The sequence below is a fragment of the Cajanus cajan genome, chromosome 5, assembly GCF_000230855.2.
Source record: "Cajanus cajan strain Asha chromosome 5, NIPB_CcT2T_4, whole genome shotgun sequence".
NCBI classification, from domain to species: Eukaryota; Viridiplantae; Streptophyta; class Magnoliopsida; order Fabales; family Fabaceae; genus Cajanus; species Cajanus cajan.
The window spans coordinates 60,486,618-60,541,382 of record NC_138521.1 but is presented as its reverse complement, the minus strand read 5'-3'; the positions used below and the strand labels follow the sequence as shown (position 1 = coordinate 60,541,382).

General features: G+C 30.8%; 5 protein-coding genes across 9 annotated transcripts; 4 read left to right on the top strand and 1 right to left on the bottom strand.

Annotated features, from left to right (window-relative positions):
• Positions 1–5,672: 5,672 nt before the first annotated feature.
• Positions 5,673–9,659, bottom strand: LOC109807505 (furry). Its single transcript, XM_020370040.3, has 2 exons — positions 9,202–9,659; positions 5,673–5,944 (listed from the first exon to the last, which is right to left on the bottom strand). The coding sequence occupies exon 1, from the start codon at positions 9,586–9,588 to the stop codon at positions 9,205–9,207; it is 384 nt and encodes a 127-aa protein (XP_020225629.1). The 5' UTR covers positions 9,589–9,659; the 3' UTR covers positions 5,673–5,944; positions 9,202–9,204.
• Positions 9,660–25,319: 15,660 nt separating this feature from the next.
• On the top strand, positions 25,320–34,016 carry LOC109808369 (Nuclear transport factor 2 (NTF2) family protein with RNA binding (RRM-RBD-RNP motifs) domain-containing protein). 4 transcript variants are annotated; one of them, XM_029273404.2, is made up of 10 exons: positions 25,321–25,506; positions 26,529–26,714; positions 28,127–28,427; positions 28,534–28,766; positions 28,855–29,035; positions 29,285–29,406; positions 29,493–29,555; positions 33,174–33,237; positions 33,365–33,652; positions 33,729–34,016. In XM_029273404.2, the coding sequence occupies exons 2-9, from the start codon at positions 26,529–26,531 to the stop codon at positions 33,601–33,603; spliced, it is 1,389 nt and encodes a 462-aa protein (XP_029129237.1). In that variant the 5' UTR covers positions 25,321–25,506; the 3' UTR covers positions 33,604–33,652; positions 33,729–34,016. The 4 variants fall into 4 exon arrangements, with proteins under 4 accessions (XP_020226946.1, XP_029129237.1, XP_020226945.1 ...); XM_020371357.3 differs by having other exon boundaries at positions 25,320–25,514; positions 33,365–34,016; XM_020371356.3 differs by having other exon boundaries at positions 33,365–34,016.
• Positions 34,017–35,153: 1,137 nt separating this feature from the next.
• Positions 35,154–37,103, top strand: TOM5 (mitochondrial import receptor subunit TOM5-like protein). Its single transcript, XM_020372888.3, has 2 exons — positions 35,154–35,342; positions 36,817–37,103. The coding sequence occupies exons 1-2, from the start codon at positions 35,256–35,258 to the stop codon at positions 36,892–36,894; spliced, it is 165 nt and encodes a 54-aa protein (XP_020228477.1). The 5' UTR covers positions 35,154–35,255; the 3' UTR covers positions 36,895–37,103.
• A 7,105-nt stretch (positions 37,104–44,208) lies between these two features.
• LOC109808469 (uncharacterized) lies at positions 44,209–46,239 on the top strand. Of its 2 annotated transcripts, none has more exons than XM_020371491.3 (3): positions 44,209–44,365; positions 44,478–44,853; positions 45,739–46,239. In XM_020371491.3, the coding sequence occupies exons 1-3, from the start codon at positions 44,360–44,362 to the stop codon at positions 45,873–45,875; spliced, it is 519 nt and encodes a 172-aa protein (XP_020227080.1). In that variant the 5' UTR covers positions 44,209–44,359; the 3' UTR covers positions 45,876–46,239. The 2 variants fall into 2 exon arrangements, with proteins under 2 accessions (XP_020227080.1, XP_020227079.1); XM_020371490.3 differs by having other exon boundaries at positions 44,214–44,365; positions 44,475–44,853.
• A 3,387-nt stretch (positions 46,240–49,626) lies between these two features.
• Positions 49,627–54,555, top strand: GDPD6 (PLC-like phosphodiesterases superfamily protein). The gene is made up of 8 exons (XM_020371164.3): positions 49,627–49,946; positions 51,021–51,199; positions 51,391–51,574; positions 51,853–51,927; positions 52,581–52,690; positions 53,058–53,276; positions 53,862–54,017; positions 54,227–54,555. The coding sequence occupies exons 1-8, from the start codon at positions 49,931–49,933 to the stop codon at positions 54,467–54,469; spliced, it is 1,182 nt and encodes a 393-aa protein (XP_020226753.1). The 5' UTR covers positions 49,627–49,930; the 3' UTR covers positions 54,470–54,555.
• The last annotated feature ends 210 nt before the right edge of the window (positions 54,556–54,765 follow it).

Sequence of the window (54,765 nt, the reverse complement as noted above, 5' to 3'; positions counted from 1 at the left end):
AGTTTTTTTTTTTTACATCCAAGAGGTATAACGTTGTACTAAAAAGTGAAAACCAAAAGCAGTTACATATCCCAATATCTTTTTTATAATAGGTATAGATAATTAAAATTTATAATAAATCAAGTATAAAAATAAATATATGTTTAAATATATAAAATATATTTAAAATTAGTATACATGAATATTTCTAAAAATATAAATTATATTTTAGATTTATGATAAATAATTTTTATTATAACAAAAAAATAATTTTTATTTATTGATAACTTGTTTCAAAATATTAATATTTAATTTATAATAATTATGATAAATAAAAATTAAATTAGATAAGAAGTTAAAAAAAATTATAAACATTCTCATTAAAAAGAAGTCCCTAAAAACATTCTCGTATGAGATCAATGTTCATATTTAATATATAGGAGTTAATTTGGTTAAAATACATTTATTTGATAAAAATGCTTTTCGGAGGTTTATAACTTATTTTCATAAGTTAATTGAAGTGTATTTTATACTTTATAAGTTTTCTTTTTGTCCTTATTAATTTACTTGAAATTTCTTCTTTTATTTTTTAATTTAAAAATTATTTTACCTATCTTATTATTTTCTCAAGCTCATTATAAGTTAATCAAATTAGTTATATTTTTTTTAATAAAAAACCATCACAAAAAATAAATAATAAACAATTGTGTGTGTGCGCTTTTCAAAAACATATTTTAAAAAAATATTATTTTGAAAAGTATTTTCCTAAAATATGTTTGAACAAGACAATACGTTTAGCAAATGTACTTTTCAAAAATATATTTTAAAATATATTATTTTAGAAATTAATTTTTTAAAAGTATGTTTTAACAAGAAAATATCATCATCCTATAGCAAATCAACATGCACTTTCTAAAACCAACGGGGATGTCTTAAAAAAAATTCACGAACTGATTAGTGGATCAAGACAAAAGAAAAAAAAAATCAATGAGAAGTATTTAGATAGTGATGAAATAGCAATGGAGGAGGGGTGAAGGAAGAACAAGTGAACAAGAAAAATAATTTTTTATACAAATTTATTTAAGAAAATTTTGAAATATAAAAAACAGAGAATATATATATATATATATATATATATATATATATATATATATATATATATATATATATATATATGTGTGTGTGTCATTTTCCAATTTATTTACAAATAAAAGCTAAACCAAGCACGCTTATATAAAAGTCCCTTTAAAAAATAAGTAGCTTATTATTTATAAAAAAAAAAATATGAAAAATAAGTTTTTGAAAAAGTTAACTCAAAGAGATTAAGCGCGTTTTTTTTATTTGTTAATATCTCATTTCGAGTCTTACCGGTTGCTATTTACATTTTTTTTATTTTGTTTTGGAAAAACTTTTGATCTCTAATTTATTTTATTGAAATTCTGAATTCACCTATTAAAATATCATCTTTCACCCAAAACTAAATAGTGCTAATTTTTTTCTCTTGAAAAATCTAATAGTATGCACATCCTACCAATTTCTTTTGCATATAAGCATATTTAAATTATTTATTATCCTAAATTTGTTTTAAGTCCTCATTACTTTGGTGTACAAATAATAAGGACTTAATTGTAATAATTAAAATATTAAATACTAAATATTTTAGTGAAATTAGAAGATAATAAATCGTTCATAAAGCATAATAGATATAAAAAATATATATTTAAGTCTAACAAAAATCATTCAAAATATATGTATCATGTTACATTCACAATTTATTACACACTTGAAAATATGTACCAAAAGAAAACGTTTTAAATGTACTCATTCAAGAGTCACTTGCACAAAAACTTGCACATGCATACGGTTGCTGTAGCAAAAGACCCAAATAAATGGACAATGAATTTCTTTAATTACGACTGACCTCGAGATGTATTCAGCGTCATAATTAATGTACTAATTGTCATTTAAAACATGACTAGATCAGTTGATTCATGATTTTACCAAGAAATTAAATTTACTCATCCAGTTGTTGGTTTGTTACTGTTTGATTACTTTGCTACATAGAAATAATATTGATTTTAATCTGGACATCCCTAATTTTTATTGTGTTATTGACTTGATCAAGTTTATATCTTGGATATGATAGTCTGGTAAGATGAAGAATCTCACCTTCTCATTTTTATAAATGGTTGTTGAATCCTATAAAATGTTTGGTGGGATTATAAGAAGTCAAGTTCTTTGGTGAAAAATTACAGAAATGTGGAGATATAGTAGATGTTAGCAAAAATTTAATTGATATACTCATAGACGAATCCACGTTGTTGTGGAGTGTGGGGGCACTTGCCCCCACTACTATTTGACACATACATAATTTTTTATTTTAAAAAATAATATATTTTTAATAAAAATTATATTCTAATAAAATAAATATATATGTTTAAATTATCATATGTATAAAATATAGATTCAGAGAAAATATTTATTTATTTGATGTCTGTCAAACTTTTAAAGGAAATTAATTCTCTTATATGATAAATAATATTTCTTAATAACGAATCAATTTTTTTTAAAAAGTTTAATTATAATACATACACACACACACACACATATATATATATATATATATATATATTAATACTCACATATATAATATAATATATTAAAAAATTAATTTTTGATAAAATAAAATTTGTAGTATGCATGTTTACCTTTGATATTTTTTATTTATTGTATACGTTGGTTAAAAAAATCAAAATAAAAAAACTGAAAGATTTATGTTTCATTTAGAATTTTTATTATAAAATATATTTTAAAATAAATTATCATCTAAAAATATATATTAGATACTAAAACATGTTTATATCATAAATAAATTAAACTTGATTTTTATAAAATTTAACATATTTATTTTTATATTTTTAATAATATTAAATTATTATAAAGTATGTCTTTAGGATTGTAGTTCTATCCAAATATTTAAAAAATGTCTATGATAGATAAATAAGTCATACTTAAGATATATATTTTTAAGAAAAGTTATATTCAAACCTACTAAGTTATAATAAAATCTAGTCTAATTTAATTTATTTTTATCTTTAATTGTAATCATAGATATAAAAACTTGTAAAAAAAATAATTATAATATATATTTATGCCTTTAAAAGTTATACATAAAATTTTTAATACTACAAATATATAAATAAATATTACTCCCACTATCTAAAATTTCTGGATCCGTCACTATATATACCGGATCCTATATGGATGTAGGATAATGACAATGACTTTTGTATATTGGTTGGGTTAACCCTTGTCTACCATCTAATACATTTTCTTTTGGCTGACAAGAAAAAAACAAAACAGCGGATTCTTTTTTTTTTTTTCTTGGTTTAAAAAAAAGTGATTTCTACATTATATGAAATGGACCTGAGATCATGGGTAAGTGTTCTAGTTAATATCTCATTATGTAGTAAGACTGTAAGAGCTGTTCTACGTGAACAATTATGGTTGGATAGGGACAAGACATAATTAACATCAGCTGACATCGTATACATATAATTATTTGACTGACAATGATGCTTTGTTGTTATCATATGCATCCAAAGAAATGTGTCATTAATATTTAATTTGGAAACCTCTCTTTCTAATCTTTCTATCTTTTGGCAAGTTGTATGTATACTCCTTCAAAAAGTTAATAAACTACAGTCTACGAGTGTGCCAATGATAATATAAAAAAAAATTTAAAAAGAAGATCATATTATTTGAGTATCCAATATTTTGCTGACAGGCTTCTGTATATTTAGGGATTAAGTTGAAGCTTGAGACCTTACAAAAATGTTGAACAGCATTGAGTCTGAAAAAAGCAATACATCATTAGTTAGGTAGTTTGTAAGTTGGTATACAGAGTAGTTGTTCAACAAGTAGAGTTGCTCAGAATTCAGGTTCGACACCCCATCTAAATTATTCCGCATCCTAGCATCTCTTCGAGGGAAAAAGATTACGACATATTATCGTAAAATTTTGGAAGATCATGCTGATTCTTCTGTTTAATTCTTTTTGCTAAACCTTTCAATCGTTCCCTCCCTCATATTACTATAATATTTTCTTCAACTACAAGGTATAAAAAATGTGGGCTTGAAAAACAGGTTGATCATTATTTGGGAATTGGGATGTTGTGTCATTGACAGAGATATACCACTTTCATTCCATCGATTTAGATTGTGGCGGAATGGTAATAGAACTTTTCCAAACAATAAATTGTAAAAATACAATAATGAAAATATATTACATTTTTGTAAGCTCTCAAGCCTCAACCAAATCCCTTGAAAATATATTATTCTTTATTCTTAAAACTTGATGTTTTAAAGTTACAGTTGATTCTAATTGAGTCAAATAAAGTAGATAAAATTCAGTTTCTTTTTCGATTCACAAAATCCAAATTTAAAACTTTACATGCCACTTAATACACGCGTTAGTATTTGGGAGTTACATTGTATCTTTAAAAATATAAGTTGAAAATTAAAAATAAATAGATAAACTAACGTGATTATACATTAATATTTAGAAAAGTAATTTAAGGCTTTGATGTCTGGAAAAACTCCGTTCGCTCAAAAAATTTTTAAATGAAATCCAAGTATCTTTCATTTTTGTTTTTTGTTTTTTAGGAAGGAGAGAGCAGAATAAAGAAAGGCAGACTATAATAAAGTTGTTGGAGTTTTGTAAAAATCAAAACTTGTTCCCTATTTTTCTTTCGGATTTGTTCACACTATTTTTTTTCCTTTGTACCTAACGTGTGTTACTATCATCATTTTATATATAAACTAATATCTATTGGATCCATAGGCATTACTACTACATTAATTTCAAAACTTGGTTATGTTATTTCATAGTCCAAAAGCAAATGATGCCCAGCAAAGGAGGCTTATGACCATCACTCTGATACCTGTTAATTGAATTAACCTGGACCAGCCTAGTCAATCCGACTGGAAATCTCACTTCTGGGTTGTTGTTGTTGATAATAATAATAATAATAATAATAATAATAATAATAATGGTTATTAATATTTGGGTTAATTTGGCTTACAGCTCCGAAAATAAAGAAACAAATATCACCAGCTAAATGTCTCAATTTTCCCAACAAAAACAGTAAATCCCGATTAATTTTCCAACATTCTTCCTAACAAATGCTTCATAATCAGCTTCTTCATCCAGTAATTTTAAAGGCTAGTATCTAAGCACTCAACTTCAATAATTTAAAAATAAAAATAAAATAAAAAATAAAAAGACATTTCAAGCTTTTGAGAGTAGAGCTGAATCAAGAACAGTGACTAATTGGGCAAATGTCTATGTCACCTCGTCACCATGACCAAGACACGATATCAACAAACAACGTTTCCAAAAGAATAAAGCTCTTTGTCAAAGACTCGTGAATAGTTTTATGTCTGACATCTCATACACAACAGCCCATCTTAAATTTAACATATTTTGATGAATAGAGGCAACAGACTTAGATACCATATTATAAACCAAAATTGTCAGACCAATAAGGCTTAGTGAAAGGCACGATTTTATAGTCAACAAGAATAGAGCTTTAAGCAAAATATGGATTTCATTTCCATGATGTGGATGCAGCATGGTCGTCTAGTTGACCTAAAAAAATATTTAAATGATATTCAAAAGCTTCACTCATGATCAAAATGAACAGGGAAATATTAGGGAGGGGAAGTATTCAATTTAGCCATTATCAAGTCATTGAATCAATTTACTTTTTGATCCCACATTCACAAACAAGTAAACAAAGTTAAACTTAACTCCAGCCACAGCTACACTTTATTGATATAAAATGTTTACACACCTCTTTAAAATGGACGGTCATTACAGGTCTGTGCCAAAGACTATTCAGACCTTTCCATCGACAAAAAACAGAAAGTTGACTGGGCCAATGTCATCCCACGATAGCACAAACCTGGTGACAAGCAAAGACAAGCGATCAAAGATAGTTTTAAACACAATTATGATAGCAGGGCATATACTAACCACTATAATACTATTACTGCACTATAGTTACAAGTTCGAGTAGCAGAATCCAAGCACTGTAAGAATGATTTCTTTTACTTTCTTTCCATACTAAAAGAAAACAATACTAACAAGAATGACGTCACAAGAAAGCAGAAACGCAACCAGTACCCAAAAATAGGTACCCAAAAATAGGAGTTGTTTTCTTTCTAATATGATAGCAGGTGTATTACTACAATTAACGCACTATAGTTTTCTTTCTTCCTTTTGTGTTTAAACCAGTTATTGATCTGGATTACAGAACAGAGCTACCAATCCAAAAACATTATAGTGGGATAGTGGATAGTAGTATGAATACTACACTGAAGATAATAGGGGGGAAAGAGGTGATTTATACCACCAAAAAAAAAAAATCGTTCTTAATAATCTATATACAATAAGAATCGATATAAGGCATACTTAACAAGTTGAACAAGAAAATAAAAAGAGACTAAATCAGAGAAACAGGTGATCTTCTGGGCTGGATGTGACTGAGATGATGATGCCTTGGCTGAACCAAAGAAAATGAACAGAGACAGTAAAAAGAAACACAGGACAGAATTGCTGAAGAATAAAAGAAGTTGCAGCAAGGGCATATTGCAAGTATGAACTATGAAATGAGTCACAAAGAAGGCACGGATTCAACAGAAGTAAAAGAGCTGCCAGAAAACATTGAGCTGCTGGAAAAGCAAGGCTATCACTGGAACAGGCAATGCTGGCCAATGATGGAAGGTGCAGTGCATAAGAACTGAACAACCTAGTACATCATTCTTCGAAGAATGAAAGGCGCTTCAAACCCTATTTTCATTCTTATGGGAGAAAATAATGAAATTTCATAAACCACCTCAAAATGTTGAACAAAAGGAGAGCAAACCAAGAATTCAATTGAATGTTAACCATGGTAGCTGTGACAGACTGACAGCCACAATTCAAGCTGCTATCACTACTCCACAAAAACATGATGCAACATGCCTTATGTCATGGTCAGACTGCACGCAAAGGACCTTCTCATTTAGTGCATAACACCATATATCTCCCATATCTCTTCCAACATGACCATTCAAATCCCCTCCCAAAAAATATACAATTATCCTACTGAATTTCTTGAACTAACCCATCCAATCTCCCCAAAATTTGATTTTTGTTGTTCCTCTAGGCCTATTTTGGGAGCCTATACACCTACAATCGAATAGTTGTTGTCCAATGACAAATTTTAGAAATGCTATGCTATCATCTGTCTTTTAGCTCCATCTTCAACAGTATGCAGAAGTTATAAGTTCTGAAGTGCCTAATCCCTTAACATTTTCTCCAATCCACTTGGTCTCTTGGAAGCACATATATCATCCTTCTAATCAGAGCATCAACCACTTCCACATATATATCCATATGTTCCATAATCCATGAGCCAAAAGGAATCCTACTCTCATGACCATAGGCTGCCCAACTTTACTCTTTGGCCATTCTTATTTCTTCCAAGTTATAACAACATATATGTTCCTAATTGAGGCCCATTGCTAACACCTTGTTGAGGTGAAAGGGACAGATCATGAACAACCAAATTTTTGGATCATATTGCTTGAAACTTAATGATATGGCTCCCAATTCACTGAAAATCTCTTTTGCATCACTAACAGAAACAGGGTCAGGAAACACAGGATTGATCATTGCAGAAGTATAAATCTCCTTCAATTGCCCTTCCATGGTTCATGCTTGAAGTCTGTGACCTCATATATCATTAAATGAAGTGTGACCTGCTGGATGGTGCATACTATTAGGCGTTTTAGCCAAGGAAACAGGTATACCTCCTTCTTATGAGAACAATTACTTTTCTTCCATGGTTCTACCTCCTATTCACTTCCTGCTAGACATCCTCCTCATTTCAAACAGATAGCAATATATCCACAGGATCATCAGGATAGAACCACTTGAAAACTGCCTACACAAAGGTCCCCAAATTTACTGGTTGCACCATTTTCACCAAAGCCAACAGTTGAGAGAAACACCTCTCACAGCCCTCACAAGGTGCTCCAATGGCCTCAAAATACTGCTCAATGTTAATCAACCACCAATAAGCCTCCTCTCCACCAACTGTTGTAACTTGTAATAAGCCTAGAAATTCACTACCCACATCTCCCAGATCAGGAGCTCTTGTCTTGACGGATACTGGTTCAGAACATAGAGATTAACTTAAAGGGAATTTAATACAACATCCTCCTCCCTCTCTAAATCAAAGGAACTCAAAGTGAAGAAGAGAAATAATGGGTTAAAATAGAAGTCTCCAGGAAATTAAGAGCCTGATCTCTCCCAACCAAAACTAACTGACCAACTGACTGAACAGACTTACATTCGCTTCCTCTATATTTATATTCTACCTCGTTGCTACAGTTAAAGTGCTAGGTTCTAACCAACTACAAATCTACAATACCTTTAACTAACAAGTTCTGACTAATAGTGGCTAGGCCACTTGTCTCTTTGGGTGATTCTGCCTCTACCGAGCAAGGAATGAAAGCTTGAACCTGAACATAGTACCTACTTCCACATTGTCATAAGCAGAATCAGGTGATCCGGTGATTTAGCAGTACACGGATTCTCATTTAAGACCATGTATTGGTTTTCTAATGGTCACCTGATGAAGCAAGGAAGAAGAGATGAAACAGAAGACGACTTCGTCCCAGCACTAGAAGGAAAAGAGGGGAAGGATGTGCCTTCCTTTGTCGTCTCCTTCATCAACATTAATGCCATTTGAGGCAAGTAGCAAGAAAGCAAAATGAGGAGAAGTTGGATAACAAAGATTTTGCTACATGACAAGTTCATGTAACAGAAATTTCTTCTCCAAATACACCCATCTTCTAACGTATATTCCTAACCACGGTCTGTTGCCAACAAAACATGCTACTTAAGGGTGAACGACTAGCATAAGCACAATCAAATTCTCGATCCGCGTCAAAAAGATTCAACAAAGCTTTACACGTATTGCGAACTACCTAACTAAACCCCTTATTTTATCTGTGCATTTCATAACAAAATATCAAAATCTAAGAAGAAAAAAATAAGTCGAAATTAAGTCAAATAACTCCATAAGACGATAACCGATTAATCCAAGCGTAATCTCGCAAATCGAAACGCAACAAAGTGAAAAATCCCTAATTAACAGGGGGGAAAGGCGACCTGTCAGTTCTCGTAGCCGCCGCCGCGAGCATTGATGTCCTCCTCGACGGTGGAGTTGAGATAAACGGGGGGAAAATCGGAGACGGCGAAGGTCTGCTCCTTGGCGAGTTTCTCGATGTCGGATTTCTTGAGAATGGTGCGGCGGATGGGAGGGCGGTTGCGGCGCTGGTCGCGCGTGAAGTACTTGATGTCGTAGACGGTTTCGGGGAGGGAGGAGGGGATGATGGGCTTCTCCTTGGTGGTGGCCGGGCAGAACACGCGGTACTCCACCGCCAACGGCAATGCCGATTTGTACTCGGGGTCCGCGCACGGGCCTGTGATCTCCCATGGCTTCTTGATGAAGCGCTTCAGGGTCTGCATCACAGAACTCGACGCCGATTTCGCCATTATAGACCAGAGAATTGGGTTTTGGAATGCAATCACAAACTCGATGCTGATTGAGGAAAAATAAAAACTCCAGCTTGATTATGGGTGAAAAAATGGGCCAGTGAATTACAAAATCACCCTTTGTATCTTCATCGCTTAATTCTCAAATATATCAATATTTTTTATTTAATTTAGGTAATTATATGGTATATCTTATGTTTTAGAAATTTATTTTTGTCAAAAATTAATATTCTAATTTTATCCCATTAATTAATAGAGTTCTTTTAAATTTAGGTATTTTTTTTATAAAAAAAATTGTTAATTTTGAGATATAAAAAAAAAAAGGAGTTAATGTCAAAGAAGTTAAACATTATATGCATTTAATATCAGTAATTTGGGTGTTCCAAGTTAACCAACTCAATAGATACGCTTGAAAGTTGAAACAAATAATTCATTAAAACTCAGTTGGACAATTGAAAAAAAAAAACATCTAAGTGCTCTAAACAAGTGGGCATTATGAGCCTAATTAAAAAAAAAAAAGTTCATTTAAAATCTTATAAAAATATGGTTTGAAAAGAATAGAAAAACACTCCACATGTTATATATTTTAAAGAAATTTGAGAAAATAAAGGGAATTTTATTGGGGATTGACGTAACAGATTTTACTTCATATAATTTTTCTTGTTCTTATTCAATAAATGTTTTATTCAATTAATTATTTTCTTTTACTCTTAATGTTTGTTTTGGCTCGATTACTCATTGCACGATCTCGTATATTTAATTGAGGTTGGAAAATCCTTTTGAAACTATGATCTAGAGAATAAAATCAATAACACTTATTGCTAAGAATAAGATAAGTTTTATTAGTCAACATTTTAGACCTCCGATCTTAATATGAATTACTTAACAATCTTCACCAAGGAACTGATATTTTTCTTAAACAACCTATAATTTATCACCAAAAGAATTAGGGTTAAAATATTTGCGTTGGTTGTTGAATTAACTTAATAATTTTTAAAATTGAATAATAATTTCTTTATCTTTATTGCATTCTTCAACTATTTATATCTTTCTCTTTCCCTAATTAGCATTTAAAAAATTAATTACTTGTTACACAAGTTCCTGTGAATTTGATACTTGGACTTTTGTCTATTTTACTACTTATGACAATTGATGTACTTGTCAAAAGTTTAACAAACGACATAAATTTTTGCGCTAACATTAGTAGTGTAGTCATAATATCCTAAGAACCCAACAAGCCGAGAACTCATAATGTCACAAACAATATCATCAAACCCAAAAGGTATCAAGTTGCCCTAATAGTTGCCATCAACGTTAAGCTTGATTGTTGCTACAGGAGGAGGGGACTAAGAGATGTCCTTGATTTGATAATTAATAGTATCAGACTTCAAGGTGGAAAGAAATGGAATTGTGGAGGTTGCCCATGTTGTTGAAGATGGACTAGGGAGAACCAAAGAGGTCATTACATGGACTTTGGTGATATAATTAAGGTGATGTTGTTATATATGAAAACCTTAAACAAAGTTTTACACATTAAGAAAAATAATAGTGGATTTATCGTGCATCTTAAAAGAAATTATATTTTGTTTTAATTATTGTTTTCTATTAACAACATGACATAAAATGTTTTAAACATGTATTAAGTTGTATATATCAAAATAGTGTGAGACTAATGCAAAAAATTTAAAAATAAATTATCTACAACTTTCATAATACATCTAAAAGTAAAACAACCATTTAAGGATCAAATAATTTATAGACAAAGACAACTTTATTTTATGTAAGATTAAATTGTAATTGAACTAATCAACATTTAATGAGCTCATTCTTTGGACAAACACTTTAGTTAACCTTAAATGAATTTTATATAAATGTCTCTTTAAGGATCATAGAATGACCATTTAGTTTAGATTTCAAACCTTTTATATTGGTTGAATTTTTTCTAATTTTCTTTTATTGTTTTTATTTTCTTCAGGTATTTGGCTTAAAGTCTCCATAAAAACGGTTAAATTTTGTTTAGTTTTTAATTTATTGGTGTAATTTTTTTATTATGGATCTTGAGGTTCAATTTGATTTATTTTTTTTTTATTTTCCTTTACCCTTATTGTCTTTTTTATTTTAAGTCTTTTTCTTTTTGTAATGGGAGGAGGGTCATTTAAATTTGGATTTTCATGGTTGACGAATATGTTGAATGCTTAGTTTGACATGCTCTCGTTTTGTTCCGAGAATTATTAGGTAACTTGGATCTCAAGAGCTTATCAAGGTTAATGTAAGCCTCAAAACTCAAAAAATGCTTATAAAAGTATTTACAAATTACTCATCAACAAGGTCCGTATATCAACAGTGAGAATTGAACTCACAACCTTATGAGATATGAATTTGTTCTTATGAGATATGAATTTGTTTTTATTATAAGCAAAATGTAGTCAATCTTGACTTATGCATTTTGATATGATCAAAATGATGTTGCCTTTATAAATTAAAAGCAAAATAAAACTAAGTGTGTTGTCTTGCACCGTTTCCTTGAACCAATATCAAAAAGGAATAAAAGTAAATTTTGACTAAGTATGTGGCTAATACTTGTCGAGATTTTTATGTTGCATGAAAAGAATAATGGTTTGTTAATGGTACAAAATAATTAGAATAATTTTGGGCACGTTGTTGGAAATTTAGAGAAATTTTGTTTGAAAATTTGACAGTTCTCTCGAAAGGGCAATTACGCTTTTTTGAGTAGTAAGTTTTCTCAAAATCTCAACAAAACTTTTTTAGAAACATGACTAATTGTGGAGTAGTTATCAATAGTAAAAGAAAAAAGTTATTGCCTACCTTTAACATGTAACAAACTCGACAAATGTCATTATCTTGTAATAGAATATGTAGCTACATACATATGACAAAACATTATATTTTGATCATTAGAATAAGAATTCTGTAAATAGGAAACCTAAGACATCATTTTTCTTTCATGAGTATATCTCACACTACATTTCAAACACTATTAATGTCACACATACAACTTTAGGTTCCTGGAAAATAGTATATGTAACTAATTAAGTAGAGTAATTTCTTCTTTCTGAATCTTGTCTTTCAATAACTCCCTTTTTTATAGTCTATATAGTTCATTCTTTACCTATGATCCCTTCTTTTCATATGACCTCTTCTCATGTCTATGACTCCTCTTTTGATGATCCATTCTTTTAAATATTTATCTATGTGCTTTCTTTTCTACTTAATAAATAAAATCAACATAAAAACATAAAAAAAAATATTATATGTCATATATGTTTCATGTTCAATTAACATGTCTTAAACAAAAATCCAAAAATCATATTTGTTTTACATAATCAATGTATTGACTAAATGTAATATATTTATCAATGTCAAAACATATTTGTTTGTTTATGCTCAATGTTGTATAATAAATAATAAAGTTAAAATTAAAAATATATGTTATAATAAGTCGTAATTGTTGAGTTTTCATATTTATATGTGTTCATTGTTGTTTTTGTTGAATTTTATGCACTATATGTTATATTAGTTGTTGGGATACAATTAGGGTGAAAAAGATAGCTTTTATTGTAGGGTGATGTTAAAATTGTTAGGATATAATCAACCTTCTACATCATTAAAACAAGAGGATGAACATAGGTTTATAAATACACAATTATCTTCATTGGTATGTGACTTTTTAGAAGATGACAAAAAACAAAATTATGAAAGTATAAGCTCAAAGTAAATAATATGATACTGATGTAAATACATGTGTGAAGGAACCTCTAGTGCACATCAATTAGTATTAAAGTTGATGGTTTCAACTATGTGATCAACTAAACAAGTATGATAGAGTTGACAAGTGGAGGCGTGTCTCACTATCATGAACCAACGGTAGAGCGACAATACAATTATACAAGTACCTATAACATGACTAAGTTTTATGGACCTATAACAAATGGATGAACATGAGCTTATAAATACATACAAAGTCTCCATTAGTAATGACTTTTTTGTGAGATGACCAAAAGCAAAACGATGGAACCCCCAACACACAACATTAATACATGTGTTTTTTTTGTTATTATTTTAAAATTATATATGTTGTTTATCTTGTATCTTAATCTTATCTAAAAATAACAAAACATTACCTTCGTCTTTATTTATAAGATCTAACTTAGAATAATTGTTTATTCTTTTACATAAGACCCAATTCAAAGTGTTTAATATATTAATTATTCTTTTAGACTAAAATACCTGTGGATTTTTTTTTTATAAAAATAGAATAAACTTATTGTTATCTACTAGATTAATTACTTTTTTTAATTTTGATGAATAAGATATCTGAATCTTATATATAAAAATAGAGGTAACATAATTTTTAAACACAAGATATTACTAAGTTGAAAACCTTGTTGTTAGTCCACCCAAAAAGAATTCACACAAAATTGAGATTATTACCCTAGTAAAATAAAATATATTTGTTAGATTTTTGTGAGAAATTACCTTTTTAGAATTCAAAATTCTTTTTTGAGTTCTAGATACCTTTCTAAAAATACTTTTGTTGAAAAAAAAAAGATAAAAATATTTGTTAAAAAAATAGTTCATAAAAATACATTTATTCAAAGAAATTATTCTAATCTATATATATAAATGAAAGATTGAGTGTCGAGAAGTCATTTGGATTTTCTATCCATTTGCTTTTTTTTTAATCATAATTAAAGAATAAAAATTAAAAAAACCTTGCGTACAAGATATAGGTATTTCTATTTTATTTTTTTTGAGAAATAAGAAAAAGATTACAAAACGATAACAATGAGAATAAATATAGTTTTTAATGTTTATTATCCCAGTCCTTTTTCGTAACTACTAGATTAACTTTAGTATGCCTATGGCTATATATGCAAACTTGGCTGGGGATGGAGACTTCAAAAAAAAAGTGAAAAAAATGAAGAAAGAGTTTCATGTACAAAATTCTAGAATTTTGTTCAACAAATTTGAATTTTAAAACAATGTTGAAACTAAAAGGACGAGGATAAAGCGAGAAAATATGAGTAAACAATTCCTTGAGAATTTTTTTTTGGTTACAATGAGTGAAATTCCTTGAGAAACTAATAATTTACACAGGGAGAGATAGAGATGTATTAAAAACTGGAATAATAATATTAGATGAAAATGAGAATGATACTAGTACTTTTTAAATGTAGTTTTGTAAGTGTTTTTTACATTAGCTTTCAATTGGTATTAAAATTTCGTTTTAATAATCCTTATCGATGATAAAAGTTAATATCTATTACTTATATTTCATTTATGACACATGTCACTATTTGGAAGAAAAAAAAATTCCCGCTAAAATCAAAATCAACTTTTTTTATTTATTATTCACCTTTATTTTTTCTGTTTTATATTCTAAAGCTTAAACAAAGTTATTAATTAATAACAAAACAATATCATAAAATTTCAAACTGTTGTTTGTCTTATTTATTTTATGTCTGTTTAAAGATTATCATCATATTTTTCAATTATAAATGTTATTATATATTTTTATTAATATTATAAATAACTTCATAATATTATTTTATTTCTATTAAAAGATAAACAAAAACCATTCCAATACTAATTTGAATTTATTATTTAAAATAAAAAATATATATTAAAGAGTTTCTTTTATTTTAAAAGTATTTTTTTATTAATCTCTTCGAATAACTTTTAAAATATAAGAAATTCTATGAAAATTTATAATTTTTATTTGTCTTAAATATGTTTTTATTCCCTAAAATTTATGATAATTTTTTTTTATCTCTCATACTTAAAATTGTTGTGCTTTAGTCCTTGTAATTTTTAAAAATTTTATTTTAATCTCTCAGGTTACTAATAATATATTTGAAAAGAAAAAAATTAAGACAGTTATACACCATCAGCTAAGTTTAATATGATGTTTTCACAATTAGAATACTAATAAAATTTTATGTAATAATATTTGACAGATTTTTTAACGAAATTTGAATATAAAGATTAAAATAAGATTTTTTAAAATTACATAACTAAAATGACCAATTTTAAATTTAAGAGACTAAAAATGTATTTAATTTTTATTTTATTTTATGGGTTTTTATGCAAAGTGTGAGTATGATTTCAATTTTATTTTCTAAAATACTTTTATTTAATTCAATATGTAATTGTCTATAATTATTTCATGGGATTTTCTACAAAGTGTGAGTACGATTTTTATTTAATTTTTTTGACACTACAACAGAATTTTTTTTTGTGGCATTTAATATTTTTTAGTCATAATAAAAATGACTACAAAATATTTTACCGACATTTTCATATTAGTTATTGTATACATTGTCGATAAAATATTTACAGACAATTATTCTGCATGTTGATAAAGTTTAAGAAAATATTTTTACTATTGTCGTTAAAAGTTTAAGAAAAAATTCCTAGTTGATATACTTTTTACTAAGTGGGATGGGATAGGACGAGTGGAAACACAAGGTATTTTGCCACTCATACTTTTAATAACTTTTTATTAATTTATAAAAAATATTCAAAATATTGTTTATAAAATTATAAATATTATAAAAATAATGTTTTATTTACAATATATAGTCACAAATAATTAAATACATTTATCATTTCACGTTTTAAAATAATAAAATATTTAAATTTAAAATAAGTTAAATTTCTTTTAAATTCTAAAATAAAACTTTCATGTTGTTAAAAACAAAATCTTACAATTATATAAATATTTAAAGTAAAATAAGAATATATATATATATATATATATAACACTATATCCAACTTAAAAATAATATATTAGTAAATAATAATAAATTTTCATATTTGTTAACTAATATAAAAAAATTTAATTATTAAATAGGGTTGATTGAATTTTTTAACTCGTTTTACTACGTGGGTACGGACGGGCAGGATAGGACATGAGACATTTTGTTACTACCAATTCCAAGAACTTTTTATTAATATATAGAAAATATTTAAAATATTGTTTATAAAATTATAAATATTATAAATGTAATAATTTTTTATTTACATTATATATTTGTAAAATAATTAAATGCGTTTATCATCTATATAACGACTTGTCATGTTCACTATACTTTGTGAAATCACCAATTAGCCGTGAAATTACTCGCATGATTAAGATTTTGTACTTACTCTATATGAATATGTATACTATGACATGTATATAAGTACAAGTGCAACTAAGGACAATTCTATAAATATATACAATATATGTCCAGTTATCTAGTATAAACCCCTATAAAATCTTAAGTGTCGATCAAACGCTACTATACAGGCCATCAAAAGAAGTCTAAGACTACATCGCCAAAAATAGCCTAACAACATCTCCATGAAGCTCGCTCTGACTAACCCTACCCTATTTCCATGAAAATCATGATCATCGTAGTCTAAACCACATGAAAAACATGCAAGGGTAAGTTTGATTTTAAAAATATATCAGTATAGGAAATAACATTTATACTACTATCCAATATGCAAACCAACCAAAAATACATCCCATGATTTACAACATCCACCAAACAACCCAATACCTACGTGTATGAGAGCTATACACCAAGACATATCATAAAATAATATATCCATCCAATGCATATGAACACATAATCAACAACACATTATATGCATACACCTTAACTAATATGTCGTCATGTATTCATTTATGAAAATCTCATAACATATTATAATAGTTTAATTGGCTCGACTCTACAAAATCAACCTAATCGTTTTCACGCCAAAATGTCCCTGCTCGATCACAACTAAAATAGGATAACAATCCCTAACTTCTGATTTCTCGAGTGCCACCGCTTACATTAGAAAAGTCTAGTTTTACCGTCAGGAACAATATAGTTGGATATATGTGTACCATGATCTTAACATGCATTATCGAGTCACATGTGGAGTTAACCTACTAACTATTTGTAAGAAACCACATAACATTTTCAGTAATCAGGTAAGGATTGTAGCCCTCGCTTTCATACTTTACTCCACATTGACTAAGGACCTAAAGGAGATTCAACAAAATCCACTTTAAGAGTTTAACAACAATTCAAGGAGGATTTTTAATAATTAGTCTCCCAAAGCACCAAAACAAGAGTCCCTATATAAGATCTTCAGCTTTCTAAACAGCCTCATCTTCTTTAGTCTCAAGTCAATTATCATGTTTTAATGTCTGAAACATTCTTAGCATCAATACCTTAACGTAGATCTTTTATACACATTAACCCAGGTCAATGTATAAAGAGATCATATCACACAATCAGATATAACATACCAATGCTTAATACCTCAACCAAGAATAAAACATCAATGCTCAACTAATCATTTAAAAGTAGCACATCAATACTTAACACCTAAAACAATAATAACACATCAATGTTTAACTACTCATCAAAAATAACATGTCAATACTTATTCAACACTCCAACAATGCAATTCATAACATATCAATTATACAAAGCATATTAGTGCTCATCACCATTTCAACTATACAAATATAACATACTAATGCTCATTATCATCATTCTACACATAATATATTCATCATTATTTAGCCATAAAACAACTCTAACAAGTGTTCATCACATACTTCATTCATCAAGTAAGCAATCAACTTAATTAGAAAAGAAAATAGTTGACTAAGTTTTCACGCTGAGCATGGAATCTCACACTTAGCTTCAAGTTTCCAAAAAGTTATTGTTCCTACCGTAAGTCCGCTGTCATCGTTAGGGTCACCGCATCCGAGGTATTGTCCGCTTTGGCGCTCGTTGGGCCGTCATGGTTTTGTCCTTTAAAAGGCGCCTCGGTGGGTTAAGGAGGAAGGGTGTTTATAAACTATCCTTAGCATCGACTCCTAAGCGATGTGAGACTTTTAGGTATACCGGAACAAGAATACCTCGGATGCGGTGATCCTAACGATGATAGAGGACTTACGGTAGGAACATTGGCGCTAGAAGGAGGGCCCAGGCCACTCTTACCCCTTAGCATCGACTGGGGGGCTTGTTCCGGTATACCTAAAAGTCCCACATCGCTTAGGAGTCGATGCTAAGGGTAATTTATAAACATCCTTCCTCCTTAAGCCACCGAGGCGTCTTTTCAAGGACAAAACCGTGACGGCCCAACGAGCGCCAAAGCGGACAATACCTCGGATGCGGTGACCCTAACGATGGCAGCGGACTTACGGTAGGAACAGTTATATATTTTTTTTTCAAGTTATCACGTTGAGCGTGAGGTTCACGCTTAGCCTCAGCCACCCAAAGACACATTTACCCCTTATGTTACGTGTGGAAAACTCATGCTTAACCTCAATTTCACGCTAAGCCTCAACCTTCTAAAGACACTTCTCGATTTTCACGCTAAGCGTGAAAACTCACGTTTAGTTTGAGAATCCTAAAAACTTTTGCATGCACAACAAGAACACTCATTAGCTCAATAGAGTTCCTTTCAAAATTTAAAAATCGTCTCAATCCAACTTGATTCCTACTTACAACTTATTACATATATCATTTATACATCAATATGCAACTCAAATTTTTGAAGAAAAAAAGGCTTGCAACACTAAATCATTGACAAATGCATCAAAATTTTCTCCCTTCACCAAGAACACCAAAAACTAAAATTTCCACATGCAACCCACTTCAAAATCAAACCCTACAGTTACAAATCTCCATGATTCCATCTACACTAAGTTCATTCTTCATTTAACAACTTGACATTTCAACCAAACTCGAGATTTTTAACTCCCTTTACCTCAATTATGAGCCCACCAAGAATGGAGAAGAGGAAGAAGGAGAATACACTACTAGAAAGTTATTGTTCAACATCGTCAATTCTACATCGATTTAGGTAGAACCGATGTAAAAATTGGATGCAGTGGCATATTCGTAAATATGAGTTGAATGTAAAGCAAATTTACATCGGTTATGTACAAAACTGATGTAATTATTGAGCATTTTACATCATTTTTAATTGGACCGATGTAGATTTAAATGCGCGGTGGCAATTTTGTAAATATTTACAAGTAGATCTACATCGGTTTTCAAAATAATCGATGAAGTATAGAAGCTAGCATATTGTTCAACACGTACAGTGTGCGTTGTAATGGAGGACGTGAAGTGCCTCGAAGCCATATGCTAGAGCGAGGTCTCCTTCTTCCCAATCGTCGCCACTCTCCTCCTCCACCATTCTCACAACGTCAACCACGCCAAGTCCCACCATGGGCCCACAGCCTCTCCCGCAGCAGATCCCCCTCCAAGAGACATGGTCTTTGGCAAACAACACCAACACCAACACCCAGCCACCAACACCAACACCAACACCAACCTTCGTGTCTCCTCCTCCCTCCAGGATCTCTCCTCCTACCGCCACCACCACCTTCGCCGCCTCTTTCTCCAAAACCAAACACCCGTCGCCCCAGAGATGCCTCCTCCTGATCCTCCTCCTTTGCACCCTTTACTCCCGCTCCCATGCCTCCGCCAAATACTACGTCAATCTCGACTGCGACAGCACCGACACCCGCGTCTACATCTACAAGGCCCAAATCCACCACTGCCCCAACACCAACCTCCCCATCGCCATCCACTCCCTCAAAGACGGCCTCTGCCCCAACCCTGCCAGCGCCTGCGCCTACGACCGCATGGAGACTGAGCCCGACCTCGACAAGCTCCTCCACAACGTTACCGCTCTGAAAGCCGCCCTCAAGCCTCTTCTCCACTAGGCCCAGAAGCAGATTCCACAATGGTAAAACCTTAACCCTCTTTATTTTATTTTAATTTTTAATTTTAATTTTTTGTATGTTGTGTATTTTCTCTCACTCTCTTAGGTTTTGGAACAACTCAGTGGCCAAACCCCTGTTTTCTCCAAAGGTATTATTTGTTATTGTGATTTTTTTTTTTGCAATTGTTGAATGAGTATTGATTGGTTGAATGGCAATGGCAATGGCAGCTAGGTACATTGTGCTTTCGTTTGGGATCAGAAGAAACGAGAAGATTGCGTGCTATGTGATGGTGAGGGGTGACAAGGCGATGCAACTTCTGGAGATTGGTTTGAAGGTGAAGGAGTACAAGCTGCTGAGGAGGAACTTCAGCAACACTGGTTGCTTCGACTTCGGCATTCAGGATTTACATCGATTATAATAAAAACCGATGTAGATTTATGACTATTCTACATCGGTTTTAAAATCGATGTAAAATTGTATACATTTACTACGTCACTCTCTTCTACATCGGTTTTAGAACCGATGTAGATGATGTTAAAGAACCGATGTAGATAGCGTGTCTTGTAGTAGTGAGAGAGTGATTATGAGTTCCCAAGCTTTTCACTCACATTGTTGGTCTTCAACTCCAAAGGTCTACAACAATAACTATACACTAACACTACCACTTTGGGATTCATGAGGAACCAAAAGAAGAAATGGAAGGGAATATGAAAGTGTTTTAAGAACCACACATTTTCAAGTTTCATAAAACAAAATTACGTTTCCTAAAGCATTGTGTTACAATTTCCTAAACAAATAAGAATTTTCGTCCCAAAAAATAGGCTTACTTGAGAATAGGAATAGATACAGAGCTTTGAATTGCTCCTCCACCCCTAGGTCGCGTCACTAGTAGCTACATTTCAAAGAAGTCAATTGTCTTACCCCTTAGTTCATTCAGCTTGTGGTCAACTACAGTTACAAGTCTCTTCTCATAGGTTAAGTTCTTTCTAACTTGCACTTCATCAATCTCCACCACATGACTTAGATCTCTTATGTACTTTCTCAATTGAAAAATGTGGAACACATCATGAAGGTTAGATAGAAAGAGCGACAAAGGATCTGGTAAGGACAAAAGAACCTTGATCCCAAATTTTTGGCCCTCACCACCCTTCCTACTCTTATAGTTGGTATCACTTTTAGGAACACATGTTTCCCCTCTTCAAATTTTAGAGGCTTTCTCCTCTAGTCAACATAAGGATTCTGTATACTCTAGACAATCCTCATTCTCTCCTAAATTTATTTCACATTCTTAGTGGTCTACAAAACTAACATAATGAAGTCCTACACCTTCTATCATACAATGTCTCAAAAAATGTCATTCCAATACTTACATGAAAACGGTTATTGTAGGTAAATATGTTTTTAATAAAAATAAGAGTAATTTGTACAAATGTACATGTATCATTTTAGTCAAAGTTATAATTAATTATTAAAGTTAAAATTACTTATTAAGATAAAATTATAATTTAATTAAAATAATGCTTAAATAAGTACATAACAATTAACAAATTGTAAATAAATTTAGTCCGAATTGAATTTGGGACCGGTTTCACTTTGAACATAGTATTCATTATGATTGCTTGCACACCAAAAATATTCATTATGATTGTTGATTACTCATGCCTCGTTTATTCGTAAAGAAACCTCAAAATTTAAGCATATTTGTGCCTTAAATACGCAGCGCAAGCACTAGCCAAAAATATAAAAATACGCAAGAACTACATCACTGCCTTATAATTTCAATCTTAGCTGGCACGTAAGTCAAGATCCATTTTGGAAAGTAGTAGTTTGTACTGTATAGTTTAATTGTGCTTTGTGACCGGGACACACTAGTGAATAAAACGCATTTAAAATTGGTTATTTTTAATTTTTTAAAATCGGTTTCGTAACCGATTTTAAAAGAGCTGATTTTGAAAGTTAGACTTTTAAAATCGGTTATTTAACCAATTTTAAAAGTTAACTTTTAAGATCGGTTGTTTTATAACCGATCTAAAAAGTTCGGGCTGCGAAAAAAATTAAATTGGAACGGGCCGTTCCAAAACTAGAACAGGCTGTTCCAGGTTTTTAAAAACGAGTACGGGGCGTTCTTCTTGCAGAACGGCCCGTTCTCCTTGGAGAACGACCCGTTCTAGAAGGAGAACGACCCGTTCTCCATGCAGAACAGTCCGTTCCAGTTTCGTAATTTGCCCAAAATGAACCTACAACGAAAATAGAGACAAAAGAAGAGCATTAGAAAACGAAAAGAGACGCAAGAAAAGCATGAGAAGACGAAAACGAAAATGATAACGAAATTTACCTTATTGAAGACTTTAGAAATTGAGAGCGCAAGAGAGTAAAAAACTGAATGAAGGGAAAGATTAAAGAGAATGAGAATGGAGAGAAATATAAAAGGTTTCTGACGATACTTTTAAAATCGGTTATTTATGAACCGATTTTGTATACTACATACAAAATCGGTTATAAGACAACCGATTTTAAAAGTAGCACTTTTAAAATCGATTCTTAAATAACCGATTTTAAAAGTAGCACTTTTAAGATCAGTTAAAATTTAACCGATCTTAAAAGTACTTTTAAGATCGGTTATTTAAGAATCGATCTTAAAAGTGATGTCTGATACAACTTTTAAGATCGGTTCTTTTGTAACCGATCTTAAAAATTGTGTCAGACATACCTTTTAAGATCGGTCATAAAATAACCGATCTTAAAAGTACTTTTAAGATCGGTTAAATTTTAACTGATCTTAAAAGTGTTCATATTATTTATAAAATTGTCACCGCGTCATTTTTAAAATCGATTACCTTATAACCGATCTTAAAACTCCGATTTTAAATTCAATTTTTACACTAGTGACAAGTCGATCAAGGTACATAAGATGGCCATGGCAAAATTTATTATAAATGTTGTTCGTGTTTCAATTTTCAAAAGCATAGTATACAAATAGAAAACTAGAGCTGTCAAAACGGGTCAGCCCGACCCACCTCAACCCACTTTTTAAGTGGGCCAACCCGACCCGGCCCACCAAGTTTATTATGCAAATTTTTTTAGCCCGGCCCGGCCCACCACAGGTTGGTGGGCTAAACGGGCCGCCCACCAACCCACCTGATTTTTTTAAAAAAAATTATAATTTAAAATAATTTTCAATATAAAATAATATATAATCTAAAGTAAAAATTATCAAACTAAATATTATGGATACAACATTAAAATTAAATTAAAAAGTGTACAAATCTAAAAAATTAAAACCGAAAAATAAAAATTCTTTCATGAGAGTGATTATTCATCAATATTAAATTTTATTGGAGGTTTAGGTAGATAAATTTATAGCAATTTCATATTATTTAACATTAATTTTATATTTATATATATAAAAAATGATATCTTATTAAAATAATGCATATATATAATAATAAATAGTTAAGTGAGTTGTTAGTGGGTTAAGTGAATGGGTTGGTAAGTGGGTCAGGTGGGCCGCTCGGCCCACCACGGGTTCAACCCGGGTGGGCCGGATCGAAAGTGGGCCGGTTCACATTTTTTGACCTATCATAATTTTGTTTTATTTTTTTGGCCCGGCCCGGCACGTTTTCAAGGTGGGCCGGGTTGGCTCACGGGCTGGAGCCCACTTTGACAGCTCAATAGAAAATGAAAGTTACTTACTCGATATGCGTCAACAACTCAGTTGGTAGAAGTAGAATATATTTTTTTGACTTTACTTTTTGTTCCTCACATGAATAAAAAAACATGAATTTAATTTAAATGCACAGAAAGTATAGAAGTTTGAAAATGACTATGAGTGATGTTAAATTTTCTTTATATTACAGAATTAATTCACAATTAAGTTTAAAGAATAAAGAGGGATTCAAAATTTCAAACTCACTCTTCTTCTCAAACTTGCTAATATCGTTAAAAACGTTACACCCAAAATAAAATATAGGCGTTTGATATAATTTTATCTTAAAAAAATGTTATAATAAGACTAGACTTAGAGAAAGACGTTTGCCCATAAACTATCATTGACTTTAACTTTTTTCTAACGTACTAGAATATTCAAATTATAATTTAAGTATAATAATTATATTTAATATAATTTATTCTTAATTGAACGTGTAAATTTTTTTGTATTGAAATACATATAACTTATTCTAAAATAGAAAAATTACATCTCCAATTAAAAAATTTAGGCGCCTTATGCATGTATACATTTAAAACGAAAAATAACAACAAATACACTAGAAAACAATTAATTTCTGAATTCAACGCGATGGATAAATTTGGTCATTAGGTTAGGTTTTTTGAGAATGACAATCATGAAGAAATTAATACTATCAATCAATTCAATTAGTGGTATTACCAAATCATTTTTATTTAACTAATTTTAACAATCATTAATCAATTGTACTTCCAAGGTTAAATAAGTTGTTCTTATTGTGTGTGGAGAAATTAATGTAATTAAATGAAAATACCTTATTACACGTGGCTATTTATTTATCATTTTTATTTTTAAAATAGATTTCAATAAAATTATTAATAGTTAAAAATAATTTTGTATGGTAATATATTTTTTTTCTTGTAATCTTGTATTATAACAACTATTTTTTATAATTTGGAAAATATAATTTAAATGATAAAAAATATTAATTTATCATAAATTTTAATTATAGTTAAATATTAAAAATATTTATTTATTATAAATTATTTAATATAAAATAAAAAATTTGTACATTATGCAAGTTAAACATTAATAAATAGATTTTTAAATACAGAAATTACATTTTAGATTTACGATGATTATTTTATATTATAATCCAAAGTAATTTTTAATTAAAATTCAATTAAATAAAAAGCTTAAAAAATATCTAAAAATATTTTCATGGAAGAATCCTATCTAACAAAGATCGAATTTAATATGGGTAATCTAATCTAATATAATAATCTAATCTTGTAATGGTAAAGGCATCTTAGAGAAAAAGAAAAAGAAAAAGCAACAGCAGGAGTCATCGTCTCTTGTGATCTCCGAACACAACACAAACTAAGCTCAGAATCTTTACTCTCTCTCTCCTCCCACGCCCTTCAAGGACTCTGTCGTGTCGATCTCTCTCTCTGTTTTGTAAATCGTGTCTTCCACCAATCAGGTACGCACGTGCGTCTTCTCATCAACTCCTTCCTCTTAACAATTCTCAGATACGCTACTTTTCGGTTATGGTTTTCTGTACCACCTTGCTTCCTACCTGATCTGTCAATACTGCGTCGTTTTGGACTAATTACTCTTCCTTCAACCAAGTGCGTTACTCTTCGCTCACACTTTTGGTTTAGTTAACTCTTTTTCTCCACGATTCGGATGGTTATCACTTTGATTCTGTTTAGGGCTTTTACTTGAATTTTACTATTCTCATGATCGCTGGCTTTTCGACTCTAAATTGTGTGAAATTGCTTAACTGTTTCTGTCATGATTGTACTGTACTGCTGTCTAGTGGCTTGATTAGGATGTTTTATTGCGCTAATAGTTAGATACTGTTGCGAATTTAATATAGTACTCGCATTTGACATGGAACGGGGACATTGGTTTAGGCATTCTGAATTCTGATCATTGTACTGGGGAACCTGCTTTTTAGTTTTTGGAAACAGCTACTGACACGGTCAGTGTTTCATCCTTTCGTGTGATTCATGACATTCAGCTTCATCATTTGCTTTAGGGATGAAAGGACATGTGGTGACACTGGCCAGCTGTTTCACGAGTTTATTGTTTAAGGATTCGTGTCTGACATTCAGCAAATGTGAATTTCATTCTATCTTATCTCTCCACCCTACATTTGTGTTTTTTTTCTTAGTTTCTAGGCTCTGCGACCCGACGCTTTGCAATTGCTTTCTCCCTAAATTTTGATTTCAAGACACTGAGTGAGCTTTTGGATTAGTTTATTTTTAGATTTTTATAGAGTTTTGTAAAAAAAAATCTATTCTTTTTCAAGAGGATTTGTTTTGTCCTTTTTATGGCATATAAGTTATTCAAGTTCTTTAGTTAATTTGAGATGGGGGTGGGGCATAGCAAGGTGGCAAGCTGAAATATTTCTCTTGGTTTCCACAACGGTGATTGATATTGCCCATCATTTCATTAATGATTTTTTTCTGTTTTACATTACTGTAAATTTCATTGCAGATGGCAATGCCAGAAACAAGCCCTGCCACCACTCCCAGTGCTCAAGTTGTTGGCAATGCCTTTGTGGAGCAATATTATCACATTTTGCACCAATCCCCAAACTTGGTGCACAGGTTTTATCAGGATTCAAGTTTCTTAAGCAGATCAGACAGCAATGGTGTGATGACAACTGTGACAACTACAAAGGTAAGTCTATAAGTCTTAAAATCTACCAGATTATGCATGTATAAATCACTTCTTTGGTGATAAAGACATGTATTGTTTACATCCAAATCCATGGGTATGTAGAATAATTATCCAAATGAATATTTTAAATACTGTGAAAGATATAAAGAGACAGAATGCAATGAAATTGTTATTGACTCTTTGGAATTAGGTATTTGTGTCCACTTTGAAAATGGTTATTTTCAACCTGTCACATATTATGCATTTTATCTTACATTATTTCTAAATCAGGTCCTCATTTAACTATAGAATGACTGAAATAAAAATGCACCAATTAAACCACTAGATGACTGCAATTGTGGTTCAACTGTTATGGATTTGTAGCTTTGGATTTAAGAATATTTAACTGATGTTTCTTCCTTAAATTTTGAATTGAAAGTATATAAGTTTAATATCAAGAGCATTTGGAAAAAAATGTGACCGAGCTTTTGTACAGCAGTCTAGTATATGAAATCCTGAGGGTTGTTTCTTGCAATACTTTAAGAACTAAGTAAGAGGTTAGTTTTCTGGGATTTATATTGTTATCATACACTTAATAAAGAGAAAGAATTGGTTGTTAGGTTTTGTTCTGAAATAAAACTCTGTTAAAATAATTATGATTCAGATATCATGGAGAAGTTTTTGTTTAAAGGTATGATAAAGTGTCCTTTTCAAACAAAATATACTAAGCATTGCTTGTTTCAAAGGAGGGGAAGGGAAGGGAAGGGAAGAAAGGACCCATTTGCTTGGTTTGTGAGGAGCAAAGGTATAATAGTAAAATAAATTTTTTTACTATTCTACCTTTACAATTGACTATTATAATTGTAAAACTTAGGTATTCGTACATATTTGAAAGAGCAATAACTGAACATCCATTTTTTTTTATTGATTATATGAACAGTTCTGTCATTTGGCTAAACTAGTTCTTCTCGGAACATATTTAGCTTAACAATTACTGAGATTGTTTTGTCCTCTCCAATAACAGAAACAACCAAGCATTTTCCCACTATGTGAAGTAGACTACATGGATCAAATTTGTAATGTTGTATTCTTAGCCATGTCCATAGACAAACCATTGACCTCTAAATCTTTCATTGTTTTACCTGTAGTTTCTCTCGGTTCCCTCTACCTTTAGTGATAGGGCTACGATCCATCTAATTTTCTCTATTAATTGGGGCTTATACCACTTTTTTTCATGCATGCTCAAGCTGCCTAAGGCAAGATTCACACTTGTTGGTATACTTAGCTAATATTATAATGTAAGATTAACATGCGCACTCTCCTGCTAAATAAGTGTCATGTAATATGTCTTGCTTGTGTTAACATTTGTACTCCCTTAGAAGCAATTAATGGTTTGGTTTCTGAAGAATTTCCTTACCTAACTGTTGGATCAGGAAATCAATGAAAAGATTATCTCCCTGAATTATGAAGATTATACAGCAGAAATAAAAACTGCAGATGCTCAGGAGTCATATGAGAAAGGTGTGATAGTTTTAGTAACTGGATGCTTAACTGGGAAGGATAATGTGAGAAGGAAGTTCTCACAGACATTCTTTCTGGCTCCACAAGATAAAGGATATTATGTCTTAAATGACGTCTTTAGGTACATTGAGGAGAATGATACACCACAATTAAATTCTGCCTCGGTAAATGTCATCAATGAAAATGCTGAGGCAGTGCATGTGCCAGAATCAGGTTAGAATGATTTTTCTCCGCACACACATATATATAAATATATGTATTCAACATTTCTTTGGTTTGCTTAAACTTCAATTCATAATTGCTGCACCCATGTTTCTAGAGGATATGCATGCTCCTGAACATCTTGTGGAAGACACTTCAACTTTGGCAGAGGGTGAAAACCTTGATAATGGTGCTGAAGTTTATAATCCTCAGGATGAGGACGAAGGATCTGTTATTGATGAAGAGGTTGCTGAACCCCCTACTGATTTAAGTCAGAATGATGTTGTTACAGTTCATGATTCAACTTCTGCTATCCAGGATGATGCACCAAGGAGATCATATGCAGCCATTGTGCGTTTGTGCTTATATATTTTCTTGCCTTGTGCCACTCTTCTGTTTCTTTGCATTTATTAACTTAATGATTTTCATTTACATGAAGGTAATGAAAAGTAACACAGCATCCGGTCATGTCTATGTTCCTAGCCGAGCTGCAAGAATGGCATCTGCTAAACCCAGTGAACAATGGCCTAGTACTGCCAAATCAACTCCTGCACCTGAGGCATATATTGGTGCTCCTAGCAGTGATAGTGTACCTGGAAGTAGTGATGTTCATGAAGAAGGTATATATTGGTGCTCATTGACATGGTTGATGGCCATTTTCTTTTTCAGACCAGTCAACTGTGATCTAGACACATTTTCCTCCATGGCTTATTTGTTTCATCTAAAAATGACTTGTGAGCGGAAGAGATTTGAACAAATACATTAAAGTAAAGGAGGCCAAATGAATTGATAAAGTTTATAACTTCATATATACTGGTGCATTAAATTATAGTTTGGAAATTAATTGACTTGTTCTGTACTTTTAACAGTTGAAGGTCACTCCATATACATACGGAACTTGCCATTTAATGCAACAGTTGAACAACTTGAAGAGGTCTTTAAGAAATTTGGTCCTATTAAGCATGGTGGCATCCAAGTTAGAAGTAGCAAGGTCTGGATATTACTGTCTGCATTTTCAAATTATCTAAGCATTGTCTGAGGCAAGCTTATGAGCTATATTTTTTTGGCTTCTTGCAGCATGGATTCTGTTTTGGCTTTGTTGAATTTGAGGATTTGAGTTCCATGCACAGTGCACTTGAGGTACAGTTTTATTTGAACTGTTTGATTTTTGTAGTTCTGCACCGCTGTTTGTTTATTTGGCCATGGAATGTGGATGTCCTTAATATTAAAAGTTTGAATATCTTTCAGAATATTTTTAGGTTGTGTATGTAAGGGGGAATTTTAAAATTTCAGGGAATTTAAAATTCTTTAAATTTGAATTACTTTGATTTAAATTTTCATCATTTATCAAATATTTTATTTGGATAAAATCAATTCAAATTTCTAAACATTGATAGATAGGAGACAGAAGTAGGAGAAAAAAGAGAGAAAAGAAAGAGGGAGAGAAGATAGTGAGGGATGGGAGAAACAGAGAGGAGAGAGAGGGAGAAGAAAGAGAAAATGGAAGGAAGAGAGAAGAAAAAGAGGGAAAAGAAAAGATAGGGGAAAGAGAGAGAATAGAGAGGAAGGGAAAAGAGGGGAGAGATAGAAGACAGAAAGGGGAGAGAAAAAGGAGTGTAAGACGAAAGAGATGAGAGAGAGTGAAGAGAGAGAGAATGGAGAAGAGAGACAGAAGACAGAAAGGGGAGAGAGAAAGGAAGAGTAAGAAGAAAGAGATGAGAGAGCGAGGGAAGAGAGAGGAGAGAAAGGAGAAATAAAAAATATAGAGGTGAGATAAGAGAAAGTAAGTATGAAGAATTTCATATTCTTACTTTTTCAGTAATCAAATACTTTCACAAATTATAGAATTTCAAATTCTTTCTAAATTCCTCATCAATTATTTCACTCTAAAACCATTTTAAATTCACAAAAAATAAATGTACTCTCTTAAAATTCCTCATCCAAACACATTATTAGTTTATTGATAGTACATATTACTATTAGCATTAGGTTGTATCAATGTTGCCTGTATTTCCCAAGCTTCAGCTTCTGATTGAAGCAGTTATGGAATTGGAATGTTCAGGATTTCAGTATGTTCTGCATCTGTTGCTCATGAAACATTGTGCACGCATTGCAACCGGAAGGTCTTTCTAGAAATCCGATTAAAGCAACTCAAGTTTTTTATTCATGTCATTGATGTTTCTTTGACAAACTCCCATATTTTGTCTTCTCACATATCATTGTTTGATATGTTATATCCATGACAACTCAATTTTGGTTTTGGTTGCAAGTCCGAGTAGTTGGCTCAAGTTAGGAAGTCAAGGCTTGTTTTAGCTTGCAGTGCCTTTTTTGTTTCTCATTTTGCTTGTTTTTTTGAGTAATCTTGTTTCTTTGAGGACCACAAGTTATCCTCAATTAAAATACATCACTACCATTTGTTTCCATTCATCTCTAGCTGGTTGGGTGCTTGATATTATGGTAATTTGGAGACTGTATAGGAAACAGTGTTGCAATGGCCAAGTGGATGAAACAGCTTGCTTTTTAGAATGTGATAATTGGTTATGATGTGGCACATGATGTGGCACTGAAGGTGGCATCAGCACTCAGCAAATAAATCATTGAGCCGATGTTATGGTTGAGGAGCTATGATGCATGGACATGGCATGGGATTGCCATGTCTCAGACTCTGACACTGTATTAGAGCAAACACGCCATAGACACAAAGGCAGATTGCATCTGCACAAATCGGACACATCTTAATCGCAAACTCCTACAAAATGGACACTCCCAGTCATAAACACACAAAATGGACACGTCGCCTAGTTGTGGACACGCAGCCTAGTTGTGGATACGCAGATACGGGCACAGCCAAACAACCCGACACGTATGACCCAAATCTGAGATGCGCGTGGCCCAACTTGCTGATTCGAGATTTTTTTTTTTAAAAAAAAGAAAAATTCAGATAAAAATAGAAACAATAAAGGGAGAATTCAAGATTTTGAAAAGGAAAAGAAAAAAATCTTGATAAAAACAGAAACAAGGAAGGAAATTGTTCTCATGTCTCTCCTTAGCCTTCAAAGTATAGAACCGTAGTCCTCCATATCAATATATAATATTTTTTGTCATGTTATATATATGTCATGTCTACGTGTCCTATGTTTTTTTATTTTACTATATCTCTGTGTCCGTGTTCATGTGGTATCTAAATCTGTGCTACATGAGCAGTCAGATGTTGACAAGTTGATAAAGATGGTTATGACAACCTATGATGATAGCGAGTCATAGTTGAAGTTTATTGTCATGGTGGGACAGTGGTGAATGTCATGACTAAAATTCCATGGAATTGGCATGGACTGGGGACTCGGGAGTTTGGTGAGTGGTGACAACAGCAGAATAGGTTATGGTAGCAATACAGTGGCAACAGTTGGTCATAAGCATATCATGGTGAATGGGATGGTAAGATGGCTGATCAGTAACGTTACTCAAAGTCACAAAATTCAGTTGGGATTAGGAAGCATTTAGTTTGATTCAAAAATGGGTACGGCATTGCCTTAGTATGTTGGTGGGAAATAGAGTATGTTTGTCTTTGAAGAAAAATATGCTTTCATTCTTGAATAGAAACTTAAACAAAAACAAGAACTAAGTTCAGTATTACTAGATAGGGTTGTTGGCTATATGGGTTGATGTACATCATCAGGATCTACAAATCAAATTTCCAATAGGTTTTCCTCTACCCTTTTAATCAAATTTTCTTCCATTTAATCCACTTTTCTAACTAAAACCTCTTTCTAATAGTCCTAACACAAGACCAAATTACCTTAGGGGAGAGTTTCGGTCATCTCCATAGTAAGTGTCACTTCAATTTTCTTTTAGATACATTTGATCCTAAACTTGTCTTCTCTTAATCCAATCTCTCTTTTGGTAAAAAGATGCAGATAATTTTCCATATAATTAGAAAATTATCTACAATGTTTCAGATAACATTGCATTTGCAGTACTCAACATGCCGACAATAAGTTCACTATTACTGTTCTGGGTGCTATGAATTTTTTGGGGCAGGTCCAAATAACTTTAACCTTGTCTAACTGATGTAAACGGGACCAAGTGGGATATGGGATGTTTTGGATTTGTAATTTTGCTGTTGGATTACTCGTCCAACAATAGTTTTTTGTTTTTTATAAAGGATAGAAACATTTAGGTGTTGTATTATGTATCTGTTTTACCATCGCCCAATGTTTGGCAAAGATGTTACTTACATGATTCACTTTTATTAGATAATATAACTAGAGAATGTGTGGTTGTTGAATTCTTTTTTTGTACCCTACCCTGCAGTGCAGTGCAGATTAGAACAATTACAGTGTATTCCACTTATTCTGAAATTTGTTGCATCTTCATGATATCTTAAGCTTATCTATCTTTACTTAAATTAAATTTATCCAACTTGCTGATACATGGCATCTTTTTATTGTTTGTCTTCACGTGTTTTATTGTTTACAAACTTATTTTTTATTGATCTTTTTATTTGCTGGTTGGTGTCAATAAGGCTATAATCTCACCAGGCACCAGTGGTCACATGATTTCTATTTTTTATTTTCTCGTCATTGTAACATTACTATGTAACATCGTCACATCACATGATTTCTAGCATCATTATTTACTTGTTAGTTTTCTTTTCTCATTACTATAGTAGGGATATTTGCATTTTTTTTACTTTGTCTGGTTTTCATCCATTTCTCGACATGTGATGCTGATCAAGGATCTTGCTAAAACTAATTTCAGGCTTCCCCTATCACTGTTGGCGAGCGACAAGCTGTTGTGGAGGAAAAGAGAACTACTACACGAGGTATACTGATATATTTTCTTTTTAACTTTTATGTTGAGTTAAACATTATTCATATTTGATGCTGATTAAAACAAGGTTAACACATTGATGTTGATTACACACTTTTCTCTATTTGTTCTTATTCTAGTCAGCGGTAGTGGGAGAGGGAGGTATCCTTCAGGAAGAGGTGGATTCCGAAGCGACAGTTTCAGGGCGCGTGGGAAATTTGGTGGTGGACGGGGTTATGGCAGAAATGAATTCAGAAACCAAGGAGAATTCTCAGGGCAACCTAGGAGTTCTCAACGGCCAAATCAAAATGGAGGTGGGCGTGGTGGACGTCAAGGTGTGGGGAATCGAAATGCTACACCACCAGCTTCAGCAGCATGATCATATTGGCTAATGAAATAAGAAAAAAAAAAACAATACAAAGAAGCTGGTGGGTTGATTATTATTATTATTTTTTTTTTATAGGAAAAGGAAGCCAAACACCTTTTTCTTTTCCCCTTGTTTAGGTACAAGTTCAGGTTTCTGATTTTCCTCGGTGCAATCATTCAATGGAAGATTAGTGGGTTCATTAGTACTTGCAGAAGTGTTTTGGATAGTTCATGTATTTTTTCCATTACCAATACACTTCTCTGCTTCCATTTTGCTAAGTTATTGAGCTAGAACGTTCCTCCGATTGAGTTGTCACATCAATCTCTGTTGTGGAAGATTTATATGTAAATTGGTACTATGTGTATTCTTTTCCTTTTTATTTTTTCATAAACCTAATGGAAACTGTCTACGATTTTCACCGATAAGCCTAGAGCGAGTGTAGCAGGATTTCTGTGCATGTCTTTTTTTATCGGCTTTAGTTGACATTTTCTTCATGAAGGTGCATTCACCTTTATTTAATTTTAAAATATTGGTTAAATCTTTAGGCGTTCCGATTCAGATAATGAGTGAATACACTATTTTACACGTTCTCAGATTTCCCCCCTGTATAGTGGGGTTGTAATATTCAAAAATAGTTCAACAGATGGCTTCATACAGAATAAACTTAAACAAACATAATTATGTTATTAAATATAAGGCTACCTAATTTTGCTTTAGATTATTAAAAATTGTATATGCAATATTTTATTTTTAAAGAAGAGGGTAAAGGATCAATCTTGACGTCCCAAAAATCCGTCCTAGTTGTAATGACTCAAATTTCAAATGGCCACAAATAAGCAACACTAGAATAGTATAATCCTTGGATAACAAGAATTCTATGGTACGCTTGGGACTGAATGCTATAAAAATTTTGATTTCTACCTATTTCAAGTTTATTTAATATCCAAATTTCCTACATTCTTATGTTCGTAATTTTAAAACTATTAAAATCAGTATAATAATAAGGTTGGGATAAATGCATGATAATTTAAGTTTGATTCTTATTATTGTTACCGTAATCTTATTAATAAAAAAAAAACTTAATAAAGATGTTCATGATTTTTAATTTAGTTGTGATTGAATTGGTATTAAATAAATATACATTTTTTAATAGTATATTTTTTAATTAACATAAATGACCGCACTATATATCTTATAAGGTATAAAATTACTAATAAGAGACAATAATATTAATTTATAAGTGAACTTATAACTTGTATCGGTGTTGGTTAAAAAAAATCGGTTAAATATAAAAAAAATTGTATAATAGAAAGAAAAAAAAAGTTAAGATCGGTTCTCTATCATTGTTTTTACATCGATTTATTATATCATCGGACCAATTAGTTTGATCCAAAATTTCTAATTATGATTTAAATAATCTAAAGCAAACCCATATATAAATATTTAGTTATTTCTTATCGACAAATTAAAACAATAAAATAAATATATAAATATTCATATTTCCCAAAAAGAAAAAAAAAATGGTACGCATTTTGGCACTCTTGCTCTTGCACGTGCCAGTTAACAAAAACAGTCCTTTGTCTCTCTGATCGTCAAAACGCAAAACCCAAAACCCCAACCCTAATAGCAAGCTCTCGTTCATTTTCGCCTTTCGTATCTCATCAATGGCCGACTCTGTCGTTTCGATTCAGTACCTCAAAGATTTCGTCAATTCTCAAATCTACGACGATGAGAAATGGGCCTTCAATGTGGTAATCTCTCTCTCCCTCTTTCCTTTTCTTCAATTCGATTCGCACCCTTCCCTTCCGTTTTCCCTTGATTCTGATTTATGTTAATATCTGATTCAGTATGGCTTAGTTTCATTGTTATGCCATCAGATCAAATTGCCAAGGTTGCTGCCATTTTTATTTTTTGTTCTGTGAAACAATGAGAGTGAGATAAAGCAATAGTCCCTATGTATTTTGAAATTTTACAGTTGTACATATGAGAATTGTGCTTGGTTTTAATGTGTGAAGGAAGAAACTTGAAATTTTATTTTTTTTGTGATGAGTACCTTTAGCTTGCGAAATGGGTTGGTTGCCCCCCTCCCCATTTTTTTTTATTCATCATTGCAACATAATAGCCCCGTGATTTTATACCTTGTGGTATTGAATCTGTTGCCATTGTCATTGGAGGAGTTCAGTTCTTGAATCTTCTTTGAACTCGAAGATCCCTTGTGAGTTTGTGGATTATGAGGCTACTGTTGACTGCATTTGCACCTACCCATGTCTGAATTTTTAAAGTCGTGTTAATGATCTTGTGACTTTTGGATATTTCTTCCTCTAGCTAGTTGTTACCCTTTTCTGCTATGTTACTTTCAAGTTTTAAAGTCGTGTTAATGATCTTGTGACTTTTGGATAGTTCTTCCTCTAGCTAGATTTACCCTTATCTGCTATGTTACTTTCAAGTTTTGAAAATGTCGATCCTCTTCTTATTGCCTACGTCTTATGGACTGTTTGGTTCAAAAATGGGGAGGGATTTTAATAGGGCAGAGGGGTGGTAGCTCTTTATTTTTGTTTGATTCACAAAGGTAAGGGAGAAATTTTAAAACCTAATTTATTTTTGTATCCTTATAAAATGTTTTAAATATCTTTCCTTCCCTTCCAAACTCCCAAATATTAGAGGAGTGTTAAAATTAGATGAGGAGGAATTTTGCTCCCTCTCTTTCTAAAAATTGAACCAAACAGAAAAAACTTATAAAAGTCTCCCATCTTTCCTCCATTTCCATCCAACCAAGCACTACGTTAGAGACTACGTTGTCCTCTTAAGTTTCATAGGAATTCAAACATTCTCTTATGTGAAACATTGTTGGTTGTGATTAGTTTTGCTGGGAAATTCTTAGGACAGGATGCCTGATTTGTGATTATTGTAGAAATTATATTGTAGGCAGTTGAACCCGAGAAATTGATTATCCAGCAGTAGTGAATAGCTGCTGTAACCTCTCACTTTTTGGTTAATAAGGTTACTCATGAGACATGAGCTTAATTTAGAGGAAATGCTGTTACGAAGTGTTGATCCCAGGAACATGAATAAGACTTGTGGCAAGCCTTATGGCTATTTAGTGCTGTTTAGATTTTTCTTAATTATAACGGAATTTCTTCATGTTAATTCTTGTTTATATCCTGCAGCTTGACTTAGTTTAGAATTAATGCTGATTCTCTGTTCCTTTGTTTTTTTCACATGCAGAAATTGCTGCGTGCTGCTGGATTGTTTGCTGGATCAATAGTACTTATGAGAAATTACGGTGACCTTATGGCAATCTGAAAGTAGAACAAAAAGTTGAGTTGCTATTATCTACTCAAACAGGAGTTTGATGTCTAGTTTTTTTTTTTTTTTTTTTTAACATGACATGAGTTTTATCGATTTGAAGCTTTTGATTGAGTTATGTTTACTTTAATAGTACATTGACATTTCCTTGGGCTAAGATGTTTTGGATATGAAATAACGTTTTCGATATTCTTGGATCGACTAAATTTGGAGTATATAATAATAATTATATATATTTGCGGTCAGCTTCTAAGGGTTAGGTCAAATGATAGGTTACAAAATTGCAAGTAATGCACCTTTGAGAATTGTTCTAGTGACACTATCTAACACATGATTTAGTACATTTTTACTGTTCGTTTAATTTTATTAGAAACTACACAATCATAAGTTGAGTTTATACCCCCTTTCTTCTGTCAATAACTATAAAATTGTTGACTTGAGCCATTAAGTATGCATATAAAAACATTAAATGGCATGTGAAACACGATTATGTGGATGTGGGATGTATGTATATAGTTGCATATGATGCATGTCAAATATATATATTATGAGTCAATCAGTTGTAATCGATAATATCTTAATTGTTCTCAAATCTCAGTCGGCTAACCATCTTGCTTAGACTTCCTCAAACGTCTAAGTCTCATACTTAGTCTTTCACAACATCTTTGCTTAATTCCTTACTCAGTCTTCCACAATTCACATATCACAAATTTCTCAAATGTCCAAGGCTCTCAACTATTCAAATACTTATAAAGAAGGGATTTACTTATTCTAAGAGTAAGTATGAAATGATTTATTTTATTTAATAACTTATATTTTATATTAAATTTTAACAATTCAATCGTTAAATTAAAATTTTTTAAAGTATATCAAGTCTATAAATTTTTAAAAAATGTGAAAATTATATATATATATATATATATATTTAAATTCATGTATTAAATGTTTTTATAATTATCTGATAAATTGAGTTAATAAAATAGAATATCAAATAATTTTTAAATTTTAAAATAATTATAAACTTAATATATGCATTAAAAGTTTTTAATTTAAAAATTTAATTGTTGAAATTTGATGTAAAATATGAGTTATTGAGTGAAGTATGTCTATAAAGACTTATTCTTAAATAGATCTTTTTTCATATATATATATATATATATATATATATATATATATATATATATATATATATTCTATTTTGATTCTCTCTCATTCTTCTAATCTTTCTCATCTTATCCGATGCTTCTTATGTGGGGGTGTAAATATGATGTTTAAAGTTAAACCTATGTTATCAAGTTGGTTTATATCTCATTGGGAAGTTAAGAAAATTATTTACTACTTTTATGTGATTTAAAGTTTTGATTTTATCATCTATTATATCTAAAATTACAAAAATGCACCATTTTTGTCTAGCTTTGATAGTTTAATCTTTTGTAATTAATTTTACCATATCTCAAGTTATAGAAGTGATGTTTTTTTTTTAATTATAATATTGGTACAATGTATCCGTTGTTAGAAATAATGATTAAATTTTGTTATCGTGCACACATTTCATATGAAGAACATTAAGCCTAATTTGATCATAATTTACTTAAAGAGGCATGCAACTTGCTATACAAGTTTTCACCGAACACAACTTAAGCATCACTAAACATGATACATTATAGCAATTGTATTAAGCATTGTAAATTAACTAAACCTAATGAGATTTAGGTTAATTCCTATATTCCCGATTAACAAATCAATTGTTAACCAATTAATTATATATTATTTAATGAGATTTTAGCTTTTAGAGACTCCATATATATATATATATATATATATATATATATATATATATATATATATTTACATTATTACTTTAAGATAAGTCCTTTTAGGGTTAAACTCAAATTATCAATGTTCAACCAAATATACAGTAATCATAATATGCACTCAAATAAAGTCACATAGATTTAACGTAACTTGAGAGTGTTCAAAGTCTCTCCAAAACATGTATCATACAACTTCCAGTGTTGAGGGACAACTTCACTTTCCACATTTATTCTACATCCATGAGCAAAGTACCCCCTTACATGAATAAAGCTCCAATAAAGGCAAGGTTGCGATGATGTAATCTCTTCCTCTACTAGTTTCAAGCTCTTCTTCATACGATTCTGATGACACGAGAGAGTTCTAAGAGACATAAAAAAATAAGGGTATTAAGTTATACTTTCTATCTTGATTAACCAAAAGTTATTAGATTACAAAGACTAATTTAACAACACAAAATACTTTTTATTTCATAAATCAATATGAGAGTATAACCTTTTTATTTTCAAATCTCTTCTTGAATATTTATAATAATTATTTAATTGAAAATTCAACTATTTTCAAAAGGATTTTCACTCTATTATTAATTAAGATTCAATTAAAAGTCAAACACTATAACTAATATTTTTGAAAATAGTTTAATTAATTTTAACTTATTTTATTTTTTTTCAAAAAAATTGGGATTTTACATAAGTGACTAGTAGTTTGGACCTTTTTTAATGATATGACATTTAATTCATGACTATGCAAATAAAACAATACAACACATGTAAGTAAAGGAATACTCTTGAGTGGTACATTACTTCTTTAAGGATTAGTCTCATGATTTCCGTTGTGGGACAACTTGCGTTTAAAAAAAAAATACAATTAAGCAACAACAAAAATACAACTATACTTTTGTAACGAGTTTAGTTTGACATCATGCACACTGTTTGTAAAGCAACTAATAGTTTCTCTATCAATTTTTTAGATTTGACGTAAAATTTTCATGAATGTGATCTCGTGAATTCTAATTCAATAGTATGACAATTGACAAACTCATCCTCCCAAAAATGCATGTTTTGATATATAACATCTCCGGTCGCATTATTGAGGTTTTCCAACTTTGTCGTGGCACACAGACCATTAAATGAACCCAAGGATATATGAGATTATAATTTTTCAAATTAGTTATTTTATGGCATTTTTGCATGATGCTTTTTTGAATACCTTTATTTTGTTATTTGTATGATGCTTTTGGATTTTGCTTGCTTCTTTTTATTTATTTTTTAAATTTTTTATAACAAGTAACATGTTTTGTGATACATGTGTCATATGTTTTAGTCTTTTATACGTAGGACAAAAGGTTCCGTAAATAACACAACAATCGTGATGATTGTCAATTTACATATCATTTGTAATTTCTCATAACCATCATTGTTTTTTCAACATTTTTCTCATAAATGTTGTTTAAATACATTAAATCAAAATTGATTTTGGGTATCTAATTGTTAACATGAGTTTTAATATATATATATATATATATATATATATATTCTTATTATTATAATTAACTATTTTGACATAAATTAAAAAAAAAACAAAAAATAATTATGCATGTAATGATTTTTTCACTTCATGTTAACTATTAAATTAAAAAATATAAGTATAATATTTTAACTTAATATGAACCATAATCCTTATAAAAATAATTAAAATCAGATAAAATAAATGATAATAATAATAATAATAGTAGTATTAAATAAACAAAAACATCAAACACAGAGACATTTAAATTAAAATGTACAAATATAAAACACTAATACAACTTATAAGGTATAATGAGATTGTGGAAAGAGGTGACAATGAAGTTTAGAGGTGGGTAATAGGTCCATGTCTCTTATCTCATTTGATAAAAAATAGTTTCATATTTATGTAGATATTTATTAAGTGAGTACTTACAAATTTTATTAATATATATATATATATATATATATATATATATATATATATATTCTCATGTACATTTGTGATTTTTAAGAAATTAAAAATTAAAAAATATTAAAAATAATTTTGAGCTAGTATTTGATATTATTTTTATTAAAATCTTAAACATAAAATGTAGTAGTACCTATAAACTAAGAATGGTTTTGGATTACCATTAGGTATAATAAAGCTATGGTGTGACTACCAACACATTGGTATTACTTCATCCTATTTAATAAATTTATTTAATTTGATTTAGCTTAGAACAAAACAATTTTGAATTATATATATATATATATATATATATATATATATAATTATAAATTTTACATAATTATTTTAATAACACCATATTTTTTAAAATGTAAAATATTTTTACATATTGTTATTTAATTACAATTCACTATATTATTGATTTTAAAAAAATAGCACTTACAAGTTACAAGTCATACTAAATATAATATTTAATTTACCGTTGAGCACATCAATTGACTTGAAATTTGATAACATATTTTACCCAATGTTTTGATGTAGTTGATTATCGATCTAATTCAAATAACATTGAAAATAATTATTTTAAAAAATTATTAATTGATTATATCATGTCTTATTTGTAAGATAAAATAATATTTATAAAATCTTATTCAAATATAATTATTTATTATTGGGTAGAGCTTAAAAAAGTTTATCTATAATTTTTTTTTATTGTTTAAACATACAGAAACTTAGTGTACAAAGAATTGTCTATAAAAGAGTGTGTATTTTAAACCACCACAAAAAGACAAACACATAAGGGACACTCATTAGCAAATATCAAAATAATTTCATTTTTCACTTTTTCAATTAATTAAATAATCTAATTAGTCACTTCTTGTCTCTGTGTGCCTTACGAGTGTTTCCAACCATGAATGAAGTGTTTAACAAACGGGACCCTTCTATAAATATTCACGGGAATATTTATTCTAACTTTCCTTCGTGAGAACGAAAAATTAGAACGATGACTTGTTTTCAAGTGTGTTTATTTTAATTAAAACGTGCATCTAAATTATTTTTAAACACGTTATAATAAAATATGAAAATTTTTATGGTACCCTTAAAAATTTAAAAGATTTAGAATCTGTTTTTGATTTTGTTTTTTAAAAATATGTGAACATTTAATGTTTTAGAATAACTTGATTACATTTATTTTTTATTTAAATATATATTTTTCTTAAAATTCTTAAAATTCTTAATATTATATATATATATATAAATTATATAAAATATTTAAATTTATTAAGGATATTTTTTTATATATTATGAGTCATGATAAATTGAGATTTTTCATATTTTTATGTACATTTTAAGAGACAAATTGAATAGAAAATTCATAAAATCTTTTTCTACTTTAACAAATAAAATTTTATTGTGTTTTTTTTTATAATTTATTTTAATTTTTACAAAATAATTTAAAATATTTGACTAATATTCAGGGAGAAAAATTAGTAAGTTAATTATTTAGATTCTTTATTTAGCAATAACACATTGAAAAAGAAAAGATAATGAAAAAAAAAATCACACTTTAAATCATTTTTATTAATTTTAAAAATTGAATATAATAAAATATCTTCATCTAAAAAGGCAACATAGTAATCCATGAAAAAATATAAATGAGAAATTGAGGCTTGATTACTTGACCTTGATACCCCCAACATCCTTTGAGAATTACACAGCAACCTCGTACGGAACAAAAACCTAGTGTCGTAAGGGATGACGGTGACGGTGACAGTGACGGAGGATTTACTTTCAGCAACTGCTGCCCTGACAAGATACGTGAACCTTTGTAGTTTCTCCCCAATATTGTTTAACACGTGCAAAATTTGAAATGCATGTATTTTTTTTTTTTTTTTTTTTTGCTAGAGTATCTATCGCCGATAGCGGTGACTAATTTCCTCTTGGAGACACTTCAAAGGATGGGATACTGGTCTCAAGATTTAACGCGGCTCGGCTACATATACAAGATAGGATTCGTACCCTTGACCTTGCTTAAGCGTGGATCAATCCTTATCGCTGAACCACACGCTTGTAGTTAATGTATACGTTAATTCTCGATAAATTTCACTCTCTACGCTCTAGCTATAATAAGTATACGCAGCCCCTAACCCTAAAGATATGACATGCATGAATATATTATATAACTCTCTTTATCTTCTCTCTTCTCAGCTCAGGTCCACTTCTTTGTGCCAACTGCCAAACCTTGTAAGCTTATCTTCCTTGTTCTTTTTTTCTTCTTTTTAATTAATGGAGGTTCCACGTGGATCATTAAAGTGTGTGTTTGGAACGTAGAAAATGATCATATCAAAAATGGTTAAAGCTTCGACGAGGAAAATCACGCCAAGAAGGCATATGCTTGCTTGACACATGCTGAAATTAACATATACAGATACAAGTCTACAATGAGATAGATTTTTTAGATTGTGTTCAAATTTTAAGATGTTGTCAAAAGCTTATATGAGTGACTCTCTAGTTCTAAATTTTATAAGGTTCAGCTAACAATATTTTGGCTAGTTTTTATATCTAACGATTATATATTTTAGTTCTTATATAAATACCTTTTTTTTGGTGTAAAACTGCTACATATTGCCATAAGGGCTAATTTATCAAAAAAAATATTTGTACAAAAATAAAACAGAATTTTTAGATATAGGAACTAAAACAAAAAATTGATGCAGTGTAGAAATCAAATAATTAATTAAACCATTTTATAACACTCAAGATGTCTAATTTTTAGCAAGAAAAAATGTTTTCGAAGAAAGAATAAAGGAAATATCTTGTCATATCCAAACAAATAAAAAGTATAGTAAATTGATAAAAAAAAGATAATTATGTATTTATAAAAATTCTTCTCAGTTCATTCTATGTTATTATATTGGGTTGTAATACGGTGACGGTTCTGATAAGATTTCCTGAACAAAAATAATTTTGGAAAAGTCCTATATTTAATTAATGACATAACTAAAATAATATATATATATATATAAGGAAAAAAAATAAACAATCTTATTAATTATTATCTCATGAACTAGTTTTGGGTATGCCATGTTAGTTCTTTAAGGTAAGTTTGATATCGTTGAAAAGAAACACAGGCTAATAAAATACACATCTTATGTCCAATTTTTTAGATTTGTTGTTTTTTAATATTTGACACAAATTTCATCAAACATAAGAAATTGTAATAAAGTTTTGTACTTTTTTCAATTAAAAATCTTCGTGGTTTTGTAGAAGTGAGGCGACGTTTGCCGATGCGTACTAATGGCAGTTGAAGTATGTGCCTATGCGTGTGAGTCCTGCTTCCAACTGTTTTGTGAGTACTATGCTGTAACCCGTGAGCTAATTCCCCAACATTGTGTGTTTTTTTTTTTTACTTTGTTTTCGGTTTCTACAGTTCCAGTCGTGGATGTGACATTTGGTCCCTAATTGGAGCTTGCGTCTAGATTTTGACTTTCCTGTTTTATTTCATTTGAATTTTCTTTTGTTATATATAGTACACAATCCTCGTGACTCTTTTCCCCTCAAATGAGGAAGTGGTGGATGCGGTTTTCATTCGTCCAAATTTTATCTCTAAACTTGTTTCTCCATTTTCTTTCATAGGCATTCTTCAAGGGAGTTGTTTTGTGCAGTAACTTCACCTTTCTCTTGGATTTCAATGGAGGTGACAATTAAACCATAATATAATTATAATTATATATATATTTTGCTGATTAAATTGCTTCATTCATTCATGATAGATAGTAGAAAGTGACTCTAAGTTTTTTCTTTAGCAGGGATTTCCTTATGAGAAACCAAACACTAACTCTGAGCAGATAGACCTTACTCTCAAGCTTTCTCTATGTGGTCAAAATGCTACAGAAGAAGAAAAGATGGTGATGACAAGGTCATCATCATCAACTTTTGGGGAAAAAGCAAAAAGAACTATGATGGGAAATGGGGCATTTGCAGAGGGTGAGAAGGGTTTGGTGAGGTTTGGGGACTTGCAGACAATGAGAAGAGTGAGGAGCGGCAAGAGATTATTGCTGAAAAAGATGCAGAGAGCTGCTGCTGCACAGGCAGAGAAGAAGCTTTTTCCGGAGCCACTACCTCACTCAGTTCATGATAATCTCAGAACGTTTGCAAATACTTCTAGGGATTTATGGCATCAGGGTAACTTTCCTTTTCTTTTGTTTGTTAACTGTGTTATGACTTGTGTTTTTAATACACTCTTTAAATGTTAATAAACCTCCTCAAGTGTAGATACTTCGAAAGAGATAATAAGAATAAAGAGGTAAGTGATTTGATATTATTTGTGATAATAAGAAAAATACTTATAGAAATAAGGAGTTTCATTTGAGTCTAGACAAATTTATCATGATTGTAATAAATTTTAGTGAACTAGGATTCCATATGTACTTGGTGTCCTGTTTTACATAAGTATTCAAGTATTGTTAAACTGAAAAGGAGTTCATAGGCTAATTCGATTTTGGAATAATGAATTGGGTGCACTTATGTTTCCTACTGATAGAGTGTTGTAAAATGAGTTGTAGGAAAATAGGAAAACCTGAAGCCACTGAGTTCACGTGCAGCATCAAATTTTGACATAGTCGCTATTTACAATATGATAGACCTCCAATCCCCAGTTTTAATCACTTTTATGATAGTAGAGATAGGGAAGGATAATATGGGAATTGGGTTTGGGGGACCCACCATATAGTGACAGAGGAAAGTAACAGGCTCTTAACAATTCTGGGGTCATTTTACAAATTAATAATTACAAATATCTCTTTGGAGTAGCTAGTCACAATGCATGAACAGTAATGCTGTATGGTTATCTCTTACTCTCTTGATTGTTTCGTTCTACCTCACCAATCACGTGGAACGAGAGTATAATAGTATATAGTTAAAGCTATAAGTATTTTTGGCTAGTTTGATAAATCCATTCAACTTTAGTTTAGGCTGTTTAGCTTGGATTTTTATTAAAAGATTCTTCTAATAACTTGCACATGTATTATGTATACCTCTTTGCTGATAAACTCTTATTTTATACTGAAGGAGAAGGAGGAGCTAGTTCCAACTTCCTGACATTACACAAGCAGGAAATTAATGATGGCATGGTTTCCCCAAAAGTAATGCAGGAAATGAGACTGTGGCCCTCTGAGACTATGATTGAGAGACCTTGGACGTTCTGAGACAATTGCGTAGCCAAGTGTGATTACTACTGCTAAGGGCTTTTATACAAGTATGAGAGGCCAAGTCTGTATTGTATGTGTGATCCATGCTACTGTTTGTTCTGATTCATTTTGTATCAATGGAGATTGCTGGTTTTATCACACAGCCCTTTTAGAATGTGTAGTGCTCAGAATCCTATGTTTTCCATAATTATCTTATCCATGGTTCTAGCGACAGTGAAAAAGAAAGTTTTCATCAAATTTGGTTTTCCCTGTTTGCTTACCTTTATCTATCTGTAAATCATGAACCGTAAGATTGACACATCGGCATGTACATTATTTTTTCGAATAGCAAATCAAGTCGTATGGTGGAATTTGTAGAGTACTCGATTCCTTCCTTTGTTGTGATATAAATGTAGTTGTTACGAGCATGACAGTAAGTATCATATAATACCAACTATGAGGAGGTTTCAAACTGATTTAATCTGGATCACTCGAGTTAATTCACTGGTTACCATGGACTGAAATTTTAAATAGATTATTATCTAGTTAAAAAAAATTTCAACTTAACCCAATTGACTCGCCATATTTTTTAAAAGAAAGGAAAAAAATTAATGATATTTTTTTTTATAGAAAAAAGGGTCACAATTTTTCTATCAACTCATTCATTTATTCAGATAGAGATACAAAATAAATTATCATTCAAGTGTCATTTTTACTTAAATTATCCATAAATAATAATTTTTTGTTAAATTTTAATTTCAAGTAAGTTAAGTGATCCAACCTTAATTGAACTTATTTGACCTAAAGGTTAAATAAGTTAGATCAGAAGTGAACTAAAATAAATGCAAACTTCATTTATTTAACTCGATTAAACAAATTGACTCATTAAATTATGACTTTGACTCCAGTCAATAATAAAACTTAATATATACAATTAATAGACATATATAAATATTATATTTATGCTTTGAGTGTAGCAATAAAAATGGAAGGATATGGATTTTGTCCTTCTAAAATTTTCTCAAGTTCAGTTTTAGTTGGTCTAAGATTTTTTAGTTCTATTTTAGTCTCTAATTTAAAAATATATCATAATTTTAGTCTTTAGAATGATATTGTATATGTTTATAGGCATGTAAACAGAGTATTAAGTGAGTGTAAAGACAGAATAAACTTACTTTAATAATACTATAGATGTGTAACACGAGTCATTGTTATTTTTTTTTCTTTTTTTTTTTCCTACCCATATCATTTTTGTTGAAATCTTTTAATTTTTTGACTTAAATATATTTTTAATATATGTAAAATGAAAAATTTTGGATTTTGGATTTTTTATATATTTATCTTTCTAAAATTTATAAATATTATTTTTTTGTTCTTACAAGAATCTTACAAGTGTTCTAATGACTTGAAGCTTGAGAATTTAAAAGGATCTCCAGTCATATGTTTTGAGTAGTCACTATCCAAATATGACATCAAACTTTTGACTTTTAAGCATTCCTACAACAACATTCAAAAATCAGATTTAGGTACCCATGTGTTGAGTCTTTGTATGTTAGTACTCAACCTTTACCTTTTAGCTATCCACATGTATTAATCACTTGGAACACCATATTTTCTTGTGTAGCAATTTTTATTTGTATATTCTCTCTTGCAACAATAAAAGCATGTAATAAATGATTTAATGTATTTCTTAACAAAGCTAAAGGTTTTCTTTTTAAAATCATTCTTGTTTGTATTAAATCTTATTCCAGTTCTATTATAGATATACCTTTTCTTTCCTAATAACATGTTTAAGTTTGTTTTACCATTTGTGAATCTTGCTAGTGTGGTTTTCAAATAAGAGCAAGTTTTACAAACATTTTTTTTATGAGAGTGGGAGGTGTTGTACATGAACATTCATTGAATTTATAAATTATTTCAAGAGCTCCATGCTCTAATTTTAAATCTTCCAACTCTTTTTCAACTTTTTTATCAATGTGTTATCATACCACTTAAGTTTCTTTTTCAGTTTGCTATTTAAGGCTCTTACTCTTGATGCTTCTTTATCTACCTGAATGAAAGCTTCTTGTAGTTGATTATAATCAGAATTACTTACAATACTTTATTTATCTACTTAAGTTTCTTGGATGTCATCACTTAAATAAGGAAGTATAGTACTACTGTTAGGATAAAATAGTTGAATACAGGCCTACCATGACATTAACTAGCTTAATTAAGTCTCTTATGGAATTAGCCCACCGACTATTCTCCAAATACTATAACTTTCTGATACTCGATTGATCACTTGTAATCATTATAACTTGACCAGACTCCTATATTAATATATTATGGTCGTTTTATACACGCGTGTATCGACTTCGCTCACACACAGTACCAACAAAATTCTAGATGAGAAACAATACAACCTCCATTTCAAATAACAAGCTTATTAACATAATCACCAACATACAACTTATTAACATTCAACATATAAAGTTCCTTATCATACAACAATATCTCTACAATTTATTCATAATCATTTAACCATAAAACAACTCAAATAACAAGCTTTAAACACACAACTCATTCATCAAGTAAGCAACCAACTCAATTAGAAAAGAAATTTATTTGACTAAGTCCCCACACTTAGTGCAAAATCTCATGTTAAGCATCTTTCTTCCAGAGACACATCTCAACTCACGCTTAGCGTGAAACTGATGCTCAGCCTCCCTCACACTTAGTGTATAATCTCACACTAAGCCTCAACCTTCTAGAGACACATCTCAACTCTCATGCTCAACATGAAACTCACACTCAACCTGAGCTTCCTAACAACACTTCCAAACTCTCATGCTAAGCGTAAAAACTCATTCTTAGTGTCCCGAACCTAGAAACTTATACATACAGATGAACAACCTAATCTCCAAATCTTCTCAACCTATGTAATAATCAAAGCATGCAACCCCAAAATCTTTCGATTCTAACAACATACAACTTAGAAATCACAAGAAAAGCAACATGCATCAACCACAACTCAAATAAATCATCAACATTGTAACCTCTCATCAAGAATATCAAAACCTCGATTTCAACATGCAACCCACTTCAAATCCATTTCACAGCTACAAATTTCAGAAATTCTACCAACTTTAAGTTTTTAATTCATTCATCAACCAAACATTTCAACTAAAACCTAAAATTTCAACTTCCCTTACCTTAGAATGGAGTGAAATCGGGGAAGAACTTCGAACTACTTCGAGGTTGAAGAAAAGAAGGAGAAGGAAATGAGCTCCGAACTCCAACAATCCAAGCTCCGCACCTACTTCGCTAAATTTTTAACTCCTAATTGCTTTGAATCTCCACCAACTACAAAATCTTGAGAAGGAAGAAAATAAGGTCTCCGAACATGAATCTTTCCTTAAGAATATGAGAAAAAGTGTTTAAGTTCTCAAAGTTCCTTTCTCTTCTAAATCTTATCTTACAATATATTAATTGCACTATTTTTTTTACATTTATAATAAAAACAATTTAAAAAAATTATAAGAGTAATAAAATTTAATTGAATAATCAACTTCATAAAATTAATTATTTTTGCTAACAATAAATAATAGAGGAAGTATTTTTATAAAATAAATCTGAGCTATATATTAACTCCTAACCTAACCTGATTTATTCTAAATTTCTAATGCGTACTTCTATATTAAAGTAAAAAAATCAGCATCTTAATTATTATGATTGCCCTATTTAAGTAATAAAAGAACATCTTACTTTTCTTGGTCAGTTCATATTCCTGACTGCATCTTAGTTAGAGTAAAAAATACTCTTAATTATTGATTGCAGCGATGATACATGGTGGCATATGTATTTAGGTCGTGAATCTTATTCTGGAAAGACAGACTCATCTAAAAAGAAAACAAAGTCAACTACAAAATGCGGAGAATATTCCTAGTTTCCACTGCTTCGGGGATAAGCCAACGACTTTGATCAATAATTTACCATCATTCGTTCATTCATTCACTCATTCATAGGATAACCTCGTTACGTTGAAGACTTTAAATCAACACAACGCAACCGCACCTATCATTTTCGTCTCCATGGCTTCCTCAATCAGTAAGCCTTTTCAGAATCTTCTTTTATGTTTTTCGCATTCTCTTATCTAGTTTTTTTCCCTCCTTTTGATTCTGTGATCTGAGCGAGATGCATCCAAAAAAATTCATGGGTGTGTGTGTGGTCCGGAACCCTAGTTGTTTCTTTCTCATTTCTATTTCGATATGCTTTTTTAAAAACACCTGTAGAGAAAAATATAAATAAAAAAAAGGAAGAAAAATTAAAATTCGATAAAAATAAAATTTTAGGCAAGCTTACGTAAATTTCTACAGATTAACTTACAAAGATAGTTTTAATTCGTGGAGAAATCTATTTCATAATTTTAATTCGCGAAGAAATTCATTTTCTTATTTTTTTTCTCCTTCATTTTGGGAATAACCGTTCATCTTGTCCATTGTAAATAACACTAATTTGGAATTTTGTTTGTCATTTTTTGAGGTTCTCTTCCAGTTGTCTCTTGCATAAGTTTTTTTTAGACCATAATATTCTTAATTACTTCACAAATTTTGTAGTTAATAAAAATATATGCTATAAATTAATAAAATAAACCCATTTGTGTGAGGGTCAGATAAGATGACTGACAAACATTAAATAATTAGGTCAGCAGATGAAAAGTAGTTTGTTGGAAATGGTGAGATGTTAAGTCTCAATAATTTTAGGATAATTTTAGAAAAGTAATACAAATTGTTAAAGAAATGTAACGCTTCTAACTATTATGAATCAGTTAAAAGGATTTTATATAAGGACTGATATAGTATTATTACTCTTTTGATTCAACATTCAAATTTAACAGAATATCTATACCATGCGTCTTCTCTTCTTTTATTTCCCTTGGAACGTATTCTTTTTCATGTGTGTGAGAATAAGAAAATGCTTAATCCTCCGATCACCGAAAGTTATATTTCTGTAGATTGATTTAATGTAAATTTTTTTAATTTGATATTATCGTTAGTTTAAACGTCGGAGGATAATTCGACATGTATAATTTGAACGGTGGAACACTTCTCGTGAGAATAATAGTTTTTTTCCTGAAGGTTCAGAGGTAAATATCTCTTGTAATAATTCTGATCATGACAGGTTTTGCTCCTTTTTTACTTCTATTGCTTGTTATTGGGTGCACTGCAAGGCCTTTGTATCGACTTCCTAGCCAAGGTCATGATGGAAGTCGGAAGCCCCTACAAACTTTTCGCCCGTATAACATTGCACATCGTGGTTCAAATGGAGAGCTTCCTGAAGAAACTCGTCCTGCATACTTGGTGAAGACTTTTTTTTGACAAAACTACGCACGTTTTTCAATGTTTATTTTTTATTTTGAAATTGACCATTTTTTTGTTGTTGCATGAAATGCAATCATTCATAAGCTATTATTAGGTAAAATGCAGATGTTATAATGAACATCATTTTCATATTTTCCTTGTGTTTGCCTAAAATAGAATGTTTCTTGCAGAGAGCTATTGAAGAAGGTGCAGACTTCATTGAAACTGATATCCTATCATCCAAAGATGGTGTTCTTATATGTTTCCATGATGTTACCCTTGATAATACTACTGACGTTGCAAATCATAAAGAGTTTGCTGATCGGAAAAGAACATATGAAGTCCAAGGGGAAAACATCACTGGCTTTTTTACTGGTAGTGTAGCTAAACTTGCTATCCTTTGTTCAACTTACTTGCAATTTTTTTAATAAAATAAATGGGGGGTTAATCTGATTGCTTCTTCCTATGACATAAATAGATAATCTTGAAATTCATCTCAATTTTCATCGTTTCTAATGGTATATCCGAGAAGGCTTGCTTATGTTTCAAGTTCTCTGATTTTGTTGAAAGTCCTGTTTCCTTCTTAACAGAACCGGTTCCTGTTGGAATTATCTATTTTGCCAAAATAATTTTACTTGTTTGTATATTTGCAGTTGATTTCTCATTAAAGGAATTAAAGTCATTGAGGGTGAGACAGAGGTTTAGCTTCAGGGACCAACAATTTAATGGTTAGCCCCTCCTTACACCAAGTGGCCTCACATGCTATTATGTGTAATTTTCTTTCATTTGTTTGACTGGTTCATGCATTGATTCTGAGATGTTCTGTTATCACAGTTCACTACCTGATACTTCTAAATTCATTGTGAATAATTTTTTTAATTCATAATAGATTTTGATAAGAACTGCAATAAATACTGAAAATAAGATAGAACTAGAGGGAATCTCCTCTACAAGGAAAAGTTACTAATCAACAAAAAGAAACAGATATACTTGAATAGGAGAAATGAAGAAAATGCAGTAAAGAGAATACTATCAGAGCTGAAATACGGACTCTGCCCTCCCTTGCCAAAGCCACCAAATCCTCTCCAAAACTCTATTGTCCTCTCCACTATTTCCCACCCTCACCTTATTCACTTTTCCTTTCCTCCCCTATCCTTGCACTATTTTTTTTTATATTCAATACCTTGCTGCCACCTGTGCATTCTGTTACATTATTCCCCTACACACAGAAGAATGGAACTAATTTTTTTTTTTCATTTTTAGGGAAGCTGTCTGCTGATGACTTGTTATTCTCTTGTGATTACTTCAAGAAACTAATATTGCTCCAGCACACATAAAAGTAGCTGTTAGTCTATAACTTTATACTTGGAATTTATTTCAGGAAAGTTTCAAATTATCACTTTTGAAGAGTTCATTACCATAGCACTGGATGCACCCAGAGTTGTTGGAATATATCCAGAGATAAAAAATCCAGTATTTATCAATAAACGTGTGAGTATTTCTTTTTAGAATCCAACAAATGCCAAAATGTTAGGATAATATAATTCATCTAACAGAAATATTTATTAGAATCCATCATTGATGATTATTGTTCGTGATATTGCACAATCAATAAAATAAATTCTCATCTTTACTTTAAATCTAGGATATTGAGTATTACAGAAGGTGAGATTATATTCTTGGAAATTCAAAGTATGCAAATTGTATCAAGAAAAAATTCTTATCCCCTGTTAGAATGTTTTATTAAAAATCATTCAATGTTATGTTTGATAATTTGATCGTAGTAGTAATATGTTTTAGCCAATTTCTTTTTGAGGTTTTGTCTGCTTTCTGTTCATTAAGTTGATACAATGAACAGGTGAAATGGTTGCATGGCAAAAGTTTTGAGGACAAGTTTGTGGAGACACTTCAGAAATATGGGTACAAAGGTTCCTATTTGTCAAAAGATTGGTTGAGACAACCTGCATTTATTCAGTCGTTTGCTCCAACTTCGCTCGTGTATATATCAAATAAAACAGACTTGCCCAAAGTTCTCTTAATTGATGATGTTACTGTTCCAACGCAAGACACTAATCAGGTGTGTTATACATTTTACCCCTGATGTCCGAGCTGTTTTAGGATTATTGAACTTCTGTTCCGTGTGCATGTTATCAGAACAAAATGTTTTTTTTAAGGAGTTTGTTATACTTGTGAAGTTGATCTATATCATAATGGCACATCTTCAGTCATTAAAACATAAAACACTACAAAGAGAAACCATCGAATATCCCAACCGTGCAGCTTTATACTCGTTTTGCATGGAGAATAGTGAACACTTATCTTTCTTGTTGTATATATGGAGGAATATAAAAGAATAACGTATTTAAACTTAACACTGTTGCCAAATACCTTTTCAACTTTCACTCTTTTTCAGCTTTCCACTGTCTTTCTTGCTAAGACACTCGATGCTGACTTCCTTAAATAAAATGTTGAAATTGGAGAAAGCCCTGCCCTATGAGATTATCCATCCCTACTTGACTGAACCTTGGTTATCCCTAGATCTTAGCCGCATTTATGCAATTTCTGTCTTTTCAAAAGTAATATTGTCTCCATTTTATGTTATACAATGCTGTTTACATGTTTATTCCAAAGACTAACAAAATAGTAATGTGATGATGTGCAGTCATATTGGGAGATTACATCCAATAAATACCTAGACTACATAAAGCAATATGTTGTGGGAATCGGACCTTGGAAGGACACGTTGGTACCTGTGGTAAACAATTATATGATAAATCCTACTGATCTTGTTACTAGGGCTCATGCACATAACCTGCAGGTACAGTTCTTGCTTAAAGCTTATTTTCTTTCGTATGATTTGATAATTTTTGGTAGATTGAGCGAAATTATTCTTGATTTGGTTTCTTATATGTTTCTTGAAAATCTGTTGACATTTCCTCTCTTTAATTTGTAATCTACTGTATTGTCTTCCATGAATGGTTTTAGAGCCTAACAAATAACAAATATGAATTGCTAATATTGATGCAGGTACATCCATATACTTACCGAAATGAGAACAGGTTTTTGCACTTCAACTTCTCTCAAGATCCGTATATGGAGTATGATTATTGGATCAATAAGATAGGTGTTGATGGTCTCTTTACAGACTTCACTGGTAGTCTTCATCATTTTCAGGAATGGACCACTAACCGTCAAGATGATGATAACAAAAGTGAATCCAAGTTATTGCATAAAATTGCTTTGTTGGTCTCCTCTTATAAAAAACCTTGAAAAGTCAAATGGTGTATAAAACTATTTACAAGAGATCTTTTGACTAAAGTTTCTGAAAATTAAGCAAAATCAAACATCACTAATCAGTCACAGTGAGGCAAAACCGGTATATAATCTCTGCATATAATTTGGGGATTTTTGTTTATAAGGAGTGCTAGCTTAGCAACACATCCTATTTGGGGAATTTTTTAATCCGTTGTACATTTTTAATTATTGGTTAAACTTTATTATAAACTACAAAATTATGAGTGAAACTTATTAAGTAAAAAATGAAACTCACAAAATTGTGATTTGTA

What these genes read in the sequence shown, in the direction of transcription:
- LOC109807505 (XM_020370040.3), bottom strand. Translation starts at nt 9,588, where the DNA reads ATGGCGAAATCGGCGTCGAGTTCTGTGATGCAGACCCTGAAGCGCTTC.
- LOC109808369 (XM_020371357.3), top strand. Translation starts at nt 26,529, where the DNA reads ATGGCAATGCCAGAAACAAGCCCTGCCACCACTCCCAGTGCTCAAGTT. An exon ending in AGTGCATGTGCCAGAATCAG is followed by an intron (nt 28,428 to 28,533) that starts GTTAGAATGATT and finishes CCATGTTTCTAG; the next exon opens with AGGATATGCATGCTCCTGAA. An exon ending in TCCAAGTTAGAAGTAGCAAG is followed by an intron (nt 29,407 to 29,492) that starts GTCTGGATATTA and finishes GGCTTCTTGCAG; the next exon opens with CATGGATTCTGTTTTGGCTT.
- TOM5 (XM_020372888.3), top strand. Translation starts at nt 35,256, where the DNA reads ATGGCCGACTCTGTCGTTTCGATTCAGTACCTCAAAGATTTCGTCAAT. An exon ending in AGAAATGGGCCTTCAATGTG is followed by an intron (nt 35,343 to 36,816) that starts GTAATCTCTCTC and finishes TTTCACATGCAG; the next exon opens with AAATTGCTGCGTGCTGCTGG.
- LOC109808469 (XM_020371490.3), top strand. An exon ending in TAGGGATTTATGGCATCAGG is followed by an intron (nt 44,854 to 45,738) that starts GTAACTTTCCTT and finishes TTTATACTGAAG; the next exon opens with GAGAAGGAGGAGCTAGTTCC.
- GDPD6 (XM_020371164.3), top strand. An exon ending in AAACTCGTCCTGCATACTTG is followed by an intron (nt 51,200 to 51,390) that starts GTGAAGACTTTT and finishes TGTTTCTTGCAG; the next exon opens with AGAGCTATTGAAGAAGGTGC. An exon ending in CAACGCAAGACACTAATCAG is followed by an intron (nt 53,277 to 53,861) that starts GTGTGTTATACA and finishes GATGATGTGCAG; the next exon opens with TCATATTGGGAGATTACATC.